Here is a 71021-nt window from a genome sequence, read left to right as displayed (position 1 = left end):
GGGTTGCCGTGCCCGCCCCCAGGGGACCTTCCCGCCCCAGGGATCGAACCAGCATCTCTCATGTCTCCTGCCTCAGCAGACAGGTTCTTTACCACTGGCACCATCTGGAAAGCCCTCTCATTTCACATTACATACTCATTTACTTCCCTGGTAGCTCAGACGGCAAAGCATCTGCCTGCAATGAGGGAGACCTGGGTTCGATCCCTGGGTCAGGAAGATCCCCTGGAGAAGGAAATGGAAACCCACTCCAGGACTCTTGCCTGGAAAACCCCATGGACGGAGGAGCCTGGTAGGCTACAGTCCGTGGGATCACAGAGTCAGACATGACTGAGCGACTTCACTTCACTTCCCTTCACTTATTTACCTCATATCTTTGTTTTTCTGAAAGTAGAGAAGCATATGCTTAAAATCAGGGACTCAGAAACCTGAAGGAGCTTCAAATAGTGATCTGCTGTTCAGGAATGAGGAACACGGCAAAAATACAATGGCTCTCAGCCACAGTGACATCATCCCAATTAGCCAGGGGCAATAAAAGGCTTGCTACATCGCATGCAAATACTTTCAGATAGGACAGCAGGACCAGGGTATGGAAACTCTGATTAAGGTTATATATTATTATATAGAATAAAAATAAGTATACTAATCACAATATGTTGCTATAATTGCATAGTTTTAATTAACTCTCAGATTAAGAGCAATAAGCATATGATCAAGTGTATTATGGAGTATTTTGGAAAATGAATGAGAGCTACGGTTTATCTAAATAGTCTAAAACTCTTAGCCAAAAGTGAGAGATTCTGAATTGAGACAAGCCTACATTGAAAAAATTATCTGTATCTCCTTGGAGAAGTTTCTAAGCTCTCCGAGCTCTCCTGTCTTCATGTGAATGGCACTGAAGACTTAGAGATGCTGAGGTACAGCTGTTCCCAGGCTCTCTGGCACCCACTGTTCCTACACTGGGAAGTGTGGCCGTCACAATGAAGAACCACAGATCACAGTCAACAGGTCTTAGGAGGTAATCCCTCAAAGGACTGTAACAGGGCATCGAATCACAACATAGGACAACGTACAGATCTCATGGTCTCACACAGCTGACGACTGTTAGGAATCCTCTGCGGCTCTAGCCCTCCAGGAGCTTCTGTTCAGCTGAGACCTTCACCCTAACTGTTGGAGATAACTGAGGGACAGTGCACTGATGGAATGCTGATGCTTCTCTGAGCGACTGAACTGAACTGAGCTGAGCTGATGCATCTCTAGTTCAGCAGAGGAAAGGCTGGAGTGTGTTAGAGCAGGGAGGGAGAGCTACCTGGAAGATTTAATGTAAAGACTGGGAAAGCTAATTCCAGTAACACGCGCCAATTAGGGGAAGTAGCAACAACCATCATCCCCGGGGATACCTCCCTCTAGACAGGGACCCAACAGACCCTGGGGGTGTAGAGTTCACACTGACAGAATCCAGTGAGCTCACTTTTTGGTGTTTGAAGGTTGAAAAGCCAGGAAATGTTCATCATCACTTTCAAAAGCTTCTGACGGAATTAAAGAAATCCACTGATGCCTATGAGCTGAGGGTCGCCAACAGGCTCTATGGAGAAAAGGAGTTTCCGTTTCTCCAGGTGAGTTTCCTCGTCTTTCACACCTTTAGTCTGCATGCCGGGTCCTCGGGCCCCAGCTCCTAATGGAGGGCGAGGGGTGCAGAGGAGCCTGGGGCCCCACATGGGGGCATTACTCCCAGGGGCCAGGCTCCCCAGCCACAACCCCACCCGCTGGAGTGTCCAGAGGCTGATAGCACACCAGTGAGGAGGGGCTAGGCATGGGCTTGTGAACTCTGCTTGATCAGGATCTAACACATCGCATTTAATTCGGGAATACCGACATGGTTACTGATGAATCACTTTCCATTCCTGCTCTCCTCCTGCTCACGTCACAGGAATACATGGATAATGTTAAGGAATTTTATCTGGCCAGTGTGGAATCTGCCGATTTTAAACATGCTGCAGAGGAAAGTCGAAAGATGATTAACTCCTGGGTGGAGAGCCAAACCAATGGTAGGTTATGACAGAGTCACTCATTAAAAGTCACCGCTGAGTCCCCGCTGTGTGTGAACACAGTGTGGACCCTGCCCAGGCTTCCAGGAGCGGGGGTGAGACAAGATCAAGGAGGGTGGGGAGGCCCTGCAGGGGGCGGACGGTCCACGTCAGTGCAGAGAGACCCGGGCGGGGGTGCTCCCAGGACCAGCCCCCTGCAGGCACAGCTAAGTCTGGAAGACAGTTTCTTGTGGATCCCAAGTTTCTGCTCAGACTTCAGGGTGATTCATAAGTTTTCCTTTCAATTAGAGGCTTAACTTCTGGATTATGATTCCCCAAGAGAAGATATTAGAAAGGGTCCCTTTGTTAATCGGGAAACAATCTTCTCTCCCCCAAACCACCCTTTCTGCAGAAATGACCCCCTGCAGTAGGAGGTGTCTGGCCCACGTCCCCCTCCCACAGGATTGTCATAGGTGTCCTCCCCTCCCGGGGCAGGTGGCTGGACAAAGTCTCCCTGCTCGAAACAGAGGGCTAACCTGCAGCAACTCAATGTGGAGAATGAAGATGAAGACTCCTCAGGGAATGGTGTCTGCCACGTGCTCTTGATTACTGCGTGCATGTTGATTGTCCAGAAGAATATTCTGGCTACTTCTTCAGAATATTGAGCTCAAATTTGAAAAGACAGAGAGGGAGGAAGGAAGGAAGAACAGGAGAATGCTCACAGGCTGGAGGAAGCAGGAGAGGACGCAGGGGGGCAGTGAGGGGGGGTGCAGAAATGTGATTTGTGGAAACCGTATCTAGAATCAGTGCATCAGGGTTCCTTGTGACATGACTGCGGCCCCCACACACACACACTGAACACCTTCCCAGGCAGGAGCAGGGGCGTCTCCGTGAGGGCGGCTCCATGAGGCCGGGGCCGTGAGCAAAGCCTCACCTGGTGAACCGCTGGGCATGCGGTCCCTCACGGGCTGACTTGTGCGAGTATTTAATCATCACTTGCAACTTTCAAAGCATCTGACAGACAAGCCACTCGTGCCTTTCACGACAGACCTTTGGTTTTCTGTCTTTGCAGAAAGAATCAAGGATCTGTTTCCCAAAGACTCTCTCGACAGCACTACTGTTCTGGTTCTGGTGAATGCCGTCTATTTCAAAGGGCAGTGGAACCAGAAATTTAAGAAAGAAAGTACTGCGGAGGAAAAATTTTGGCTGAACAAGGTATTGTCCGTAATTAATTTATAATAATGTAGCATAGCTCTGTGTAGAATGTGAAAGTTAAATACATATTTGATCATTTCTTCTATAACTGCCAGTAGAAGTAGGATCTTTCAAGGCTCTTTTTTCACCTTTATTTAGTTGGTAATAGTTGAAGAAACTCTTGTCTCTAATTCAGATTTCCCAGACCATCTCTTAGAAGGAAGATGAGTTTGGTATCTCAATAAGATTATCTTTTTTTTCTCTTTTGGACTAATGCCCACTTAGCATTTTTTTTGCCACATGAATTTATTGCAGGATACAAGCAAACCTGTGCAGATGATGAAACAAACCAATCACTTCAATTTTGTGTCACTGGAGGACGTGCAAGCCAAGATCCTGGAAATCCCATACAAAGGCGGAGAGCTGAGCATGCTGGTGCTGCTTCCCAGTGAAGTGGACGGTCTGCAGGAGGTGAGGCCTGGCGTTTACAGTGCTTCACGCCGTTGCTTACACTGTTGGTGACACAGGGCCCGTGTGGGCTGCTCACGGAGGCAGTGCTCACAGAATGCTGGCGATGCGCCAGGAGAGCAAAACACTAGCGTGTGTCGTTTCTTCTCTGTTGAGTCTAATGGAACATCATGAAGGAGAACTTGGCATCCTGTGATTTTCCAAAAACATAGCCCTTCCAGTGTGATGTGGAAGAATGTGTAGAAAACCTTAACTTCACGGGACCCAGTAATATTCTGAGAAAACTAGAATATCACTTCAAAAAATATGCTTGGCTCACACATTAATATTTTGCAGCCATCAAAACTTCACCTATTCCCGTCTATTCATTTGAAGGCAGGGGAAACTAAAAGTCAAATGCAGATGACTCATGGAAAATATACGCAAATTCACTCACGAACAGAATCAAACAAAGCAAAACAATGCTGAGCTCCATTCTGCAGACTGAACCCCATGCTTCGTAGAGAGGAGACAAACCAACCCATCCTGATGTTCACTTTCCATTTAGAAGTATTCTCTCAGAGTTATTGGAGCCTCACTGCTGGGAATTAAAAAGAAGTGAATCTTCCTTTCAGCATTGTTATATTGGTTCAAGATAATTTGTAAAGAAACCGATAACAATATCTGGCATATAAACATCATTCCATAAATGGCCATCTGCAACTACTCTAATAGCCAGTGATGCTGAATTTGCAGTGAACTTGTCACACATAAAACATACATGTGGCAGCTTAGGGACTAACACACAAGGCTTAAAAGTATTGATTAAGGAAACACACACACTGAATCTCTACTTAATGGTGGTTTCATGCAACAATTTAAACTTGATTAGAGAAACATGTCTATACAGGAAAAGTTTTCAAATCGGTCAAGCAAGTTAAAGGAATAATAATGGGTTGTACACTATAATTATATCATGCAAAAACTGCACAAAAAGACGTTAACAAGACAAGACTATTTGAAAATGAAACGTAGTGATCTGGCAACTTAAGAAGCGAAGATATATAGTTCATCTTTTACAAAATAAATTTATTTAATGGTTCTGCTGTTATGTATGGGCATATATACACATATATATACAGAAGGCTCAGTTTATCACATAAATATTACAAAATATTCAGCTTATACAGTAAGATTACATGCAATATATAAATATTATATGTATATAGTATAGTGAGTTTATATGTATAATACAACTGAACCTCCTGTATTCATGTTTACTGTGAAGATAATTGTTTTCCAGACATTTCAATCCAAGGTTAGGTGGGCCCCATGACCGCTGAGAATCCTGACAGTTGTTCCTTTTCCACTGTTCCAGCTTGAAGACCAGCTCACTGCTGAGAAGCTAATAGCGTGGACGAGCCCACAGAATATGGGGAAGAGACAAGTGGATTTACACCTGCCTCGGTTTAAAGTGGAAGAGAGCTATGACCTCGTGCCCACACTGCAAGCCCTGGGGATGGTGGACGCCTTCCGTGATGGGGCCGCCGACTTCTCAGGCATGACCAGGAGACGCGATCTGCTGGTATCAAAGGTCGTACACAAGTGCTTCGTGGAGGTGACCGAGGAGGGCACGGAGGCAGCGGCTGCTACTGATGTAGAAATTATTACAAGAGCAGGAAGAAATTCTGAGAGTTTCCGCTGTGATCACCCTTTCCTGTTCCTCATCAAGCACATCAGGACCAACAGCGTCCTCTTCTGCGGCCGAGTCTCTTCCCCTTAGACGGCCTTGGCCAGCAGCCACGCTCGGGGACGTTCAGAGAGTGTTCCCGGAGCTCGAATGCTGGTGTAACAGGTTCCCTTGGATTCATTCTCCTTTCCAACCTCACAGTCATCTCTAAGAATATAGTCACTGAAAGAGCACGTCTGTCCTTCTCCCTCTCTTTCCACAAACACATGTAAACCTACTCTATTTCCGCATGGAAGCTCCCATTTGGACAAAATGTTCAACTTATGATAAAAGGATATGTCAATATTCTATCTTCACTTAACTTTGAAATAATATATCTGCTGTTTCAAAAATCACATCTATTAGTCAAATCTACTCAGCTAGACCTCCACAATTATTTAAGTGATATGGGGGACACTCACAAGCTGAAAATGTTTGCTCTTTTGAAACAGGTGATCAATAAAACAGTACTTTTTCAGTTTACTTGGTGCTTTTCTTTTTATTCTTTCTTTCTTTTCAACAAAGTGCAAGTGGCCTGCCACACATTGGAAAGATAATTTGGAAACATATGAATTTATAAAAAGAAAAGTTCAAAACCAGAGTAGAGCATGATACGCCTGAAGAAAAAGGCTGGAACCAGAATGTGAGAAGATCACGGCCCGTGTTAAGGTCTGGCCCCCTCAAATATTGGAAGGAAAGTGAAGCAAGGAATGCTCTCCTGCCTTACTGGTGGGGACACAAGAGGGTGTGACTTTGGGCTTCCCAGGTGGGGCAGCAGTAAAGAATCTACCTGCAGATGCAGGAAACACAAGGGACGTGGGTTTGATCCCTGGGTCAGGAAGATCCCCTGAAGAAGGAAATGGCAATCCACTCCAGTGTTCTTGCCCGGAGAACCCTGTGGACAGAGGAGCCTGGCGGGCTACAGCCCGTGGGGTCACAGAGAGTCGGACACGGCTGAGCGCCTGAGCATGCAGTCGTAACTTGGAAGTGAACACAAACAACTGAGTGGGACCTTCCTGGTCACAAAGTCCTTTTCTGGTCCCAGTTGTTATTCGTAAGAAAAAGGTTTTAGCCTCCTAGGTTTTCCTGAGTATCAAAGTGAAAGTCGCTCAGTTGTGTCTGACTGTTTGTGACCCCACGAACTATACAGTGTTAGGACCAAACTGAAGCCAGGACAGGCTCTAAGGGGCAGGCTAGGCCTGAGAAAAGCTGAGGCTCTGGGAATTCCCGCAGGCAGTGTAGCTCGATCAATCAGAAAAAATCCCCGTAGCCCCCCGCCCACGCCAGACCTGAGCCAATCCAGATAGGGATGCGAGGTTTAAAAGTCCCATGCACACGTTCGGTTTAACCAATCAGCTATGCTGTTACAGAAACAAACAACCGTCTGTATAAAAGTAGATGTGATTCAGAACTCAGGGCCCTTGTCGGATTCCACTGTGCTGGATGAAACCTGGGCCCTGGCTTGAGCTAGCAATAAATCCCTTTATGCTTTTGCATTGCTGTGGACGTCTTATTCTCTCAGTTTTGGGGACTCAGACTCTGGGCATAACATTTGGGGGCTCGTCCGGGATCCCTTTAACTGGGAAGAATAACACTCCCCCGGTAGAGGGGGTTTCCTCACTTGGAGAAAAGCTATCTGAACACCGGTGTTAAGTTTGGTTAGCCAGTGTAAGACCGAGGCCGCAGCTGGCTCTGGTGAGAAGAAAGCTCTTGTCAGGCTTAATCAGGGGCGAATTAGTCGTCTTAGCCGGCCTAAGGCCGAGGCCGGGCATCATGCTGGGAAGGCGGCTGGCTCTGGAAGACCTAGCACTGTGTTCTCGGCCGAGGTTTGTCTCCTCTGTTCGTCGCATCTTTGTGCGTGCCGGCATTGTCACTGCTCTCTGTGTGTTCGTCTTGTCTCCTGTGTTCTATCCCGTAATCATGGGGCAAGAGACTTCCACTCCGTTGTCCCTTAGGACTGACCGTTTTTCTGATTTTAAGTCTAGAGCACAGAATCTATCGGTGCTGGTGAAGAAGAACAAATTACTAACTTTTTGCAGCACAGAATGGCCGACCTTCCGTGTAGGCTGGCCCTCAGAAGGCACCTTTGACTTGGGAACTGTACACCAAGTCCGAGATATCATCTTTCGACCGCGGATCGGACACCCTGACCAAGCCCCCTCCTTGGGTAAAATCTTTTTGCCTCAACAGGGATTTTCTACCCCTCAGGTGTTGGCGACACATGTAAGAAAAAAAAAAAACCAAAAATCTCAAGGAGCCTGAACCAACGGTGCCGCTATATGCCCCATCTTGCAGGGGGAATTGTTAGGGGAAGCACACTGATTGAAACCGCCCCACCTTGGCCAGGCACCATAGTAACCATTTGCATGAGTTGTTTTATGACAGGAGATCCTGATTAGGAATACGGAACTAATAAGCCTCCACCAACCAGAAGAGTTCTGGAAAGGTTTAAAGGAGACACCGCCTGTACATTGTGAGCCACGCGGCAGAGCAGTTCTCCTGGGTTTCCTTACCCTGCTGCCCTCCACCCGGGTGCCCTCTCCCAATAAAATCTCTTGCTTTGTCATCACATATGTCTCCTTGGACAATTCATTTCTGAGTGTTAGGCGAGAGCCCAGTTTTGGGCCCTGGAAGGGGTCCCTCTTCCTGCAACAAATGGTGACTCTGGTGGGATTCTTCTTCACCGAGACTGACATCCTGACCACTCGGGGTACTCAGGGGCCAGCTTGCCTGCCAATGGACCAGACCCAGAGGCCGCAACTGGGACCCTTTTGTGCCTGGTCTCCTCCTGACGCAGACAACTGGCCAGAGTGCCCCGACCAGTAAGAAACAAGAAACTTTATTGATCTCTCTCCCCTTCCCTCTCTGTCTCCTCTCCTTAACACTTCCTACCCTTCCCTGTTTTTCTAGTCCCCCTGGTCCTAGACGCAGAAATCTGGTCGAAGGGCCCTCAGCCTGAGCTGAGGATTGGAGACTGATCACCTCCTCTTGGCAGGAAACTCGAATTCTGGTTCTGATTTCTGGTAGGGCCGAGTTCCAGTCCTCCCTCCTCTGGAAGCCCAGGGAAAAGTCCCGTAATGCCTGGGTACCTGTAGGTGGCAGGAGACGTCTGTAAGGCCACCCCTTTTGCCCCCTCTCCCGCCTCCTCCCCCTTCTTCTTTCAACCTGGCTTCCTTTCCTCCCTTAAAATCTTTGATGTTACGGAAAGGCTTGGTGGGCTACAGTCCACAGGTCGCAAACAGTCTGATATGACTGAGCGACTTCACCTTCACTCTGATGAAGACTGCCGGGTTTATATGTGTGTGTTTTAACTCTGTGACCTGAAGATTTTTGATGGCCATTTTGCTTTGTCTGGCCACCATGTGGTTTAGACCTGCCGCCATTTGTTAGACCTTGATTTTCTTTCCCTGTGCCTTGAGACCAGAGCTCTTAAGAACACTTGTCTAGAATATCTCTAACTCCTGACACTGAGAAGAAAAAAAAAAAAAAAAGACTTAAAGCCAAATCCTGCACTGTGTCTGTCTAAATATGTCTTGGTATGTCTCTGTCTCTGGATAATATTTTTGAGGTTAATTTGTATATGAGATCTATTTATTTGGCTTAAAAAAAGGTAAGCGCTTACAAACCAAGTAATTCTAAATTGAACAATAAATTCCAGGTTCATGTAAACTGGGAAATATTCAATGTTAAATACCTGATATTAATGTTTGTTTGTTGACCTATTTAATATAGACATGTCTTAGAGTACTTAACGTTAAATATATATATATTTTTCATTGTACCTAGGTTTAATATGTTAAATATTATATCTGTTACAAGTTTGTCAACAAGAAAATTACCTCAAGTAAAAAACTTCCAAAAAAATGTCAATGAGATATGAGCTTTTAGACAGACTCTATTAAGAATAATTATGCTTTAGGAATGTCTGTCTGAAATAGTCTGTCCAAATTGGGGTAACTTGAATTGGGTTGTGCTAAACTAAGTGATGGAAATTCACTAACTAGCTAGCTCATTTCCAAATAGAGTAAAATTTTGAAACATTTATTACTGAACATTAGTTTCCTCTTACAAAGAAGCTAAAGAAATTTGGGACTGTTAATGACTAAAAATAAGCTGGTGCAAAAACTTGAATTTGGCTTTTCTCTCTGTTAAAAGGACACACTTTCTTCAGATGTTGAACTGCATTTGACAATAGATTTAAGTTCATTTGCCTCTTAAATGGTCTGTTCTGTATTTGCCTCTGAAATCCCATACTGTTACTTTGGCTGAGTGAATAGCTATTGCTTCACAGTGACCTATAGTCCCATCTGACTGAGTGCTCGAAACCTTTTTGATATTTGTTGACAAAACTTACTAAATCATTCTATGAAGCACTTTTGGCTTCTAGCTGACTTTGGGGTGCTTCAGAGGGCCCCTGAAGCATCCCAAAGAGAGATATTAAACTGTGTTTATTTGGTTGGTTAAATTACATAAAAAAAGAGTATCAAATGAGTAATAAATCTTCTCATATTATAATGTGGGGTAAAATTACTAATACAGATATCCTAAAAATTATATGGAGTTTTTAACATTCTGATATGTCCTGGTATTTTAATGGAAAACCTGATGACTTCACAAAAGTTAGCAAAAAGACTGAATGAACCAGTGAATATGCTTATAACTTTTATGGTTTCTATCTGAAAAATTATGGGGTTAAATCTTATGTTTTCAGAGAGTAGGGAAAATCTTCCTCTCAAACTAATTATGACAATACGTTGGTAAAATTAAACGTTATAAACAAAACAATTATATTTTCTATCTGACTCCTCCAAAAATTGGAAGTTCTTAAGTTCCCAGTAAGTTTATCAAATGAGTTAGGAAGTTTATCTCATGGATACAAAAATCTCAAGAAATTTTTGAGACCTTAAAAAGGGAAAAATTCACCTAGATTTTTTAGGCAAAATCTGTGATAAGCCTTTGGTGTGAGTTTCTCAGCCCTGTTTTATTTTAAAAGCTCAGTCCGAGACTCTATAAATATTTCAGCAAAATAAAAAGCCTATAATCAATTATGGTTATAAAAATCATCAGACCAAAATCAGTGAGAACAGACCTATTTTGCAAACAAACTAGCCTTAATTTGGTTATATTTAATAAAAATAAGGGTAACTTTAAGGAGAAAAAGATATTTCAAAATGTTAAATCCCAGTTTGTTAATGGAGGTCTGCATCTAGTAAGACTCATCTCTTAGATAGTTCTTTGCTGTTATGTGATGTTAATGTAAAATTTAATCAAATTCTTGAAGAACACCCTAAGTTTGTTTCTGAAGCGTATCTCAGTAATCTATCTTTGGATGAAGATCACATGCCTCATGGCCCGCAACCAGGACTGGGAAAAGACATAATTTAAGGGACTGTCTCCAACATGGATGGAAGGACTTTTTTATCAGGAGAAACTACACTACACCAGGATGAGAAGACAACGACATCAGAGGGAGACAGCTTCCCCGAGATGCTGGACCTGAGTCGTATGATCATTTATGTTTCCCTGACTTCTTAGGCCTTTGCATATAAGTCAGATGCTTTTCTATCATAGGCCTGATCCTATGCTAGTTTCAAAATCAATCCAATTGTTGGGTTTGTGGCCAATAACCTGTGTCTAGTTCTGGGTTATCTTGGTAAATTTCTCTACTACCAGACTCTAACTGGTTGGCCCTGAGAAATTTTACTTAAAAATTAAATCATACTAAAGATAATCAGTCTAGTGACACTAAAAAACTGGGCTATGTTCCTTATAGATGGTGCCAATATATGATTTCCCTGGAGGATAAAGACTCTACAGGGCAGACTAAGTCAGATGACCTGAAGATATACTGGGCTACATCTAATGAAAGTTCTTAACATAAGTCTTACTTGTGACTTTACTAATACTGCTGGCTATGTTGTTTGTATTTCACCTGTTTTACAAAATTGCTGTTTCTTACACTGTATGTGTGTGAGGCCTCTAATAGAATAATATATAGTCCCATATGAGATCAATGGTGGTAACAGTGTAACTCTAGATATGGCAAGAAGCGACAAGAGGGAATATTTTCCTGGACCAAAAAGCTAGTAAGACAGGTGGTCCAGAGAATTTTAGATACTGTTTCACGACCTAGTCCAGTAACAGCACATTGAGTGGCCTGTTTACCTGAAAATGGACACTCTCAGCACCCTGGGATAAAATGGTCATGAGGTGCCCCCCTCATAATCATGGTCAAGTTTATGAGCAAAAAGGGGCTCTGCCAACTGAAGACTGACACTCACCATCTGCATCCACAAAGATTGAATCATGGCCGCTGCAATTGCTGACTTTCAACGCCCCTGAAAGGAGTTCAGGGTGAAAATCAGGAATGAGGCATTCTGTGCTCTGGAAAAAAAAAAAAAAAAAAAAACTGGCAAAACAGGCCATCAGATAGATCTTTTCAGGAAAAGATTTTATGAGTCCCAATTCTTGCATCTTCTCATATCTAGAAAAACACTGTCATTAATGGTAAAATCTGCTTTGGCTATTAAAAAATAGTTTACAATTAAAAGTCAAAATAGAGTAGCTACGGTTCAGATATCCTGGAAAATAACTAGGTGATGCTATGGGTGTACTTTTAGATTAGAGCTTGTATTGTTCCAAGCTGGGGCAGTCCTATGCCCCATTTGGACAGGAAGTTATCATAGTCATTGTTGCCTAGTTCCCTAAAATTAAAACTGAGCGAGACTCTGTGGGGCTCTGGAGTACAGATCTGCTCTGTGTTCTCCATTTCTTATCTGTAAGATATAGACTTTGTTCAGCCTCCTTGGCCTTCCCTGAATTCCAAAGCGTAGATTCAAACAATTGTTAATCAGGGAAGGGAGGGGATACAAAACCAAAAACTATCAAAGGTTGGTACAGCCTCCAGACAGAGTCCTGGTTCCTACTCAAAGTAATATGCATAACAATGTCTTTGAGCCCCCACCCAGGTAGAAGATGGTGACTTCAGACTGAACACAAGATTCTTGGAGCACTGCTCTGTTGCCTCACCACCAACCAATCAGAAGGGGTCACAAACCCTGTAACCCTCACCCCAAATGCTGCCTTCTGTTTCCAGGGACCAGAGATGACCATCCTGTTAGGTCTCCTGTTTGGCCCTTGTCTATTTCATCTCTGAGAGGGGCCAACTAAATTGCTGCAACTACAAGGGCAGAAGCTGGTTTCAGATGTGAAAAACCCCAACTTAGATCAGGTAGAGAGACTTCTGCTCTGCTAGGCAGGCCTACGCCCATGCACAGCAGGAAGAAATTACAGAAGAAAGAGACCTCCGCCCCAATTCCCAAAATATATCTTGAGTATGAAGTCTCTCAGGGGGCCTATGTGCTGTGTTAGGAGAAAAACGTTGTTTTTATATGAATCACTCAGGGGTAATCAGGGAGTCCCTGGCCAAGATAAGAAAAGGGCTAAATCAAAAAAAAAAGAGAGAGAGAGAAAAAAGTCTCGAAATTAATTTGAGTCCTGGTTCCAACAGTCCCTGTGGTTAACAACACTAATTTCTACCCTACTTGGACCGCTCATTATACTCCTACTCATTCTAACTTTTTGTTATTAAATAAAATATATTTAAATGTATTTTAAATAAATTGATAATCTTTGTAAAAAAACAAATCAGTACCATTCACGTAATGGTACTGAGGCAACAATATCAGGCAGTGTCTCAGAATGGAGAGGAAGATTCCTCTCAAGGATAAAAAGACAGGGGGGAATGTTAGGACCAAACTGAAGCCAGGACAGGCTCTAAGGGGCAGGCTAGGCCTGAGAAAAGCTGAGGCTCTGGGGATTCCCACAGGCAGTGTAGCTCGATCAATCAGAAAAAACCCCCTAGCCCCCCGCCCACGCCAGACCTGAGCCAATCCATAGGGATGCGAGGTTTAAAAGTCCCGCGCGCTCGCACGGTTTAACCAATCAGCTATGCTGTTACAGAAACAAACAACCGTCTGTATAAAAGTATATGTGATTCAGAGCTCGGGGCCTTTGTCTGATTCCACTGTGCTGGATGAAACATGGGTCCTGGCTCGAGCTAGTAATAAACCCCTTTATGCTTTTGCATTGCTGCGGACGTCTTATTCTCTCAGTTGTGGGGACTCGGACTCTGGGCATAACATACAGTCCATGGAATTCTCCAGGCCAGAACACTGGAGTGGGTAGCCTTTCCCTTCTCCAGGGGATCTTCCCAGCCCAAGGACTGAACTGGGGTCTCCAGCATTGCAGGCAGAATTTTGACCAACTGAGCTATGAGAGAAGCCCTTGAGTAACAAAGGGCAGATTCAATCAGCTGCTGACCAGGCAAGGGAGGAAGTGCAGAAACAAAGAGGGCAATTAAGAGACTAGAGTGCAACATTAAAGTGGGATCCTGGTTCCCCCTCAAGGGATATACATACAGAACGTGTTTGAGCTTTTTTGCAGGAACTAAGCCCCCACCCCAAGTGGAGGATGGTAACTTCCTTCTGGCTGAGCAAAATTTTCCTAGAGCACCACCCTGCTACCAATTGGAAGAGAATCATATGCCCTGCAGCGCTCACCCCAAATTTTGCTTACAAAAAGTTCTCCCTCCAAATTATTGGGGAGTTCAGAGTTTTTTGTTTTTTGGTTTTTTAGCCCAAGCCATTCATTCTCCTTGCTTAGTCCTTCAATAAACCTTTTTCTGCTCCAAACTCTGACGTTTCAGTTTGACCTCTCTCTGATGGGGCACACAAACTTGTTTGACTCAGACAGTAAAGAATCCACCTTCAGTGCAGGAAACTCGGGTTCAGACCCTGAGTCGGGAAGATCCCCTGGAGCAGGAAGTGGCAACCCACTCCAGTACTCTTCCATGAAAAATTTCTTGGACAGAAGAGCCTGGCGGTGTACCATTGTTGGGGTTGGACTGAGCGATTGGTACGCAAACACACACAAGGATAGAAACTGTCAGACTATATTTAAAAAGCAAGAATCAGTATAATAAAGAGTCTGACTCATTTTTGACAATTGACTATTGACAACGTTCTGTGGTTTAGTCACTGAGTCGTGTCCAACTCTTTGCGACCCATGGACTGTAGCCCAGCAGGCTCCTCTGTCCACGGGATTCTCCAGGCAAGACTAGGGTGGGGTTGCCATTGCCTTCTCCTCACAACGTTCTAGTCCCACCCCTGTTTGTTTCCGTCTAACCACCCCCACCCTACACACACACACACACACACACACACACGCACACACACACACACACACGCACGCACGCACACGCACGCGCACACACACACACACACACACACACACACACACACACAACTAAGCCAGCTGGCAAGGAAAGGCCTGGAGCTCCCTCCCCCGGTACCTGCAGGAAGTGCAAGCCAGGCGACCTGACGGCGCCCAGGAGCCTCCCCCAGGCCAGCTCCTAACCGTGGTCAAGCCCTCCAGGCTCTCGGCAGCCAGGAACCCTGCCACAGGCTCCCCAGAAACCTCATCACACGAGGAACTAACATTCTTGGGGCGGGTGTGGAATCACGAATCTCAACATCCAACCTTTTTTTTTTTTTGATGGGGAGTCCATCTTACATCCATGGGAGGACCACAACATCCCATCTACGGCGTCTACCTGTCACGCGAGGGTCTGTTCCTCGGTTCTTGGTCTCGTCACAACGAAGATCTGGAGGGACGGACATTAAAGCCCCCTCGGCGTGTCGCAGCTCTCAGGTCTTGGATAGACCGTGTTAGCGCTCTCAGGTCTCCAGTGGACCGTGTTTTAGCTCTTGGACAAATCAGTGTTATGGCTCTATTTTGTGCAGAAGATAGTAGGAGAATCCATCTTTCAGGCGTGAGGGCACGTCGACCTAAAGAGACGAGGAGAAGAGCGCCCGAGCGCGCGGGAGAGAGCGCGAGCTGGCTCCGGCTGCTCTGTGTTTCCGTCTCTCTCCCCGGGCCTGTCCTCTGTAAACTGGGCCAGCCAGGCGCGGCGCTCGTCTCCCTGAGGCCCTCGCCCCTGTGACCAGCCAGGCGCGGCGCTCGCTTCCCCCGAGGCCCTCGCCCCTGTGACCAGCCAGGCGCGGCGCTCGTCTCCCTGAGGCCCTCGCCCCTGTGACCAGCCAGGCGCGGCGCTCGCTTCCCCCGAGGCCCTCGCCCCTGTGACCAGCCAGGCGCGGCGCTCGCTTCCCCTGAGGCCCTCGCTCCTGTGGCCAGCCAGGCGCGGCGCTCGTCTCCCTGAGGCCCTCGCCCCTGTGACCAGCCAGGCGCGGCGCTCGTCTCCCTGAGGCCCTCGCCCCTGTGACCAGCCAGGCGCGGCGCTCGTCTCCCCGAGGCCCTCGCCCCTGTGACCAGCCAGGCGCGGCGCTCGTCTCCCTGAGGCCCTCGCCCCTGTGACCAGCCAGGCGCGGCGCTCGTCTCCCTGAGGCCCTCGCCCCTGTGACCAGCCAGGCGCAGCGCTCGCTTCCCCCGAGGCCCTCGCCCCTGTGACCAGCCAGGCGCGGCGCTCGTCTCCCTGAGGCCCTCGCCCCTGTGACCAGCCAGGCGCGGCGCTCGCTTCCCCTGAGGCCCTCGCCCCTGTGACCAGCCAGGCGCGGCGCTCGCTTCCCCCGAGGCCCTCGCCCCTGTGACCAGCCAGGCGCGGCGCTCGTCTCCCTGAGGCCCTCGCCCCTGTGACCAGCCAGGCGCGGCGCTCGTCTCCCTGAGGCCCTCGCTCCTGTGACCAGCCAGGCGCGGCGCTCGCTTCCCCTGAGGCCCTCGCTCCTGTGACCAGCCAGGCGCCGCGCTCGTCTCCCTGAGGCCCTCGCCCCTGTGACCAGCCAGGCGCGGCGCTCGTCTCCCTGAGGCCCTCGCCCCTCGGACCTTCTTTCGCTTCCTTTCGCGCGCTTCTCCCCTCCGTGTCTGCAGCCGCCGCCATTTTGGACTCCTCTTCCCTGTTCTGCCCGCCTGACAGACTGAAAACAAAACGCAGGGCTTCCCTGTGGTCCAGTGGTCAAGAATCTTCCTGCCAGTGCAGAGGACACGGCTTCGACCCCTGGTCCAGGAAGACCCCGCACGCTGAGGAGCCGCAGCCGCTGAGCCCGGCCGGAGAGCCTGCGCTCCACCGCCAGAGCGAGCCGCCGTGAGAAGCCGAGGCCGGCAGCGAGACCCAGGGCAGCCGAAACAGCAGAACGAGTGAGTGAGTCTTTTCAAAAACCCCACTTAAGAGCGCGTGCAGGTTGACCGAAAGGATGGCAGAAGGCACAGCCTGCCGACACTGGCCACCTGAAAGCCTGATGGTTACATTAATATCAGACAAACTGAGCTGCAGGAGGGGCTGTTATCAGGGGTGGAGAGGCGGTGACACGCGATGGAAACCGATCAGGGGCCAGAAGAGGGTCTAGAAACAGGCCCAGCATGTGCACGGGTCACAAAGATTCCAGGGCCCTTAAATCACCTGAGGGTGAACACAGTCTTTTCAGAATCCAAGTGATGCTGGGGCGGTTGAACGTCCACATTAAGAATAATGAGCCACTGAAGAGGAAAAGTTAAAATTTTGCATAACCTCCTTCTCTTTCTGCCTCTGTCACTCAGCTTGCCCCTTGCAGAGTCTGGATCACGCAGGTCGCACAGTCTCAGAAAGTGGGGCTTGCAATGCTAGGACCCGGAGTTTCTCTCACTCACCCTGTCCTGCTCTTTGTAATCGCCCAGCCCCTGCAAACCTGCTTACTCGTGCCTGTCCATGTAAAGACCAGACATCCCCCTCCCCATCTTGACCACTGTCCCCACGCATGAAGCCCCTAAGTTTAAACCAGCCTGTTAACAGCTAGTGTTGCCCACTACAATCTGTCTGTAAAAACTCTGTAGTCCCTTTGTTCAGGGCTCAGAGCTTGGAGTGTTGACTCCTCCGGGCCCACCGGCGTAATAAACCTGAGTTCTCCAACTCTCCGAGCGTGGTACTTGGTTCCTGGAGCACTGGTTTCTGCAACACCACAACGCATATTTCACAAAAATTAATTCAAAATAAATCATAGAACTGCCATACGACCCAGCAATCCCACTACTGGGCAGACACACCGAGGAAACCAGAACTGAAAGAGACACGTGTACCCCAATGTTCATCACAGCACTGTTTATAATAGCCAGGACATGGAAGCAACCTAGATGTCCATCAGCAGACGAATGGATAAGAAAGCTGTGGTACATATACACAATGGAGTATTACTCAGCCATTACAAAGAATACATTTGAATCAGTTCTAATGAGGTGGATGAAACTGGAGCCGATTATACAGAGTGAAGTAAGCCAGAAAGAAAAACACCAATACAGTATACTAACGCATATATATGGAATTTAGAAAGATAGTAATGATAACCCTGTATGCGAGACAGCAAAAGAGACAGATGTATAGAACAGGCTTTTGGACCCTGTGGGAGAGGGAGAGGGGGGATGATTTGAGAGAGTAGCACTGAAACATGCATATTATCATATGTGAAACAGATCGCCAGTCCAGGTTCGGTGCACAAGACAGGGTGCTCAGGGCTGGTGCACTGGGATGACCCTGAGGGATGGGGTGGGGAGGGAGGGGGGAGGGGGGTGCAGGATGGGGAACACTTGTACACCCATGGTGGATTCATGTCCATGTATGGCAAAACCACTACAATATTGTAAAGTAAGTAGCCTCCAATTAAAATAAATAAATAAAACAAAGACTATTGGGTATACCAAAAAAAATAAAATAAATCATAGATCTAAATGCAAAAGCTAATATCATAAAAGTTCCAGGAGAAAGTCTTAGCAGACTTGAGATGGACAAAGATTTCTCAAATAAGACAGAAAAATAGAAACTATAAAAGAAAAGATTAATGAATTGCATCCCATTAAAGTTTAAAACTGCTTTTTAATGACACCATTAAGAAAAATATACCTGACAGAAATTTTTTATTTAGAATATATTAAAAGCAACTACACATCAATAATGAGAAAGCAAACAATCTAATAAAAATGGGCAAAAGATTTGAACAGACATTTCACAAAAGAATATGTATGCAGGGTCAGCATGCATATGAAAGGATGCTCAACATTATTAGTCAAAAGGAAAATGCCTAACTACAATGAGATGCCACCTCACATCCATGAGAATGGCTGTAATGAAGAAGACCGGCCACACCACCCACTGGTGTATCTTCAGGACACCTGCAACGCTCACTCATTGCTTGTAGCAGAAAATGGTATGGCTGTTTTGGAGAACATACTGGCTGTTTCCTATACAATTAAACATGTATTTATCATCTGACTCAGTAACTTCGCTCCTAGTCATCTACGCAAAGAGAAGTGAAAACATATGTTCACACAGACTTATGGGCATAGCAACACTATTCATGGGCTTCCCTGGAGACTCAGTGGTAAAGAATCCACCCGCAGTGCAGAAGTGAGTTCACCCTCTGAGTTGGGGCAATCCCCTGGGGAAGGAAATGGCTACCCACTCCAGTATTCTTGTCTGGAGAATCCCAGGGACTGGGGAGTCTGGCGGGCTACAGTCCACGGGGTCACAAAAGATTTGGACACAACTGAGCAACTCAACAAAAATTATATGTATAGCTGCCATACCCTGGAAGCAACAAAAATGCCTGTCAATGAGTAAATGGAAAAACAAATGTGGTTTATCCAGATGATGGGACACTGCTTGTCAGTAGAAAGTAATCAACTACTGATATCCCAACTAGCCTCATGAATCTGAAAACACAGTGCCGGGCGACGGAAGCTAGGCAGGAGAGAGGACACAGTCTGAGCCCAGATCCGCCCTGGAGCGATTGGAGGCAGGTCAGCTGTTGGTGGAGCAGGGTCTGTTCAGGGACAGCTGACTCAGAAGCAGAGCAAAGAACCTTGGAGGATGATGCAAGTGTTCTGTATTCTGGGTGTGATAGTGTTTTCATGTGCACATTTATCAAAATTTGTCAAGTTCTAGGCTTAAAATGGTGTGTTTTATGAGCACATTTATTTCACAATATCAAAATGCTCATGAAATTGACAAGGAATAATCCACTGTTGGAGCTGAGGACGAACATACGGGAATCCTCTCTGCCTGGCAGATTGTTTTATTTTGTTTGGCGTTTTGAGTTTTAATTTATGTTTTGCTAACGTGTTTCTCTATTCTCTTTCCTAGGTTCAGTTTGCCGCACTATATGCTAAGAAATAAAAAAGCCACACATGAACTGAATATAAGTTTTTGTTTTCTTTTACTCCGGTATTATAATCTACCAAAATATTAGAACTGGTGGGCGTCTCAAAACCCCTAGTCCACAGTCTTCACCAAAGAGACTGCTCCTCTCCATTAGTGCACAAAAGTACAAGGCGTTGATTTCCTACAGGAAGACAGTGGAAGGTCATTAAGGAGCCTTGATTTGACCTGCTATCTGCACATCACAAACAAAACATTTCCGTTTCAGGAAAAATTGTAAATATATACACTATTGCAGTCATTAATCATTGATTTTGATGGTAAGACTGGAATTCAAGTAAAACAATTTTTTAAAGAGCGGGTATTTCCATAAGCCTGTGAACACCCCGGCACCGGTGGTGGTGGTTGCTTTACGCCAAGGCAGAGACTGTACTAAGGAGAAGAAAATCGGCCAAAGAAAAGGACGCTGTCGGACTCGTTGTGCCTGATGAAGAACAGGAAAGGGTGATTGCAGTGAAAACGTTCGCAGTCCTGGGCCGGCGTGACGGCGAAGCCCACAGCGGTGGCGGCCGCAGCCTCCGTGCCCGCCTCGGTCAGCTCCAGCACCGACCTGTGCAGCAGCCTCTGGGAGCGCAGCCCGGCACCCTCGGGGCTCCCCGAGAGGCCGGCAGCGCGCAGCCCCGCGGAGGTGGCTTCCAGGTCGTAAGTGCCCGCCACCCGGAACCGGGGCAAGTGCAAGTCCACGGCCCTCTCTTCCATACGCCCCACGCTAGTCCACTCTATTAACTTCTCAGGAGTTATTTTATCTATAATCTGTTAAGGAAAAAAAGAGGGAAGAACGGCTTGATCATCAGTGCAAATTCAAAACAGTGCAATACTAATTATTAATATTAGCTTTAGTAACAAGTGAGACCGAAATTTTATTTCACTCAACTGCTATTTATATATATATACATATATATACACCAGCCACTTGTCTTATATTTCTATATTTAAATTATCTGTCTGTATGAAAACTATCGCATGTAAATAAATTTTTAAAGTCATTTCTTATTCTATCAATTTAATATCTATTATTTCATTTTTTACTATTCCCCTTTAATCTTTGTCTACATATGTATTATATAATTTATATGCTATCTTATATAATGAGTATTATATAGTTTATAGATTACTATATTATAAAGAACATTTATAAAATTATAATGAATGTAATTTATATTACTATATATTTATATAGTTGCAACTACGTTGAATATCTACTCTTCTTGTTATAAAGTGAATATATTTTCACAGCGCTGCATATCTCTAAGTAGCTTCAAACTGATAGATATTTCCATCAAGCTGATAAACTCCACCTAACACTCGTTCTTCATTCATTTTGCTTTACTGTCTGAGCCCCCAGGGAAGCCCTTCACTCGTTTTACCATCATCTAGATACGTATCAAGTGGACGCCGATAGATACTGTGGGTGCGGTGTCTATTAATAATAAAATTATGATTATTATTATATAAATTTCAAGCCAAGCATCCTAGTGTCTGACTCTTTGCAACCCCGTGGACTCTGCCTGCCAAGCTCTTCTGGCCATGGACTTCTCCAGACAGCAATACTGGAGTCGCTTTCCATTCCCTTCTCCAGGGGATCTTTCCTACCCAGCGATGGAACCTGGGTCTCCTGTATTGCAGGCGGATTCTTTACCAGCTGAGCCACCATGTATTTAACGAAGATGTTGCTGATTTGGCTCAGAAAGTAAATTTTATTCTTGAATTATTTCCCTACAGTAATTCCCACAACTGGAGCTTTTGAGTCAGATTATGAATACTTTTAAAGCTTGCAGATAAGTGCTCGTTAGAACAGTAAGCAGTGTGTCAATCTCATAAAGCTTGCATCCATCCTGTCATTTTGCTTTCCCAACATATTTGCCAACATATAATGCTGCTAATGGAAAAGGCAATGGCACCCTGCTCCAGTACTCTTGCCTGGAAAATCCCATGGACAGGGGAGTCTGGTGGGCTGCAGTCCATGGGGTCTCAAAGAGTCAGACACAACTGAGCGACTTCTCTTTCACTTTTCACTTTCATGCGTTGGAGAAGGAAATGGCAACCCACTCCAGTATTCTTGCCTGGAGAATCCCAGGGACGGGGGAGCCTGGCGGGCTGCCGTCTATGGGGTCACACAGAGTCGGACACGACTGAAGCGACTTAGCAGCAGCAGCAATGCTGCTAAACACATTTCACAGAAGCAGAATAGCATCTAGTATCTTAATAATACAGCACCCATCAATTTATTGAGCACTTTCCAAGAACTGGAAGCATTAAAGGCATTCTAGGCAAGTGTTTTTCATGTCCTACATCCATTCTGGACGTCCCTAGTGGCTCAGACAGTAAAGCGTCTGCCTGCAATGTGGGAGACCCACGTTCACTCCCTGGGTCGGGAAGATCTCCTGGAGAAGGAAATGGCAACCCACTCCAGCACTCTTGCCTGGAAAATCCCATGGATGGAGGAACCTGGTAGGCTATAGTCCACAGGGTCGCAAAGAGTCGGACACGACTGAGTAACTTCACTTTTCAGATCCATTCTAGGGTTAGGGTTAGGGTTAGGGTTAGTCCAGGATGTATATGTATATGTATGTGTGTATATATATATTTTAATCATTACAACACACACATTAAGAGCTATGGAACTCATTTTATAAATGAGAAAATATTGAGGTTCAAAGAAATTATGAAACTTCAAAGGGTAGAAAGCTACTAAGTAGAAGAACAGGGATTTAAAACAACCTTCCTGTTCTCCAAAATACAGGCTACTCACCACATCAATATTTTGACTACAAAGTAGCTCTAGTTTAAGTGTTAGTCACTCAGTTGTGTTTGACTTTTTTTGACCCCATGGACTATAGCTTGCCAGGCTCCTGTGTCCATGGGATTTTCCAGGCAACAATCCTGGAGCAGGTTGCCATTCCCTTTTCCAGGGGACTGTCCCACCCCAGGAATCAAACCCAGGTTTCCTGCAGTACAGGCAGATTCTTTACTGTCTGAGCAACCAGTGGGCAGGACTACATCAAGGGATTTATGATTAAGGGTCCTATGGACTTTTATTATGAGTCGAGGTAGGTTTATTTGGAGTTAAAAAAAAACACACTGGTGAGTGATGCCGATTATGGGGAGGCTATGGTACGTGGGGCACAAGGTGTATTGGAAATCTCTGTACCTGCCTCTAAGTTTTGCTGTAAACATAAAATTGCCCTAAAAAAGTCTTTTTAAAAATGAAATGTCTGAAAAAGGAACTCAGGAAGTCCAATAGCCTGTGAATAGAATTCAAAATTGCTGTCTATGTGCATAGGTGGTTTTCTTCCCTGGGAAAGAGGGCCCACAGAGATCAACCACTTCGGAGAATGGTGGGTGATCTTTAGAACTCCTGTATGACCTCAGACGTTCATGTTATCTCATCCCCAAATATTTTAGTGTTGGTTCTTCTCGATAAACCTGGCACCATTTAACGCTCCTCTTTAGATACCCATCTTTACCTGCTGCAGAGACAGAAATATTTTCTATTTCACCAGCTCCAGATGAGAGCCCTAACTCCAGACTCACCCAGAAACAAGCTCTGAGACAGAGAGCCTCGGGAGATGAAGGCAGAACAAGGAAGAGGCAAGGCTTTACCTTCTCCAGACCGTCGATGTCATTGGGCAGCAGCAAGAACATGCTGAGGTCATGGTTTCGATACGGAAGGCCCAGAATTTTGGCTGGCACGTCCTCCAGGGTCTTGAAGCTAAAGGACTGGCGCTGTGTCATCATCACCACAGACTTGCTCGTGCTCTGCAATGAGTCAGCAGAGCTCGAGGTGTCAAGGGGCGGAAGGCCACCAAGGGGGCTCCCCAAAGTAATTGGCTCAACCTAAGACCATGCTAAAGAACAGAGCCTAGGAATCAGCATTATATATATATATATATATATATATCTCACACTGTTGTTGTTTAGTGGCTCAGTTGTGTCTGACTCTTTGTGACCCTTTGGACTGTAGCCTGCCAGGCTCCTCTGTCCATCAGATTTTTCAGGCAAGAATACTGGAATGGGTTGTCATTTCCTCCTCCAGGGGATCTTCCTGATCCAGGGATCGAACCTGTGTCTCCTACATTAGCAGGCAGATTCTTTACCACTGAACCACCTGGGAAGTCATATACCATGTACATTTGCTCAAATATGACTTCAGATTCTACATTTTATCTGTAAGCATATCACACAAATTAATTAAAGAACATACCTTATTCAGCCAAAATTCCTCCTCCTTGGTATTTTCTTTCTTAAACTCCCTGTCCCATTGCCCTTTAAAATAAATTACGTTCACTACCACCAGCTTGATGGAGCTGCTTAAAGAGCCGTCTGGAAGCAGGTCCTTGATTTTTTCTGCAAATGAACAGCAACAAGAACAAAATGGGTCCATCTTCAAAATTACAAGTGCTACACATGTCAGATACAATGAACATGGACTTGACCGATCGTTCAAACCTCAGCCAGGTCAGCACCTGAAGGCTTAGCTGACAAAGAGTTCGCTGGCAGAAATCATAGGAGGTTCTCACTTTGCCCATCGCCAATTTATCCCACAGGATAAACTGAGGTGTGAGGGCTAAGAGCTCAGGCTCTGGAGTCAGATTGCCTCTGCTGGCATCCAGCTTTGCCTCTCATCAGCTGAGGGGTCCTGGGTAAGTTACTTAAGCTCTCTGAGCCTCAGTTTCCACACCTGTAAAACACGAATAAAACCTGCCTCACAGAGCTGCTGAAAGGAGTCAATGATTCCCTGTGTAGAGAAACACTTAGAATATTATCCAGCTCATAATAAGTACTCGGAGTTAGCTATTATTATTTTTAACCCATTCATTATAGCTACCTGAGGTTTAGAGATCTCTTATTTTATTGCAAAGGAGCTGATGTTTTATCTCTGGGTTCAGCCCATTCCACTGAAGTTCTGAAGACTACTGCCTTCAACCAACCCGTTGACAGGCCCTCTTTTATCCCCCTTTTAAAAATTTCATTTCCTTTGAACTGAGTATGAAGAAAAACTACAATCTAAAATAACAGATGTCTCTCTGATAACTGGAATTTTTGTCTTTTTTAATGTATTCTCCCTGGTCAGGGAGCTCGGTCCCACAGATTGCAGCTAAGAGGTTGCGTGCTGCAGTTAAAGACCTCGCGTGCCTCCACTGAAGATTCCACAGCCAAAACTAAGACCTGGTACAGCCAAATCCATAAATAAATCTTTTTTAAAAATGTATTCTGAAATACTAACACTAAAGTATCAGCACTGCTCTGCAAAATCTTAACATTGCTCTCTGCTACTTCCTGCGACTTTGGCTGGCACCGGGGCGTGAGGCGGGGCGGAGGAGGCGGGGCTTCGTCGAGTCCCTGCTGCGGACGAGGCTCAAGGCTGCAGCCATCCGTGCAGGAGGCCCAGCCGCAAGGGGCCAGGCGCGTCTTTATTGAGCTGATGCTTCTCACTGACCCAGAGAAAGGAGCCCTCTGACATTTTTACTTATGGACCCAGACTCAGAAAGAAAGGTGCTCACGTAAAAGTCAAATATGACCTCACGACAGACATAAGCCAGGTATCAGGAGCCCCAAAGTCACTGCGATCCCCAGCTATGCGCAAATAATTCTCCACTACCTGTCTCCACGAAATCGGCTTCCTGTGGTCCTCTGCCCAATCCCCTTGGCTCTCTCCACATCTGCTGAGGCCATTCCACTGTCGGCAGTGGGTTCCCCCACCCCTTGGCTCCAGTCCTGCCCCTCCAACCTGAAATACCCATCTCAGGTCCCCGCCCAAAGCTTGTGCACCCTTATACCCTATGCAGCGTCCAGCACAGGGCTTCACTCACAGCAGGTACTCAGAAGTGTTTTTATGATGAACGACTCATCCATACACTACCATTTGTTTGGCTTTCAACCCAGGAATTAATCTTCTTTCGACTTTCATCGGCTGCATTTACAAAATCAACAGGTTCCAGAGAAGCATGGTAATGTTTTTCAACATAATCTAAGTATTTCTTTAGGAGAAACAGGGAAGGAATAGAAATAGCTTTAAAATTCACTTTATCCATTGCTATCATTTCTAAATAAGTTTATCTGCACATGAAGATGACTAACATCGTAAGAAGAGATCTTTTTAGGGCCTGGGTGAATCGCTTTGAGTACTTCCATGCGTATTTTTGTGCAGGTTCAATAGGGTTAAGGCAAAAATCAGATTGTCAAGATGAAAAAGAAGCTCCCAAAAGGTCTGGGTATCTGGAGAACAGGTCGGGAGGTGGGTGGGGTGGAGGGTGAGAGGGAGAGGTGGGAGGGATACCCCCAGTGATGTGGGCTGAGTCAGGCGCTCAAATTAGGCAGCTTGCCTCAAAGATCCCAGTCTTAACAGAGTCATTTGGCCATTCCTAAGTACCGCTCACAGATGTTGCGAACTCAGCAAAACTCACTTGAAGGAAGAGGTATGTCTTTTCTCCAAACAGCCGGTTGGCTATTTTCAGTTCATAACCATCGCTGGGCTTGCTTATCTCACTCAAAACCCTTTGGAGCTGGCGATGGATCTCTTCTGTCGCCTCCAACTTCAAAGTCAAAGCAAAGACTCAGTGAGTCATCTCAGCAACAGTAAACCCGGAGTCACCACCCTCCCCGCAACCGGAAGACACGGCAGCCTGGGGGGTCGTCCATGAGCTCGGTGTAGGTTCTGGACGCCGTTCTTTCCCCACTGGAAACACCAGTTAACGACAACACAAGAAACCCAGGAACCAGCTCGGAGATTCCTGTAGCGCGGAGAAGCATGAACCCAGGAGGAGACTGCATCAAAGCCCAGCGGGACAATTCATGACGGTCACACACCAGTTTCTCCCCGCCACACCTCATGGTGTGATTGGGGGAAAACTCTCAACCCCAACTCCCTGAGGAGAGAAGCGTGTGGAGTGTGTGTCCAACACTCTGACTTTTCAGAGGCTGCCTGAGGGACTGGTTTGTGTCTTGCCTGAATCTAAGCATCAAGAGGAACAGGCACCAGGTTGGTCCCTGAGCACAAAGGCCATCAACACACACCCTAGTCTGCAGCACTACAAACAGACACCAGGGGGCGCTCCTGAGTAGAAACTAGCAAAGCAGTGCGGTCATCACTGCGCTTCCGCGGTGGCTCCGCGGTAAAGCACAGGCCTGCCGGCGCAAGACACAAGAGAGACTCGGTTGGATCCCTGGGTCAGGAAGATCCCCTGGAGGAGGGCATGGCAATCCACTCCAGTATTCTTGCCTGGAGAATCGCACGGACAGAATGCCATATGTGAAAAGCCCACTCAATGGTGGAAGATTGAAAGCTCTTCACCTAGGAGCAGGCATCTGCCACCCAAGGTGAGCCTTTTTCTAGCTTGCAAAGACTCTGCTGGGACCATGCTTGGGAGAGGAAGTGCCTGAAATCAGCTGTGAGCGCTGATAGACTGACTGCACAACGGAGCAGCTGTTGGACCCGACTTTGCTGTACATACTCCGCAAGGAAGCCTGACTCCTCGTGTATGAACCCAGCCACGCAGACAGCCTGGCCATGTGGGATCGTGAAACGAATGGCTCACACCGTTGCGGGACTTGAGCCACAATCTATGAGGGCGGGAAAAGGGCTGTGAGAGCGGTCCTGGCAGACGCGGCCTCCCAGGGAGCTCTGCTCGTCTCTGGATGCCAGCCCTGACCCGCGGACTCTTTCCCGTGTTTGCACAGACTGTCCCGTGAGTGAGGAATACTACAGCCCTAGAGCTGGAAGAATCCCGGGAACGGGGGCGCCTTGCTGGCTGCCGTCTCTGGTTCGCACAGAGTCGGACACGACGGAAGCGACTCAGCAGCAGCAGCAGAGCTGGAAGAGACCTCAGGAAGTCGTGGGTCCTGGCCTAAGAGTTTCCAATAAAACATCAACAGAGTAGGAAAAGGTCCTTAAAATGAGAACAGAATGTGATAAAAGTGTTAGTCACTGAGTTGTGTCTGACTCTGTGACCCCATGGACTGTAGCCCGCCAGGCTCCTCTGTCCATGGAATTCTCCAGGCAGGAATACTGAAGTGGGTTGCCAGTTCCTTCTCCAGGGGATCTTCCTGATCCAGAGATCAAACCTGGGTCTCCTGCACTGCAGGCAGATTCTTTACCATCTGAGCCACCAGGGAAGTCTGTAGTGACAGTATCACCCACTACTGCCGCAGCGCCATGGGGTGAGCCGCCAGGTGTCCTGGTTGCTCCACTAGACACTTTACAGAGGCTTAAAGGTGAGCAACTTCGCAAACTAGCACACCTGTTAAGTGATGAAGCCAGGATTTGACCTTAACTCCAAAATGGGCTGCCCAGGTGGCGCTAATGGGAGAGAGCTCGCCTGCCAAAGCAGGAGACACGGGGAACACAGGTTAGATCCCTGGGTCGGGAAGATCCTCTGGAGAAGGAAACGGCAACCCACTCCAGTATTCTTGCCTGGAAAATTCCATGGACGGAGGAGCCTGGTGGGCTACAGTCCACAGGGTCACGAAGAGTCGGACACGACTGAAGTGACTCAGCACACGCACGTGCCAACTCCAAACACACTCCCTCTGCCACAGGGACTCGCAGTCTATTCACCTTTATGGGCATGTATCCTAGCGGTTAGTGAGCACTAAAGCTGAGGCCTCCTCTTAACACTAGGGTTTACTATTGTATGACACTCCATATGCCACATTGTTTGGCTGCCGTTGTTATTATTGCTTAACAATAAGAATCGCATCTTCTACCCGCTTCCCCAGGGCTCCCACATCTGCCAAGTCATCGCTGGACGCTATAAGACAGGTCCTGCTGTTCGCTGTTTAGTCGCTGAGTCACTGTTTTGCGACCCCACAGACTGTAGCCCGCCAGGCTCCTCTGTCCATGGGATTCCCCAGGCAAGAATACTGGAGCGGGTTGCCAGTTCCTTCTCCAGGGGATCTTCCCGACCCAGAGATTAAGCCCACGTCTCCTGCCTTGGCAGGTGGCTTCTTTACCAGTGAGCCACCAGGGAAGCCCATGTCGCCCCACCTCTTTTTCTTCAGCTTTGATTCTTGAGCTTTCTGTGTCTTTTTCAAAGAAAGGCACCTAGGAAGAAAAAAAAGTACCATGTCAGTGGTGAGAGCAGAGAAAAGCCCACAGGGGCCCAGTCAGGGTAAACTGCATGTCGGTTAGACAGGCCTCCGAGGCACACAGGGAACAGTGCCGTCCCTGCAAGATCACGGAAAGTTCTGGGCTACGCGCTGATCTCACCTCTGCTGGTCAGTCCCTTCACTCGCCCCTCCCTGACGCGTCATTCACACCATGTGGAGACCGTGTCATTTCCCCCAGGAGGCTCTGTCCTTCTTGCTCTGCCTTTAATTATGCACTTAATGGCTTTCCCACTTCATGGCAAACAGATGAGGAAACAGTGGCTGACTTTGTTTTAGGGGGCTCCAAAATTACTGCAGATGGCAACTGCAGCCATGAAATTAAAAGACGCTTGATCCTTGGAAGAAAAGGAGCAAGCTATGACAAACCTAGACAGCGTATTAAATAGCAGAGACACTACTTTGCCAGCAAAGGTCTGTCTAGTCAAAGCTATGGTTTTTCCTGTGGTCATGTGTGGATGTGAGAGTTGGACTATAAAGAAAGCTGAGCACCGAAGAATTGATGCTTTGAACTGTGGCATTGGAGAAGACTCTTGAGAGTCCCTTGAACTGCAAAGAGATTCAACCAGTCCATTCCTAAAGGAAATCTGTCCTGAATATTCATTGGAAGGACTGATGCTGAAGCTGAAACTCCAATACTTTAGTCACCTGATGCAAAGAACTGACTCATTGGAAAAGACCCTGATGCTGGGAAAGATTGAAGGCAAGAGGAGAAGGGGACGACAGAGGGTGGGATGGTTGGATGGCATCACTGACTTGATGGATGTGAGTTTGAGTAAGCTCTGGGAGTTGGTGGTGGACAGGGAAGCCTGGCGTGCTGCAGTCCATGGGGTTGCAAAGAGTTGGACAGGACTGAGTGACTGAACTGAACTGAATTGCTTTGGACAAAGACACTCACCCAAAGGAATCTCAAGCATTTAGGTGCAGAAGACGTGATGGTATTGGAAGAGGGGAAAGGACTTTGCTGATAGACCTGAAATCGCCCCGTTCAGATAGATGCTGTCTTTTCTTGGCCCCGGATAAAGGGAGGCAGGTTTTCGAGGTATTGCCAGAGTGCTGCCCCAGAGACAAGCCTGCGGCTGGAAAGCCAGGGAAGCCCGCGCTACCTCCTGCTCCTGGGTGGCGGCGGCTCCTCGGGTCACCGGGGGCAGCATTCCAATGGTGGTTGAGATGCCCGCAGGGGAAAACAAGACGTTGCCCTCATCTGTTTTACTCAGGTCTTTGAAAAGATCCAACCCAAACCGAGCGCTTGCTGGGAGCAGCGAGTCCATGATGATTCCCGCAGGACCTGGAGCAACAGCAACCAGAACCTGGCCGGCCCCGCGCGCTCAGCCGCAGGGCTTCGTGTCGGGCCGCCCCCTCCCGCTTCTCTTCGGGCGCTGAGCCAGGGCGTAGGGAGTTTCACCCTCGCAGCGAAAGGTCACTTCCCAGCCCTGCTCTTGACGGGACGTGAATCGCAAGGCGTCACCGCACGCTCTGGGTTCCCGTGTCCCAGGGAGCAGGGTGAACCCCCTAGAGGCTCTGCTCTCTCTCCTTCTGTCGGAACTGCCCGCACCGGCACCGCCTGCCCGCCGCCCCTCCCGGCCTGGCTCAGCCTGGCCTCCCATGTCGGGCGTGTCCCGCTGCCTGAGAACAAGGCCAGGGGCTGTTCTGTAGGAAGGGTTGCCCTCAAGTCCAAGCAGAGTTCTCGGATCCAGCCTCAACAAGAGCAAAGTGGCCTTCTCTGACACTGTTTTCTCAGTTGCTTCAAGTCCAGCACAAAGTGACCTGATACACGAGAGCTCCTAAACCCCAGTCCCTAGCTGCATGCAAGCCTGACCCCAGGCTGAACGCTCCTTAAAGGGCAGTGACAGATGTCTGGTCATGGATCAGTAACTGGGGGCAAAAGAGCTTTTTTTATATAGCTTTCTATATTGTTTCAAGCTTATGCAGTGAGTTCATATTACTTTTGTTCATCTCACAGAAGTTAAAGAGCAATTAACATTTACCAAAAATAACTAGAACATGTTTTGTATTTTCTTCTTCACCAGCTGAATCTGCCTGCAATACAGAAGACCCGGGTTCGATCCCTGGATTGGGACGGTCCCCTGGTGAAGGACATGGCTACCCAGTCCAGTATTCTTTTCTGGAGAATTCCATGGACAGAGGAGCCTGGCCGGCTACAGTCTGTAGGGTCGAAAAGAGTCAGACACGACTGAGTGGCTAAAGCTTTCACTTTCACCAGACAAATTACAACTAGTTAATAAAGAAAAATCTTAAAACAAAAATGAGATTAAAGCCAATCAAAAGCATACTCTGAGGGATTTTTGCTCTCAACGGCTCATCCTTGCAAAGGCATTACATCTGCTGTTTAAACTTCCATTTTAATCCCATGTTTCCTTGCAAGGATTTCTTGCAGGTTCACTCAAAAATAAAATGAATTAACTTACTGTCAGACAAGATAACATTGTCACCGCTGGGTAAACACTGAATTAAACAAAACCACCCCAAGGCAAGTTAGGTACTTGGGATTAGTACAGGAAAAGCACTTCTTTCAAACTAACAGACTTGGGGGCCCTCATAACACAGGAATCTTAAGGTGGTGCAGAAGGAACTTACCTGGTTTCTGGAAAGACAGAGGCGACAGGGCAAGGAACCAGGAAGCATGTGCTAAACGAGCAGGTGAAGTCTTCAATTTATAGCTCTCTCTGCCTCTCCCTAGTCATCAGGGCTCGCATTTCCTGTGAAACAAGCTTTGGTTTCTCAATGGCTATTTCCCTAATAAAATTAGCACGCAAGTGTTACAACAAAACCACAGATTGAATTTTCTGTTCTTTTCTTCGTGATCACCAAGTTCTGCACTTGAAGTTGTCAGCAACTGTGTTGTGAGCAATACACACCTGGACATAGAGGAACAGAGTTCCAACTCTCACTTCTCCAGAGGCTCTCTGACATTCTTTTAGGGGCCCAAGCATAAGGAGATCTAAATTAGCCAGATGACAACATGAGACTGAAAGCAGGAATACACCCCGGGATGAAAGGGACTGGAATGACCAAGAGAAATGAATTACGTCCCATGCTGGGGGTGGGGGCAGACAGCGATAAGAGGTCTTCCTCCCTAATGATATAGGGGACCCTCTGAAAAGAACCATTCAGACCACCGGTTTTCCACTCTGGATGCACAGCAAAATCCCCTGGGAAACTTAAAAAAGCAAATCTACGGCCAGGTGACCCCGGCCCCACCCCCACCTGCCTCCACCCCCACCTGCCTCCACCCCCACCTGCCCCCACCCCCCACAACCAGACAACTGAGTCAGCATCCTTAAGGCAGGAACAGGAGTCAGAATTTTAATCACCTCAGGCGATCCTGGTGTGCAGCCAAGGTCAGGAAGCGCTGGTTTACAGCCTGGGTAAACGTCTGAGTGAGACCATACTTCCTAACCACAGACGCACAGGGCGCTGTCCTGACAAGACCAGCCTCCGCAGTAAAGTTAACTTCGCAGTTGCATGACTTGGGGTTACCAAATGCAGAAAAAGAAGAAAAGTATGAAAGCTAACTTCCTAGAAAAGAGAAAAGGTACTGAGAAAAACTGGAGAGGCAACACCCACACCACTCCTGTTCTCAAGGATTCTGCCCATTCATTATGAAATGTCTCATTTTAATTCATTTACCGAACATTTGTTGAGAGTTTACTATGTACCAGACACTGGTTGTTGTTGTCTTAGTCACTAAATCGTGTCCAACTGTTTTGCAACGCCATAGACTGTAGCCTGCCAGGCTCCTCTGTCCGGGATTTCCCAGGCAAGGATACTGGAGTGGGTTGCCATTTCCTTCTCCAGGGGTCTTTGAGATCTAGGGATCGAACCCAAGTCTCCTGCATTTCCTGCATTAGCTGGCAGATTCTTTACCGCTAGGCCACCAGACGCTGGAATAAGTGCCAATAATTCATGAACATCCAACAAGCTCACTGATTTCAGGAAAACAATACTATTTTTGAAAACGCATTAGGAAATTACACCTCCGAATTCCAGCCTTTCCTGCCACCCCTAGGGTATTCCTACTGGCTCTGCTGGGTCTTTAGGTGATTCTCATCGGTAAAGTGTGTGAGGATTTGTCACCGTTGCCAAGCAGCGAATCCTGGAAGGCCATCTCAGCTCTTCCCTCTCACCTACTGTCTAAAGAAGCAGCTTAGTGAAGCAGCTGCTAAGACCATGGATAACATACGTACGTACCAATCTCAATATTCACAATTTGCTCAATGCAACCAAATAAAGGAAAACACTAAAAAATAAAATAAAATGATTATTTTTATTTTAATAAATAAAATAGCAAAGATCTTTGAGCTGGCCATAGTGCTCTATGTTTTAATATGTCCACCAGTTGATATCTCCTAGTCCCTTTCTCTGTGACCCTGGACTCTCGGTTCTAGTTCCCACTTAACTCCATAAGCCCTCTGCTTTCTTCTAAAGCATTTTTTCTACCACCTCACTTTTACAGGAAAACCTGGCTTTCCCCCGAAGACCACCGCAGACCACAAAGTCTTCACCTGGGGACAACCACTCTCATCTTGCAATCAGGAGGTGAGGTCTCCATTCCTTGCCTCTCTGTTTACTTCTGCTTCTCCCAAGCCTTTCTTCCTTCAGTCACCTTCAGGGTTTCCTTTAGAGATGGCCCCCATCCTTTCCCCCTCCAGAAGCCCCCTTGGTCCTTGTCACATGTCTTCCTCTCCCCCTGCCAGTCGCCACCCCTCTCTGTGTCTCCACGTGCGTGTCAGTGACCTCCCTGCCCCCGGCCCTCACCTTCCCTCTGGCTTGTAGCTCATGCGCAGGGTCACGCTTTGGATGCTGCCATCTGCAGGAACTGTTCCTGCCGTCAGCTGCTGGCCTCTGCTGTCCCTCCCTTTGGCTGTGTGTATGCATGCTCAGTACCTTCAGTTGTGTCCGACTCTGCGATCCCATGGTAATCCATGGGATTATCCTGGCAAAAATACTAGAGTGGGTTGGCATGACCTCCAGAGGATCTTCTGGACCCAGGGATCAAACCCAGGTCTCCTGCAGATCCCTTTTGCAAGTGGATTCTTTACCGCTGGGCCACCAGGGAAGCCCTCCTCTCTTTGCATAGACCTCATTACTGCTTTCCCTAACCCTAATTGTCGATGTCATCACGAGCTCCAATCCCATTTTTCTGTCAGTTTCTTCCTTCCTGTATCAAAACGATCCTAAAGGTAGGAAATGGGTGGGTGGTTAGGAAACAGGAGACTGCTTTCTGTGCTCAGGAGTGAGGAGAGGAAAGAGCTAGGCCCCAAACCGGGGCACTAGTGGTTTCCCCATCCCCACCCCAAGTTTTGGCACAGCTTCCCATGTCTGTCACTGATACTGCCTGTAAGGTTCTCATCCTTCATTAAAAGGCATGGATGCCCCAGGGCCCCAGTCGGGCTGACCCCCTTCCCCGCCACCACCGCCACCCCCCCCCCCCCCCCCGCCCCACCACCCCTGCCGCCCACTTGCTGTTCTGCCTGAGGCTTCATAGTCAGCCTTTGTCAGTCAAATGATTTCCAGCTCATTGGGAGCCACCTGCCTGGGAAGCCAGGCAGCAGCCTGCCCCCAGCCAAGCCACACCTCAGGTGTGACTCACCTGCAGAAGGGTAAAGGACAGATGGGTCCCTTGCATCAGAATGAGGCCAGTTTTCTAGTGGAGCGTGTCCTCCAGAGCCCCCATAGGGCCACAGAAGCCGGCCTCCACTTGAGGCCTCAGGGTGGTTGACTTGCCCCTTGCCCTGCCCTGTGTCTCTCTGAGGATCACTCCCCTCACCTCCACCCCGCAAAGGACCTGAACAAGCATCTCTGTCTTTGGTTTCTGCCTGTAGGACAGCTCACCTGAGACAAGCGTGTTTTAATTATCTAGCCAAGCCCTTTCACTGTTTTTGCTTCCCCCAAATTCCTTGGCAAATCTTATATATAGTCTCCTTTAGATAAACTCTGTATCAGTTTATCAAGGTCTGTGAAGAACCCCCGGGGGGCTTCTCAGAACCAGCACATTAATGGAGCGAACGTTGGCGTCTTCACACATTGAGTGGGAATCACACTCATAACTACATGTTCTTCAGTGGAGTCAATACACAGAAAGAAATGGAGAGAGACGAAAAAACAGCATTCTATTTGTGATCAGACAGAAAACAAGTGTGTCTGCTATCACTGCTTCCATTCAAAACTGAACCAAATCATACGATACCACTTATATGTGAAATCTTAAAAAAAAAAAAAAAGTACAAATTAGCTTATTTACAAAACAGAAAAAGAGTCACAGATGTAGAAAACAAACTTATGGTCACCAAGGAGGGAAAGGGGTGCAGGGGAAGGATGAACTGGGAGGTTGGGGCTGACATATGTACATCATTATTAATATATAAAAAAATCACCAACAGAGCAGACTCCTCCTGGAGATGGTGAGAGACAGAGGAACCTAGTCTGGGGCAGTCCATGGGGTCCCAAAGAGTAGAACTTGACTTGGCAATTGGACAAGAACACAACATAAATATGTGTGTGTGTGTGTGTGTGTGTGTGTGTGTGTGTGTGTGTATACAGTCTAATCAGGACCTAGTGTATCACACACGGAAATCTACTCAGTACTCTGCAATGACCTATATGGGAAAAGAGAATTACAAAGAGCGGATAGACCTGTGTGTGCAAGTGACACACTTTGCTGTGCAGCAGAAACTAACACAGAATGTGAATCGACTACACTACAATGAAAATCAATTTTAAAACCTGAAACTTTAAGCACTAACAATTGATAGATTAAATCGTTAGAGTCTCAAGACTCAAAGTGGAAACACAGAATAATCATTTACAAAGGAACCCACACATACATTGTAAGAATTGAAAAGTGAGCTGAGCAAATTGCTGAATGTGAGGTCAATATTTTTAAAAAATCAAATATTTTAATATACTAGCAACATACAGTTAGAAATTGAAAATTTCTTAAATGTACAATTTAAAAGATTATCAAAAAAGCATCTCATATTTATTAAAACTGAAAAATGTGCAAACCTATAAACAGAAAAATATCAAACATAATATAGAAACATTAAGAAGATTTAAGCAAATGGTGGGAAATATTTTGTGGTTTGGAAGACTCAATACTTAAAAATTTCAATTCTCCCAAAATTGATAATTATAATTTCAATCAAAATCCCAAGAGGTTTCGTTTTTCAAAAAATTAACCAGTCAATTCCAAATTTATATGGAATAGCAGAGCACCAAGAATAGCCCAAATGCTCTTGAAGGAGAAGAATGTAAGACCTGTTCTATTGGAGGGCAAGACTTGTCATTAAACACTTAAATGTGGTTTTGGCAAATGATAGGCCAGAACAGAGGAGGGCATGGCAACCCACTCCAATATTCCTGCCTGGAGAGATTTCAGTGGACAGGAGCCTGGTATTAGAAAAGACCCTGATGCTGGGAAAGACTGAGGGCAGGAGGAGTAGGGGTGACAGAGGATGAGATGGTTGGATGGCATCACCGACTCCATGGACATGAGTTTAAGCAAGTTCCAGGAGATGGCGCAGACAGGGGAGCCTGAAGGGCTGTAGTCCATGAAGTCGAGAAGAGTCAGACATGGCTTAGCAACTGAGCAACAAGAGCAACAATGTTTTTAAGGTTTATCTATGTACTTTTGAGGGTGCTGGGTCCTCACTGCTGCTCCTGGGCTTTGGGGCCACGTCTAGCTTCTTGACCCATCTAGTTTTGGTCATGTCTAGTTTTGGCCCGTCTAGTTCTGGGCTCGTCTAGTTTTGACTTGTCTAGTTCTGGGCTCGTCTAGTTTTGACTCGTCTAGTTCCTGGGCTCATCTAGTTCCTGGGCTTGTTTAGTTTTCACAGCGGAAGCTACTCTGTAGTTGCAGTGTGGGCTTCTCATTGCAGGAGACACAGGTTCGATCCCTGGATCAGGAAGATTCCCTGGAGAAGGAAATGGCAACCCACTGCACTATTCTTACCTGGGAAATCCCGTGGGCAGAGGAGCCTGGCAGGCTACAGTCCGTGGGGTCACAAAGAGTCAAACACAACGGAGCGACTAACACACACATTATATTTTCAGCTCCCTGCTGCTAAGTCACTTCAGTCGTGTCCGACTCTGTGTGACCCCATGGACGGCAGCCCACCAGGCTCCCCCGTCCCTGGGATTCTCCAGGCAAGAACGCTGGAGTGGGTGCCATTGCCTTCTCCTTTAGCTCCCTAGTAGTCTTCTTCTATTTTTTTCCATTCTTTCACTTCTTATCACAGCTGACTTCAGCTCCAATTCCATAAACGTGAAGCCTCCTTAAATCTGAGTCTTCAGGCCAAACACTGTCTACACCCCGCTTCTGGCTCTTGCCATAAGTAATGTTCTGAAGTCTCATGGCGTGATGTATCCCGTCCTTATTTGGCACTACTTTTTTCTATAACCCTGTAGGTTTCTCCCATGTATTCAGCCTTGGACATGGGCTGGTTTATCCAGAACCTCTGTCAATTGACAAAACCTGTGTGGATTTCCATCAGCCCCACTGTCGTGCATCTGGTTGCTTCTTAAATCCTTTTTGCCATTTGTAGTTAGAACATTGTTTGATGCACTAATATGGATATCATTATTTATAAGCAAAATTGTGCATTAGATTATGAGAATTTTTAAATTAAATATTAAATATGGAGAATATACTGGTAAGAGGTGTGCAAATATGGGGATAAATTTTGTGGAGCTTTCATTGAGTAAGAAGAAAAGAATAAGACATTAGATTCGGAAAAGCAAGAATACAACATTAGCAAAGAAACAACAACTATGAAGCTGGCATTCAACCTTGGAGCAAAGAAATCCAGGAGGCGACCGCTCCGCCTCCTTTCCCCGGCACCCCTTACCGGACCTGCGGCACAGGTTCACCACAAGGTAGTCTTATTAAAGGCCACATGTGCAAAAGAAGCAAACAGCCATCGGGGACGAAGCACTGCAAGTTCCGGCTCGCCCCAGTTTACGGGAAAACTGAGGAGCAATTCCAGGCAGAAATTGGTAAGGAAATGTATGCAGTCAAAGAGAACTTGAGTTGCAACAAATTAGAACAAACAGAGCCTATGAAGTCGAGAGCGCCAGAGGCCCTGCCAGTTACTGCGCGGTCACGGGTCTCCTACCAGAACACTGAGAGCCGACGCGAATGAATACATTGCTGACGATGTTGTCTCGTGTGTCGGCCTGCAGCCTTGTGGACGGAGGAGACCTTGGACCAGAAGTGCTGATCCCACCCCCGACTCGCCAGCCCTGGCTAGCTCTCCACCCCCACAGCAGCCCACCAACCGGCGGGCCCTCACTGTCTCTAGCTGCCATACTGAAGGGTCGCTCTTGCTGGCTTGAGAGTAGAAAACAGAGTCAGAGGGCCTCTAATTTTGAGCTTCATTGCCCGGGTCCCAGGGGTTCCATCTACTGTGGTTCTGCGGTTCTGTCTCCTCTCGGATGGCCTGACTCTGGCACGCAAAGCAGGGAGGTACCCTACAACCCAAGAGCATCCCCACCAGGGCTCATTCTGTGTTTGCTCCCCGGAAGGACTTCACTCGCAATGACTAAGCTGCCTAGACTGGGAAGCCCGCTGCCTGTCCTCACCTTCCTCTGAGTCAGACTTGGGGAGTTTCATCCAGTCTTTCAGGGGTTTCAGAAAGAATACAGACTCATTTTAACTTTTTATTTTGTATTGGGGTACAGCAGATTAACAATGTTGTGATGGTCTCAGGTGAAAAGCAGAGGGACCCAGCCGTACATATAAGAGTATCCCTTCTCCCCCAAACCCCCTCCCACCCAGGCTGCCGCGTGACACTGAGCAGAGCTCCCTGTGTTCTGCTATAGGTCCTTGCCAGTGGCCCACCTGTGCAGAGCAGCGTGTGCACGTCCATCCCACACAGACACCGCCTGGGAGACAGCAGCAACACGAAGTAGAGAGACGGGTGCCTTAGTTTAGACTGGCCGCTATCTTGTATTTCAGAACTCAGGGGATGGCAGTTGTGGGAAGAAAATAAGGCAGGTTGACACACAGGCGCCTCACCTGGTCCCCTCTCAACCATGCCTTTCCACCCGGCCACATCAACTTGCAATCAGCAGAGGTGTCTCCTTATTCTGATGATCCACTGGCCATCATTCTTAGATTTTAGAATTACTGTGAGTTCTCATCTTTTTTTATATGTCTTTATATGTACTTAGGGTGGAAAGCTGGGAAAAGAATTATTACTGGCACAAGATGTATTATTCCTAAATAACTGAAAAGAATTATTAGCTTTATAGGGTATGTATTATTGCATTTTTGGATGAAGAGCTTGAAAGTATTTATGTCACTAAAAAAAGTCAGTTGGTAACACATTATACATATTTTATGACAAAAATGTTTTATTCACGAGGAAACATTTTGATCAATGAAAGGTCAGTAGAGATGGCGTTTACTGACTTCAGACAGATTTAAGAATCACACTCTTCTCTTTATTGTAAATAGATTTATTTTCCCTTCGTGATTAAAATTCTGAAAAATCCCAATGCAAATGAGAAAATATGCATAGCAAGGAAAAGAATAAGAGCAAGAGCAACACCAGACAATGCCAGACCCACGATACAGGTCAAGGTCAATGTCCGGCTACACGGCCAGGTTAGTGTGGAGCCAGCCCTGGAAACCCTACCCTCAAAAAGGGACCACGGGAGAGACTGTTTGATTTTTGGAGATAAATCTGACACGTAGGACATGTATTCTGGGCAAAGGACTTGGAAGAACAGCCTCATGTCACCAGTGAGAATGTTTTTACGCTATGAGCGAGTCTGAGCCATGAGGCGCCTGTATAAAGGACACGACAGCTGTCTCTTCCAGCGCAGAGAGAACTCGGGGGAGGGCCAGCACAGGAGCAGGCGCAGGCAACCCACCTCCTCCTGTAAAACCTGCTGCAGCCACACTGCACCAACACAGGGCAGCTGCGAGGCGCGCAGCCACAGGGCAGGGAAACCGGACCACAGTCCAGACCGGAGTCCACCTTTACAGGAGAGTGTCATTCCAGAGCATGCAGTTGAGGCAGAGATCAAGAACTCAGACCGACACCTCCGAGAGCAAAGGCCCTGGGTCTGCGGTCTTGAACGCTCTGGTGTCTGGCTTTCAGTTGATGGGAAAGGGTTTCCATGAGCACCGTGTCCAGGCCCCAGCGGGCTCTTAGGAGGCCTCTGGGAGGACAGATCAGTCCACGCAGCAGAGGCTGGAGAGGGCACGGGAGGGGCCGCGGTGACCCGCAGGGCACAGCGGGTAAACTTGTGTGCTTGAAAGCTTAGGGTGGTGAAAGTTTGGGGAGGGAGCAAGGACCTTTTAGTACTAAAGGACTTAGATGAGAACCTGCGACAGGGCGAGAGAAAGGTCAGGAGAAACGCAGACCAACGGCCGGAGGTGGGGAGCGTGGAGTCGTGACGAAACTCAGTCAGCTTTGGATGTTAGCGAAACGCAAATACCCGTGTGATATCAGGGGTGAATCGTATCATCGCTTTCACCCAGCTCCAAGCACCAGACCGTGTTCCCCTTTCAAGGAGAGCAGACCCTGCCATAGAAGAGAATGGTTTGGGTTTTGTTGTGTCTGATGAAAAAGAGAAAAGGGCGGTTAGCATTAAATGTCTCCCAGGACGGTGAGGACTGTTCCATGCCGACAACCCCACTGGCTGCGACTGCCTGGGTACCATTTTCATCCACCTCCACAAAGGTTTTATGGACAACTTTTGACAGGTACAAACTGGGACTTGGAGAGATTCCAGTAAGGTCAGCCTTCGTTTCATCAAAGATATCCGTGATGCCCATGTCTTGTAGAATAGGGTTGAGATCATAGCTGTCTTCCAGGGTGAACCGAGGGAAGGAGACAGCTACTCTTTTTTCTGACATATTTTCTGAACTGCTCCAGGCCGCGAGTTTTTCGTAAGTGATATTCCTTTCAAGCTACAAGAGGAAGAAAATCACGTTCAAGGTCAGATGATGAGCTTGCAAAGGATGCCCTACAGACTTCAAAGGGGGGCCTGAGTCTATTTCCACCGCTGGTAACAATCCTCAAGGTCTTTGCCTCGGAATCCCCTGATTTCATTTAAAAGTCCTCCAAGAAAATCTCTTTCCTCTTTAAAAGATACCAGAAAATTTGGATTCCTCTGTTCTTGGTGTCTGACAGGTTAGTGTTCAATGCCCAGCAAAGCTCATTTGATTACGTCAGGTGAGCTTGACCAATCCTTAATATTCTGAAGTTCAACCTCCTCTTTTATAGAACAGAGATAATACCACTGGATTTGCAAGGATTAAGCAAACTAATGTGTGTAAAGTACTTCCCATAATGCGCTGCGCTCAGTCGCTCAGTCATGTCAGGCTCTCTGAGGCCTCATGGACTGTAGCCCACCAGGCTCCTCTGTTCATGGGATTTTCCAGGCGAGAACAGTGGAGTGGAGGGTCATTTCCTTCTCCAGGGGACCGTCCCAGCCCAGGGGTGGAAGCCGCGTCTCTTGTGTCTCCTGCGTGGCAGGCGAGTTCTTTACCACTGAGCGCCCTGGGAAGCCCCCACATAGTGCTCACGTGATAAGCTTGGAATAAGAGTCGTGATTCTCACTGTCACACCTGTTCCCCCATCTCCCTGAATTTCTGTCTCACTTTCTCTCTTCCCCACCCCCACCCCACCAAGCTGGACCTTTATTAATCCCCACTTCACAAGTAATCTGCTTCAGCATCAGCATCTCCACTGCTGTCCAAGCACGAGGACCGAGGAAGAGGATTGAGGCAAGGAAGCTCTAACTGAGCTACAGCGAAATAGTGTGAGAAGAGGCCAGTTATCAGGATATTCAGGAAAAAGCAAAAGTTACTTCATTTTTCAATTCTCAAGTTCCTCGGCTTCCAGATCCCTTGGTCTGGAAAAATAACTGCAGAGAACCATGAGATGAGCAAAGAGAGTCCTATCGAATATTTTTGACATTTGTTCTTTAGTTCTCAACAAATGAGAAATAAATATCTCATGAATTCAGATTCACATGTATTCTCTGAGTATCTGATAGCCCAGATACCATCCTTCCTCAAGACGATATGATGAAATATGGTGTGTGTGTGTGTGTGTGTGTGTGTGTGTGTGTTAGTCGCTCAGTCGTGCCCGGTTCCTTGCAACCCCATGGACTGTAGCCCACCAGGCTCCTCTGTCCGTGGGATTCTCCAGGCAAGAGTACTGGAGTGGGTTGCCATTCCCTTCTGCAGGGCCTCTTAATGACCTAGAAACTGAACCCGGGTCTCCTGCCTTGCAGGCGGACTCTCTACCATCTGAGCCACAGGGGAGCCCCAAAATACATTGTCGTCACTGTTGCCCGGTCGCTCAGTTGTGTCCACTCTTTGCGACCCCGTGGACTGCAGCTGCAGAGGTGTGCAAATGAAAACCTGCCTCTTCCAGAGCCTTCAGGTTGTCCGCAGAGCCGGACGGCAGCAGCACGACCATGTCAAGCTTCCCCTTCGTGTACGGAAGCTCCAAGATCTGCGCCTTCAGCTCGTCCACGAAGCCGATTCTGAACAGCCCGTTCTGGTTCATCATCTTCACGTTCTTCTTTTCACTCTGAGGCAGACAAGGTAGAAAGTCACAACATGGCCACAAGAAGCTCACAAACCCACACAGTCCCCAACTTCCCTGAAAACATGGTCCGTCCAGCTGAGAAGGGGCTTCCCCCAAAAGTTCAGAGCCACAGGGGTCCAGTCTAATGAAGCCTTCTGCCCACTGACCAGGTGGCCCTTACTTTGCCAACATCCCATCTTTCCATGGTTTTGGTAGGTTCTTCAGCTCCTAAGACCCCTTGTTGGTAGGATGTCCATCCAGGTGTCTACCCGCAGCCACACCAGCTGAAACCAGCCCTGCCAGCTCCCTCGTGCTTACCTGTTCCACCCCAGCCTCTGGCCTCCCAGGACGCTCTATCCCTACGGGCCTGGATGGCCCCACAGAAGCATCAGCGGGAAACTTGGTTAAACACTAAGCTTCTGGGTACTAAATAACAACTCCTGCCACCTGGGCTTCTGCCAGAGGAAAGGGCGCCGTAAGCCTCATGACAGCCTCACAGTACGCGGCAGGTCACCAGCCGCAGAGGAGCACGCGCCGTGCTGGAGAGAGCAGCACAGCTATTCTCATGCAGAAAGTTAGAAAACGCATAAGAACAGGCCGATGTGAATGCCATCTCTCTCTCCTGGCGTTACCTATGCTGACAGATAAAGGTATGTTCCCTACTGGTCTCTTTCTATGCGTGTGTAATACTCCTATATAGTTACAAGTCACATATAATATACAAAATGCAATATATATAATATCGATAATATATATTTGCTCTTTCGAAATAAGGAGCACGGGTTTTTGAGGCAAATACACATGTGAATCGTAATGCATGAATTTGGCTGAGTAACCTTTGCATTTTTCCCCCTGGACTCTTAAGTAGGACTAATAATAACACCTATTTCCGTAATGTCATTTTGGGGAAGAAATGAAATAATGAAGGAAAAATGCTCAGCGCAGCACCTAGCACAAACTGCTCCGTAACCTTTAGGCACCAATTTTCGTTAATAAACAAACACTCTCGTAAACGCCAGTCGCGACCCAGGGACCTAAGTTTAGATGTGAGCATACATCCGCCCTTCACTCCGTGGAAACTCTGAATGAATATCTAGAAAACTGTGCTCTGGTACCTCACTTAGAGAGAAAACGGCATCAACCGTGTTCTCGCAGTCAAAATATTTCTCCCATTTGGCCTTGAAGTAGACAGCGTTCACCAGCACCAGCACAGTCTTATTGTTGATACTGTCCTTGCTGAAGAGTTCCTTGATTTTACCTTAAAAAAGTTTCCAGAGAACATCCTAAATACGAATTGTAGCAAAAGTATTCAAGTAGACAGATTTTAAAATGCAGTTTAGTATTCCTAAAACTAAAGTATGTCTCATCCAGGAAGTAATCCAAGAAAACTGGTGGTGGTTTAGTCGCTCAGTCGTGTCCAGCTCATGGACTGTAGCCCGCCAGGCTCCTCTGTCCATGAGATTTCCCAAGCAAACACACTGGAGTAGAAAGCCAGTTCTTTCTCCAGGGATCTTCCTGACCCGGGGTTCAAACCCAGGTCTCTTGCATTGCAGCTGGATTCTTTAACCAACTGAGCCACCAGGGAAGCCTAATCCAAGAAACCTAAACCCCCAGAAAAGGCAGACAGGGCAGTTTCAGATTGAAAATATTCTTCCATTTTTGTTGAACTCAAATTTTCACTACACATCACCATCATTCCTTCACTCAGAAAATATCTGTAAATCTAAAAGTTGGCAAGAATTAGGATCTTATTTCTATTTCCCTCTGAATAAACAGACTCTATTCACCTTTTTCTACTGACCCTTAAAGAAACATAGAACTAGTTGACATTCTGCCGGTACTGTACTTGGCTGAAAGGCATCTCACCTTTATGATGGAGCAAAGGACCAGAAATAAGTACTCACAGCGTCTAAGCATTTTAACTATTTGATACCTGACAACAAGTTTCGGACCCAATCCACACACGTGAGCATCTGGCCCCAACAGACCAGTGATCTGCAAAGCTGGGCTGACGTCTTTCTTTTAAATGGAAAAGAACACCACCTCCAATGTGTTGGGTCTTTCTTACCTTGGGATTGCGATTCCACCCAGAAGTTAATCTCTTGCCTGGATTTTTCAGTGTCTTTCCGAAAATCAACACTTTCGACCGTCGTGTGGTAAAATTGAATCACACCATCTAAGTATTCCTGATAAATTGGGATAAATGGAAACAGTGACATAAAATCATACAGCTATGCTAGTGGTTTAGGAGTGAAGCAGTCGTGAGAAGCCTAATGAGAAAGAAGAGCCTAGTCATTCATACTGGGCCCTTGGGGCCTCTGACTACCCCCAGACTTAACCACACAGAGACATTTCATTTCCTGCAGTGTTAATCGAGGGTATAGAATCAGGAGACCCCAGTTCGATTCCTGAGTTGGGAAGGTTTCCTGGAGGAGGTCAGGGCAACCCACTCCAGCGTTCTTGCCTGGAGAATCCCAGGAGAGGAGGCTGGGGGGCTACAGTCCGTGGGGTCACAAACAGTCAGACACGACTCAGTCACTAAGCACAGCACAGCACAGGACAGACAGCAAGCAACTTCAGAGGCTTTGCTGAAACGCGCTTCCAGTTGTTAGGAATTAGAACACTGATTAATTGTGCTGTACAGAGTTTCTATTCTCAGTGATGGAAACGTTTTGGAAATAGGGTAATCATTACACAACACCGTGAATACAACTAATGCCACCGAATTGCATACTTAGAAATGGTTAAAATGGCAATTTTTATGCTATAGATATTTTACCACAATTTTAAGGAATTTTGTAATGTAATATACCGAAATCACTGCTGTGAGCATTTTTAATAAGTGAGTTGTGTTTTATATGAATTTATATTTCAATAAAGCTAGTTTTAAAAAAATCATATAAAATCTCATTTCCATCACAAGAGAACATACTAATTTTGGTCCCAGGACGCGACCCCACCCCTTAAACACGCCCCTGACGCTCGTGTCCCGCCTGTGCCTTGCTCACGCCCACTCACGCTCACTGCGGCTCACTCGCTCCCTCTAGTGGCGAGGGAGGAAACTGAAGCCCGGATTCAGCAGCGTCTTTCTCTAGTTCCAAAGCCTTTAGCCACAGAGACAGAACTTGCGCCTTTGGGCTCCAGTCAGTCTCCTTCGGCGACACTGCACCGCATCTTAAAATGAGTACAATTTCATAGGCAGGTGGCCTGATCGCGGCATAAAAGGGGGTTTTAGAGAAGCGCCTTGAGCAGTGAGGGAGGGACCAGCTGGGAGAGAAGCTACCAGTGCCTCTACCGGGCACCGTGAGTGGGAAAGACCGTCAAGGTCACGGGAGAGAGCACCCTTACCAAACCCACACGAGCCCCAGGCCTGCAGAGGCTGTCAGCCACGTGGCCCGCCCCGCCCCGCCCACTCGCAGCCGCCAGGGGGCCTCCTAGAGCAGGCAAGAGGGAAACCGCGAGCAGGCGACACGAGGTGTGGGGCAGAGAGAGGCAGCTCCTGGACACCCCGCGCCGCTTCCTCCCGTCAGAGGGTTGGGCTCTAGACAGCAGGTGAGAAACCCGGCTCCCTGATGGCTTTGAAATGGTAAGTCAAAGGGTGGTTTCAGTCAGCAGTCACTCCCAACTCACCGGGCAGATTGGGAATTCTCGCTCCCCGTAAAGCCTGTTGGCAATACTCAGGGTATAGTCGACTTTGATCCTGGCTAATTTGGAGAGAAGCTGCCCGAAATAGCAGCTGAGCAGTCCACTCTCATCCTTTGAAGACTCGGTCTAACAAAAGAAGAAGTGAAACGTGATCTTAAATAAAAGGCGTTGAAGCCTCCTGAAGCAAGCTGTCATTCCAGGTTGCCACCAGGTGGGGGCGCAAGCGGAGACGCAGCGAGGGACGGCGGGTGGCCGTGGTCCCTGTCCTGGCGCCCACGTGGGATCAAGATCCGGCGGGAAATACAGAAATGGGGACTCCACACAGCACACTGCGTTTTGGATGAGTGTGCCTTGTTTTTCTCTGTTTTCAAAGAGAGTCAAGAAAGAATCTTAAACTTCCTAACGTAGGAGGATATATAAACTGGAGAATATCTTTACAGTTCCTGGTATAAGACAACCCATACAAACCTTCAGTGTCAGCACAGATTCCAGCAGGAAGCAGAAGCGGAGAGCGTCGTGGGGAGCTGCTTCCCCCACCCCATCCTCCTCAGCCTAGCTCCATCCTGGGAGACAGTGGCCTGTAACCCTAGGTGAGTCCTGGGGCTACGGTCTGAGCTTCTTTACCCTACGCAGACGATTCTAGATCCTACTCTTTACAGCCAAGGACACACAGGACGCGTAATCAGAAAGGAATTGGGTCATTTGGGATTACTGCTGCGGCTGTGGCTGCTGAGGTCTGCCAGGATCTCACAAAGGAGAAACGACTGTGGTCTCACACAGAACAGCCCGGAGGAGCGCTTTGGACGGAGGGGCAGAGGTCGTGGTGGCCCACCTGCAGCGTCAGGGACCCCGTCACTTCCTTCTGCCCTTCCAGGTTGCTCTCGCCAGGCCCTTCTTGCTCTGCTTTTTTCAGGCAGGGATCCGGCTCGTTCCCTTTATTCTGGGAAAATTCGCTGAAGTGCAGTACCTGCGCGAGAGTGAAGATGGGGTCTTTCAGACCGCACAAACAGCTTCAGAAACATTTTTATAGTGGCAATGATAAGGGTTACAGAGTTAGACTAAATAATCACTGATGGTCTAAATAACGGTTTAAAGAAAGGTGGCAGCTGGGGAAAGACAGGGTGGGACGCGCTAAGAGAGCAGCATGGAGGCAGGTATATTCCCTCATGTAAGTTAGCCTGGGAGAACTTGCCGGCTGACCAGGGAGCTCAGCCTGGGGCTCTGTGACAGCCGAGAGGGGTGGGAGGGAGGGGACAGTGTATACCTGTGGCTGATTCATGTTGATGTTTGGCAGAAACCAATGCAATATTGTAAAGCAGTTATCCTCTAATTAAAAATAAATTTAAAAAGAGAAAGGTGCATGTCTCTTTTGACCCAGGCTGTGAAGTGGGAGGATGGGAAGTAAACAGAACGCCGCGCCCCTGCACTTAAGAAAGAATGCAGCCAAGCAATAAGAATAATAAAGATTATCAAGCATCCACAAATCACACTTGGCTATGAGGTGGCCTGAACTGACTAGAAGTGTAAAATACACATCAGATTTTGAAGACTTAGTATGAAAAAAGAGAATATAAAATATTTTATTTAAATGTTTTAACTGATTGCATGTTGATCTGATAATATTTTCAAGGTATTGGGTTAAATAATATATATTATTAAAATTAGTCTCATCTATTTTTATACTTTCTTAGCATGGCTACTAAAAAGTATTTAATTACATATGTGGCTTAGATTATATTTGTGTTAGACGGCGCTGACCTAGAGCTTCAAATCAGTAGAGCAGAAGATAAGTTATCCAGAGCTTTGCAGAAAGATGGGAGACAAGGGGGGGCATCTGGCATCGTCAGGGTAGGTCTGCTGTGACACCCAAGAGCCCGGAGAAGGAGCATCTGAAACCTGGCCTGGAGGATGCGGACTGCACTCTAGCCGAGTGTGGCTAATGGAATACGGAGTGTGTGTGTGTGTGTGTGTGTGTGTGTGCACGTGCGCGCACGCGCGTGCACACAGGCACGCTAAGTCGTGTCCGACCCTTTGTGATCCCATGGATTGTAGCCCGCCAGGCCTCTCTGCCCATGGGATTTCACAGGCAAGAACACTGGAGTGGGTTGCCATTCCCTTCTCCAGGGGACCTTCTGGAGAAGACTGAACCTGCACCTCCTGCATTCCCTGCGTGGGCAGATTCTTTACCACTGCGCCACCTGGCACGGAATAACACACCAAATCAAAGCACATGAGTAAAGCAGAGTGGCCCCAACGCCTGCTGCCTCAATGCAGTACTTCACTCTTCCATTTCAGGGAAACAGCTGTGCGCACACTGAACCTCTGCCCTCTGGACTAGAGCGGGGAATTGTAAGGCCGGCCTCGGGGGCCTGTGGCTTACTGGAGGGCATTCATTCATTCTACACATTTGTACTGGGTTGCTGCTCTAGGACAGAGTCCTGCCCTCTGAGAGGGTACATTCTAGTGGGAGAGGGGTGAAATAGCAATTAATTACTCTAGGCAGTATGTCAGAAGATGGAACATGCATGTAGGGGAAAGCAGCTGGGACAAGAGGGAATCTCACAGTGTTGGGGGTCAGTATGCAGCCTTAAGGGGCTTCCCTGGTGCCTCAGACGGTTAAGAATCTGCCTGCAGTGTGGGAGACCCAGGTTCAATCCCTGCGTCAGGAAGGTCCTCTGGAGAAGGGAACAGCTACCCACTCCAGTATTCTCTTGCCTGGAGGGTCCCATGGACGGACGAGACTGGAGGGCGATAGTCCATGGGGTCACAAAGAGTAGGACAGGACTGAGCAACTAACACACACTCACACACACACACACACTCACACACACACACACGCGCGCAGCCTTAGGCTGAGAAATCAAAGTCAATCTGTTTGAGAAGGTGAACTCTGGTCACAGTCCTGAAGCGGAGATTAAGCTCTAGATCAGTCACCTAGGGGCTTGGGATGGAGCAAGGCCCTGAAGCAGGAGTGGGTGTGGATTTCCCAAGGAAGGGGTGGCCAGAGAGAGGGGAGGCGAGGGAGACAGAGTCACCAGGTTACCCAGAACCCGGACCCCCAAACCCTCACAGGCCATTGGAAGAACTCAGGCTTCTGTCATTAGGGAAATGGAAGTCCCGGTTTTGAGCCAACAGGAAACAGGATCTGACTCTGGTTTTAAGGGATCTTCCTGGCACCAGGGTTGAGAACGCTGACAGTGGAAGGGAGGCCACTCGAGAGGAATCTGGGTCCAGGCGTCAGGCAGGCGTCAGGGAGGCGGTGGGGAGGCCGAAGCCTTAGACACATCTCACAAGAAAAGCCAGCCGTCCTTTCTGACAAACTTGATGTGCAGCGAGAGAGAAAGTCAAGGAGGGCACCAGAATCTCTCACCACTGGATACATAGCTGGTGCTTAATACATTTTTATTTAATGGAATGAGTGAGAGAGAAAACACACGCACATATTAAAAATACTGGCGATATCGGTATCAATAATTACATAGAGAAAACGCACCAGCCATGTAGACAGACAGTCGGGAAAGAGCTGCCGGCAATGCAGACAGAAGATGCGGGTCGATCCCTGCGTCGGGAAGATCCCCTGGGGAAGGGAAAGCAACCCACTCCAGTACTCTTGCCTGGGAAATCCCTGGCGGGCTCCAGCCAATGAGGCTGCAGAGAGCCAGGCGCGACTGGAGCGGCTGAACACGCATGCAGACAGACAGACAGAGGCGGGAGAGCAGCCGGGGGCGCCCCTGAGCCCAGAAGGACGGTTGGACTGAAGAGAAAGCAGGGCGTGCCCCGTAAATGAATCTGGGAGCAAATGCAGTTCCCAGCAAGCCCAGGGCGCAGGGAACAGTCAGGCTTGCCAAGGGTCGGGCCGACTCTGCGCCCGACGCGGAGCGCGGTCCGCACCTGGTCGATCTGGCGCGCGCTGCCGCTCCTGGCCCCCAGGCGGACCATGCCGAGCGCGGCCGAGAGACTCAGCGGGCAGAAGAAGATGTTCTTCCGACAGTCATCTGTGCTGATCTTTTGGAACAGATCAAAGCAAAACTTGGTATTTGCTGCGATGAGAGAGTCCATTGTGAATCTGATGACTGTCTGAAACAAACAAGAAAGCAAAACAAAAGAGAGAAAACCGACCATCAGGGCGCTGTGGGTAAACAGCTGTCGTTTTAAACACCCAAGATACAACCACACACCATTAGTCATTGGGTCATTAAAAACTGGAAAACTGAGGTCATTATCCTCGTGGTATATGCACAGAGATGTGGATATTGACACTGATTCAGATACACATCTATATTCATTAAGTGGCATGAATTGCTACAAACCAGGTGACTCAAATAACAAAAATGGATTTTCCCATGGTTCTGGAGGCCAGAAGGCCAAAACCAAGGAGTTTTTCGGAGACTCTCAGGGAGGGTCCGCCCCCTGCCTCTCTCCCCCTGGCAGCAGCCCTTGGCCTGTGGAGACATCACTCTGACCTCGGCCCCCATCTCCACGCCGCGTTCTTCCCCGTGTGTGTCACAGACAGACACTCGCCTTTGGTTTAAGGCTCACCCTAATCCAGCACGAACTCACCTTAACTTGTTTACATCTGCAAAGACCCTGCTTCGTATAAGGTCTCAGTCACAGGTACCAGGGATTAGCGTTTAAACATATCTTTAGGGAAGTTTTACCTACTTTGTTGTAGAACTGCCTTTAATCAGGTCAATAAAGTCAAAGGCTACCGTTTCCCCAAGGTCAAGTTGACAACCAAGGCCATTCCACCTCCTCCGTGTCCATTGGAACATTCTCACCTCCTGACTCATTCCACATGCAGCCTAGAGGACATGGGGCTCTGAAGTCATTGGCATTGTTCAAGATAATAAGCCTTGAAAGATCTTGGGAGGTTTAGAATTCATTAGTGGTTCTAAACCTTGCCCACCAAAAGTCTATTCCAGGAGAATCAAGAGACTCTTAGGAAGCCTTCAGCTTGGACCCCTCCCTCTCGGATGAGATGTCCTTTCTTCTGCCTTTTTGCCTGTGACTATTGTGGTGTTCCAAGATGGAGACGTAAGCCCTCTTATTTGTGTTTTTACCACTAGACTTGAGGCCCACAGTGAATGAAGTGAAGTCGCTCAGTCATGTCCAACTCTTTGCGACCAGTGGACTGTAGCCCACCAAGCTCCTCTGTCCATGGGATTCTCCCGGCAAGAATACTGGAGTGGGTTGCCATTTCCTTCTCCAGGGGATCTTCCCAACCCAGGGATCGAACCCAGGTCTCCCGCACTGCAGGCAGACATTTTAACCTCTGCACCACCAGGGGAGCCCTCAGTGAGTGTTAGGAATAGTTACTGCATCTTTGGCATCTTCCCAGTTGAGACCTTTTTTTTTAATTTTATTTTTGCATTTTTCGTTGACCACACCATGCGGCATTTGGGAGTTCCCCAACTAGAGATCAAACCCGAGCCCCCACCCTGGAAGTGCTGAATCCCAGCCAGTGAGCTGCCAGCCAAGTCCCAAGTATGGACCTTTTTGGCCTATAAACCCTAATTCAAAAAGATAGCATTAGGCAACTTTTTAAAACTGTGCCAGATGTATGTTTTATATATATTAGCTTTAATCCTACTCTGCAAGTTAGATACTGCTGCTGCTGCTGCTAAGTCATTTCAGTCGTGTCCGACTCTGTGCAACCCCATAGACGGCAGCCCACCAGGCTCCCCCATCCCTGGCACTCTCCAGGCAAGAACACCAGAGTTGGTTGCCATTTCCTTCTCCAGTACATGAAAGTGAAAGGTGAAAGTGAAGTCGCTCAGTCTTGTCCGACTCTTAGCGACCCCATGAACTGCAGCCCACCAGGCTCCTCCGTCCATGGGAGTTTCCAGGCAAGAGCACTGGAGGGGGTGCCATCGCCTTCTCCAAAGTGAGATACTGTCGCTCCCTTTTTAGAGATGACGAAACGGAGGAATTAAATCCCACTTGCGGACTTCTCGGGTGTTCCAGTGGTTAGGAATTCTGTTCCCAGTGCTAGGGACACGGGTTCGGTCCCTGCTCCGGGAAGACCCACCGTGCCTCGAGAAGCTGGGCCCGAGAGGCGATGACGGCGCGGCTGCCCCTCGAGCCTGTGCCCCACACAGGAAGCCGCCTCCACGCACCGCAGCCGGAGACTGCCCGCGTGCAGCGACGAAGGCCCAGCACAGCCAAAGTCAGTCAGTCGGCTTTTTAAAACTTCCACGGATTTATCCAGACCGAGCGCCCCCTCTGCCACATCCGCTAGCTCTGCTAAGCTGCCCTTCGATGCCGGACCTGCCGACCACACGCTTGTCTGCAGCGTGAGGGCCCTTTCTCCTCTTGCTTTAGCTTTCGGTCCATTTCTAACGGCACATTTTTTTCTGCCAAATTTGTCCATAACTGTGTTTCTCATTTTGTGCTATTAATACTGGGTTCCAGTAAAGTTTCCAAGAAACATATGTTCCTGGTGCATCTGGAAATTCAATAATGCCTCACACCTCAGAAAGCTAAACTTGGTGTGTTGAAAAATATATTCACCTCCAACACATTCTGCCTATAAGTACAGCTCATGTAGTGACAAGTCGACTAAGAAAGTAGAGAAATCAAATAAATTTTTAAATATATGAGTTGAGGGGATTTCACAGGCTTTTGTAAATCATAAAATTTTGGATAAAAAATAGCCTTATGTTTTTTAAACCCTTGGCTGTACAACCAATGTTGATATCTGATCAAAATCTTCGGAATGGGAACTTCCCTGGAGGTCCAGTGGTTAGGACTCTGCACTCCCAACGCAGAGGGCGTAGTTTCAATCCCTGAGCAGGGAACTAAGATCCCGAATGCCACACGGCCTAGCCAAAAAAAGAGTTTGGTATCAAGGGAGGGGAGGGTCGTGGACATTCTGGCTATTTATTCCCTGCTATTAAAAGAAGATTTGAGACAGGCAATATTGAAGAGAAAAATGGACTTGGATTAAAAGACTGAATGATCCCAACCCAGCCCTTGGCTCCCAGCTGTTTGCACAGCATCACCTTGTTCCCTGGTGTGGATGTGGCCCAGAGTGAAAGGGTGTTGCTTTCTGGCATGACAACGCACAGACCTCAACAATTAGTGTCTTACCTGCCTTAAAAAGAGCAGAGTTGTTCATGCCGGCCACTCCTTTCTTCCCCAGATTAAAAAAATAAATGAGGCCGGCAGAGGTGAGGGAACCCGTACACAATGACACACTGGCGGAGAAAAGATGAGGCTGAGCCCTCCCCTTGCCTGTGCCTGTTCTCACTGAATGTACTGCTTTGGGCCCTCATTTCTCATTCTAGAATTATCTTTACTCTGTGAGCTGAAGAGCAGCCCCACCCCAGCCCCCCACCCCCACCCACCACCACCACCAAACTCTCTCTGCCCATTTGTGCATAAAGAACAAGGAATCTGGATTTCCCTGGTGGCCCAGGGGCTAAGAACCTGCCTGGCAATGCTGTGAACTAAGATCCCCCGTGCCACGGAGCACCTGAGCCCTTGTGCAACTACGGAGCCCACAGGCCACAACGAGGGAGTCCATGTGCTTCAGTGAAAGGTGTCACATGACGCCACCAGGACACAGTGCAGCCAAATGAATAAGTAAATATTTAAAGGAAAGAACGTGGAATCTGCACGCAATTTCGTGAACTTTGCCTGAGTTCCCTACCGTGGCCCCAACTACTAGCTTGTGCTTTCCTTCCCTGAGCTCTAACCGAGTCAGCTGTGACGGCAAGAAGGCTGTGACAGACCTGGACAGCATGTTAGAAACAAGGGACGTTGCTTTGCCAACAAAGGACCATCTAGTCAGAGCTCTGGTTTCTGCAGAAGTCATGTACAGATGGGAGAGTTGGACCATAAAGAAGGTTGAGTGCCAAAGAGTTGATGCTTTCAAACTGTACTGAAAAAGATTTTTGAGAGTCCCTTGGACTGTTAGGAGATCAAAAGAGTCAATTCTAAAGGAAATCAGTCCTGAATATTCATTGGAAGGACTGATGCTGAAGCTGAAGCTCCAGTACTTTGGCCACCTGATGCAAAGAACTGACTCATTAGAAAAGACCGTCATGCTGGGAAAGACTGAGGGCGGGAAGAGAAGGGGACGACAGAGAATGAGATGGTTGGATGTCAACACTGACGCAATGGACATGAGTTTGAGCAAGCTCTGGGAGATAGAGAACAGGAAAGCCTGGCGTGCTGCAGTCCATGGGGTCGCAAAGAGTTGGACACGACTGAGTGACGGAACAGCAACAACCCCATAGGCCAGTTCTAAGCTTCCACAGCAGACAGCAGAGCTTCACACCACCTCCCCTCCCAAGGCAGAGACAACCCCATAGGCCAGTCCTGAGCCTCCACAGCAGACAGCAGAGCTTCACACCACCTCCCCTCCCAGGGCAGCGATGAGAGGGCAGTAAGAGAAGAGAGCCCTCAGGGCGGCAGTGAATATCGCTGGCTCTGTGTGAGCATCTATAATAGGGAGAACCCTTCTGCCTTCATGTGAAACTGAAGTGAAAGTCGCTCAGTCTGTCCGACTCTTTGAGACCCCACGGACTTACACAGTCCATGGAATTCTCCAGGACAGAATACTGGAGTGGGTACCCTTTCCCTTCTCCAGGGGATCTTCCCAACTCAGGGGCCAAACCCAGGTCCCCCACATTGCAGGCGGATTCTTTACCGGCTGAGCCACAAGGGAAGCCCAAATGCGGCTCAGTCCTGTGCAACTCTTTGCGACCCCAAGGACTGCAGCCCACCAGGCTCCTCCGTCCATGAAATTTTCCAGGCAAGAGTCCTGGAGTGGGTTGCCATTTCCTTCTCCAGGGGATCTTCCCAACCCAGGGATCGAACCTGGGTCTTCCACATTGCAGGTGGACACTTTTACCCTGTGAGCCACCTGGCTTTATACAAAACTCTAAAATATGGAAAACAAGAACACTGAATAACTTCATTAAATGACATATGGCAATCATCTTCTGAGGGTTTTTTTAATTTTAGAATTAGAAACTGGCTAAATCTGACAATAATCTAATTTTTTGATGAACAAGCATTTATGAAGTGCTCCCACTGGCTTAGTCACTGAGTACGAAAAGACAAATTGAACAAGACAGTTTCTGCCTTTGAGAAATCCACGCTGTTTTGCAGAACAGGCTTCCCTGGTGGCCCAGTGGTAAGCATCCAGGGCCGGTGCAGGAGACTCGGGTTCGATCCCTGGGCTGGAAGACCTGCTGGAGAAGGAAGTGCAGCCCACTCCAGCATTCTTCCCTGGGAAGCCTCGTGCACAGAAAAGCTTGGCGGACGACAGCCCTTGGGGTCACAAAGGGTCAGAAGACTGACCTACTAACACTTCAGGTACATGCGCATTACATATTACATACACATACATACACATTACAATACATACACATTACATACATACACACACATTACATAGTTTATTTTAATTCTCTTGATTTTTAAAATTGAAGCGTAGTTGTTTGCAATGTTGCATTGACTTTGGGTGTATAGCACAGTGATTCAGCTCTATGAGTGAATTATTTTTCAGGTTCTTTTTTCTTAGAGTTTACTACGAACCTATTACTACTACAAACCTATATGCAGGTCAAGAAGCAACAGTTAGAACTGGACATGAACAACCGACAGGTTCCAAATTGGGAAAGGAGTTCATCAAGGCTGTATATTGTCACCCTGCTTACTTAACTTACATGCAGAGTACGTCATGCGAAATACCAAGCTGGAGGAAGCACAAGCTGGAATCAAGATTGCTGGGAGAAATATCAATAACCTCAGACATGCAGATGACACCACCCTTACGGCAGAAAGCGAAGAAGAACTAAACAGCCTCTTGATGAAAGTGAAAAAGGAGAGTGAAAAAGTAGCCTTAAAATTCAATATTCAGAAAACTAAGATCATGGCATCTGGTCCCATCACTTCATGGCAAATACATTGGGAAACAATGAAAACAGTGACAGACTTTATTTTGGGGGCTCCAAAATCACTGCAGATGGTGATTGCAGCCATGAAATTAAAAGACACTTGCTCCTTGGAAGAAAAGTTATGACCAATCTAGACAGCATATTCAAAAGCAGAGACATTACTTTGTCAGCAAAGGTCCATCTAGTCAAAGCTATGACTTGTCCAGTAGTCATGTAGGGATGTGAGAGTTGGACTATAAAGAAAGCTGAGCACCGAAGAATTGATGCTTTTGAACTGTGGTGTTAAAGAAGACTCTTGAGAGTCCCTTGGTCAGCAAGGAGATCCAACCAGTCCATCCTAAAGAAAATCAGTCCTGAATATTCATTGGAAGGGCTGATGCTAAAGCTGAAACTCCAATACTTTGGCCACCTGATGCAAAGAACTGACTCACTGTAAAAGACCCTGATGCTGGGAAAGATTGAAGGCTGGAGAAGGGGACGACAGAGGATGAGATGGTTGGATGGCCTCACCGACTCGATGGATATGAGCTTGAGCAAGCTCAGGGAGTTGGTGATGGACAGGGGTAGCCTGGTGTGCTGCAGTCCATAGTGTCGCAAAGCGTCGGACATGACTGAGCGACTGAACTATAAAATATTGATTCTATTTCCCCGTTGGGTCCTTGTTGGTTGTCTATTTTATATGTAGTAGTGTATATACATACATAACTTTTTAAAGTTATATATAATTTTAAAGTATGCTGTGAATATATTACTAAACATGGCAATTAATTTTTAGGCATTGCAAGTTTGTGTTTAACACAAGGGCTAAGATTATATTCAAACTTCCAGAGTAACTTATCACAATGAAATTTGGCTCCAGATACAAACAGGACGTGTTCCCCAAACATTAACAGGAAGTACTTTATATCTAATCTAGAAAAGATCCACCACACAAGAAGCGTCTGTTTGGCTAGGGCCAATCTAAAGGCTGGTTGCTGATGTAAGCTGCCACTTAATAAACTACAACTTGAAAAACTAGTGCATAATTTACCTCAGTCGTCAGTATCTTTAGACTTGAAACAACTTTTTAGGAGAGAAAGGTCCCACAAAAATCTATTCAGCTCAAGAAATTAGCACTACCTTCACCCATGATGACTTTGTAATAATAGCTACCACTTCATCTGAGCCTTCAGTGTGACCAGCATTTCATAAACGTTGTCTGTAGTTCTCAAAACATCTCGTAAGTCTAGAAATTATCTTCATTGTACACCCAGCCATTAAGTGATGCAGCTGGTGTTCAAACCAGTCAGCTCAGCCCAAGTTCAAAGCCTCCCTCTTTCCTCCTGCATCTCGCTGCCCGTGGTCACAGATGACACTCTTGCTCCAAAGCAAAACTGAACACTCTGTAATGACTGTATGGGGAGAGAATCTAAAAAAGAGTAGGTACAAGTGTATGTGCGGCTTCCCCGGCGGCTCTCGCGGTAAAGGACCCGCCTGCCAGTGCAGGAGACGCAGGAGGCCTGGGTTCAGTCCCTGGGTTGGGTCCCTGGGTCAGGAAGATCCTCTGGAGGAGAGCATGGCATCCCCCTCCAGTGTCCTTACCTGGAGAATCCCACGGACAGGGGAGCCTGGTGGGTTACAGTTGATGGGGTCGCAAAGAGTCGAACATGCGCCACCACCATGGCTGGCAGGAGGTGTTATTGGGACTTAAATATGAAATTGTGTAAGTCAGTCTGGATTTGAGATAAAAGGGTTTGCAGTCTTGCAATTCCAATCTACATTTACGATGCATTTACACAGATTTCAATGCAATGTGGAAAAGATATTCCAGCAAATATTCAATCTAGAGGAGAAATCCTGGGTAGATCACAGGAGTCTTGGAAGGACAGACAAACTAATGCCTGAGTCGCCCAAGGGCAGAGAGGTCAGTTCAGAACAGCCCTGATGGGTGCCCTGCTGGGTGGTCCTTTTCTACAGCCCAGGTCCCCACTCAGAGACATCAACAAAACATACACCTGCTGGGGGCATCTTCCTGCCATTGGGTGTGTGGTGGGTCACTTGGTGTGGCCATTTTTAAAAAATAATTTTTTCACTGGAATTAGTTGATTTACAATGTTGCGTTTGTTACAGGTGTACTGAGTCAGGTATTCATATACATATACGTATGCTTGCTGGCTAAGTTGCTTCAGTCGTGTCCGACTCTGTGTGACCCCATGGACCGTAGCCCGCCAGGCTCCTCTGTCCCTGGGACCCTCCAGGCGAGAACACTGGGGTGGGCCACCACGGCCTCCTCCAGGGGCTCTTCCGACCCAGGGATCCAATCCACGTCTCCCGTATTTGCAGCCAGATTCTGCTGAGCCGCCAGGGAGGCCAGCCGTCGCTGGTGCTACTGAGCAAGTTTAATTCAGGGGAAAAAGATATCACGTTGATAACAATAACAAAGTATCATACTTTTCCCTATAATACTTCCCAGGTGAGTGACTTGTTATTTAACCTCTAACGAAGTAGAAGAAGAACTTTGATTCTCAAATTCAAATTTGTCTTAGAAATGGCAGAATGTCAGTAATGAGGTACTTCCATCTGCACAATAAATTTGGGGGGGGGAGTTGTTTGTTTTTTACTTTTGTTTAATTTTTATTGAAATACAGGTGATTTTAAATGTTCTGTTAGTTTCAGAAGTTCAGCAAAATGTTTCAGTTACATGCATACATATATCTGTTTATTCAGGGGCATCCCTGGTGGCTCAGACGGTAAAGAATCTGCCTGCTATGCAGCAGACCCTTAGATTCTTTTTTTTATAGGTTATTACAAGATATTGCGTATGGTTCCCAGGGCCAAACAAGTTCAATAAATTTGAATTTTGCTCTCACAATACTGACAAATCAATCGCCTTTATTTTTCCGTGTGCTTTCTAATCTTCCAACCATCTGTACATATGAAACATGCTTATACCTGTTCACGTGAGCGCACACATTCGCGTGTTTGTTGCCCTTATCACCCACCTGCAGTGAGATTCTTTACCACTGAGTAAAGATCCCTGGGTTCCAGCCCTGGGTCAGGGAGATCCCCCGGAGAAGGAATTGGCAACCCACTCCAGTATTCTTGCCTGGAGAGCCCCATGGACAGAGGAGCCTGGGGGCCTCCAGGCCACAGGGTCACAAAGAGTCAGACACAGCTTAGCAACTGACCACATGGTCAGCACAGTCAGCAACTGACCACACGCTGAGCACACGTCTTTGCTTCCAAAGCATAATTCTCTTGAGGGTAGGTTCCATGTTTTTAATTCATCTTTGTATCCCATCATAAAGAATGATGGCATATATGAGCACTTGCTAAATTTTTATAGATTTATTAGCTATCACTTACTTATTTTCCATTGCAAGCAATTGTAATGCTTGAAATATTAGATGACAATTATTTCTTATTAACTGTATACATTCTGCAGGCAGCTATAATCAATAGATACTATATAATAGAATCAACTTCTGATTAATTTCCTACTATATTAGAAATTACTCACTTATTAAAATATGATTTCCTTTAAAGTGAAAATTTTAAAGCTTAAACAGGTTTCCTAACAATCCAAAACATTGAGTGAAATTATTCTTACCTATATAGAATAAAAAGAAAAAATTATATTCCCAAATTATTCCATGACTTATAATTTTTATAATTTCCACAAAGCTATTAAGAACCCAAGAATGAAATTCTAAGTTCACATAGGTGATACCATTCTACTGGAATAAATATAAAGCCTGGTTATAATTAAGTAAATGATAAACAATTCTTACACAACAAATACTTGTGAGAGATACAGGTGTTGCCACATTTACAAAAAATTCAAACCATCGTAAAACAAACTGCTCTGTTTTAAAAGATATTTGATTTAATAAAAATAAAATTACACAGCTTTTGATTTCAATCAAGTCAGCTTTGGGTTTCGATCATTTAATGTAAAATTCCAGTGCAATGTTCATCACAAAAAACAATAGGTAATGCTAGCATTTACCTTCTTGCCTTCAGAGTTGCTCCTAACAGCTGGCCAGGTAAGTTTCAATCCACACCCTGTCAGGAACAGAAATATATGAACTCTGCGCCTCCCACACTGGCCCTCTTCCAAGCACCATTTCGGCATCCGGGGTACAGTTGTCATTGATGAATGACCAAAAAAAAGAAACGAAAGAAAAGGAATGTGTGTCCCACATCTTTAAACAAATTCTCACGCTCTGTGTCTTCAGCTAAATTAAACATTTAGCTTACTATTTGCATATTTCCTTTGATCTTTCTAACTGGGTCTCTTCACAGAGACCTCACAGTAACTGCTGAGCTGTACCTTCCAACCCAAGCCCTTATACTGGATAAAGATGCAGAGAGCCGTTTCACTTTACACCCATGTCTTGGACATTCTCTTACGCTTGAATGTCTATAGTTTATTCAAAACTTTTTTTTTTACTATTACAAATTACTTTCAAAATATGCTTTAAGTTATTTTCAAAGTTTGGGGGGGTTTCCCTGCAGCATCCTTGGGGTGGGGGTTGGGGATTGCTATTTAATTTATCTACTAGAATAGTTGAATAACAGTGGGAAGATGGGAATTCTCGAGACCTACTGACAGAGACGGGGTGGGGCAGAGCAGGGTGATGGGAGGCGCATTCCAGAAATGAACTAATGGCTAAGAAGCAAAGGCCGATCAGTTCTGGACCAATGTCCCCAGAAAACCTGTACGGCGTCCCCCCTGCGCTCTGTGGCCTGCTCGTCTGCTTCATTTTTATTTCCTCCAACGACTGTAGACCCCGGTTGCCCCCACGTTCTTCCTTTTCTTTCTGTCTTTCCTCTTACCCTTGTTTTCTTTTTTTCTTCCTGATTGGGCTCCCGAGAAAGCTTTCATCAGACAAATGTATTCCACAACTGAAAAAAAAAATAGTTTTAAAACTGAAGTAAATAATTTCTGATGTCATTCTAGTCCTAGTATTCCACGACCCTGACTTGTTTATGACCATAAACTGGGCGGTTCCTGAATAGGCTGCAGAGGCTGTAGCCGTTAATGAAAGAGAGGAACAGTAAAAGCTTTGCGACCAACACAAGTTAGGGGCAAAATAAGGCCCCTCTATGGCTCGATTCCTTTTTTGACAGCTTTGTCTTCCTTTTCTGACTTCTTGTCAGACAACAGTATTATGTGAGCTCCAACCCAACACATACAATTATTGTATTAAATACAGGGGAATTTAAAAGCAAACTGTTTAAAATGAGAGTATTGCCTTTAAGGAGAATATAAGCTGCTGTATACACTCTATGCGTTTGTAAACTTACATGGAGAATGTAAGCTACTTAAGATGATGTAAAAATTAAGTGGAAACCACTTTAGAAGGTAAAGTACCAACCAGTGGGAATCAGTAGCTCAACATCAAAAGGGTCTCTCAACTCTGTGGTGAACATAGAAAACAAAAGTGCTGTTAACTTCCTTTTTTGGTTTAACCCTTTGTAATAAGGACTGCTGACAGTGTACTTCAACAGTGAGACAGAGGGAGATAAAAATTTCAGTAAGTCCATAAAGCGAATGACATGAATTTACCAAGACAATGTCCAGCACTTTCAGAATACTTTACGCTATGAGGTGGAACATATGTTAATTAGCTCCATAGTGGTGACCATTCCACGACGTATGCAGATGTCAGGATATTTGCATACCTTAAACAGATACAGTTTTTGTTTGCTGGGGAGAAAAAGAACACACTTTACACCCAAATGTGACTGGGTGTGTGAACCACAGGTCAGAGCCACCTGCCCTGCCTTGGCCGTCCTTGCTGACTCACTTTTGCTGTGACTTGCCTTCATTTTTTCACTAGAAAATGCGTATGGATTTTTTTTCTCTAAATGTTTCCATAAACTTCTAAAACCATCATTTTTCAGTTGAGTTTGGTCATTGGTTTTGATTTACAAGGGTTGGAAAATTTTAACCTGTGAATCAACTACTATTTCATGCCAGTTGATCAGTAACTACTTCCTGAGATTGCTTCCACGTCACCATGCCAAAACGTGTACTACTGACGTTTACAGCAGGATGATTTATTTGCCCAGCCCCCTGGATCTCTGCCCAGCTCCAGTTTGGGTGCCTGGGCAGATCCAATGCTCATTTGAATATCTTTCATCTAGGATTGCATCTGTTCATTCTTTCAAATAATCCAACAAAGATCTAGTTACAGATGACTGTGTCTTGCAACCCTAAAAATGGTGGGGTAGTGTGATTGTTCTATGGGCTTCTCAAGTAGCTCAGATGGTAAAGAAGCTGCTTGCAATGTGGGAGATTGGGGTTCGAGCCCTGAGCCAGGAAGATCCCTGGAGATTTGTAATGATGAAACCCTCCACTGAGTGTAGCTAGATATGAAGGTCTATGATAAATCACTAGAGAGGGCGAGAGAGTTCGTTGAGCATCTCCACCATGGGTCAAGTACCACTTGGAACTTTCCGTATGTAACTTCATGTGAGTGACTGAAGAAGGTCAGTCTCCAATACCAATGACTTACGGTGTCAGAGAATTAGGCTAGAGTTTGAAGGAATTTTGAAGGTCAGTGCTATGCTCAAGGCAAGTTAAAGAAGTTTTTCTGTGGCAACAGCTGTAAAAATAGGGTTTCATCAAGTGTAGAGTAAGATAACTTCACCTACATACGTAAAGACGCACCATGAGTTATGTATGAGCCAACCAGTTAACCCTTTAGTAACTAGTCTTTTCTGCCTGGAATATTACATCTGGTACGGGGCTTCACAGGTGGCGCTAGTGGTAAAGAACCTGCCTGCCAATGCAGGAGGCATCAGAGATGTGTTTTATGTCCCTGGGTCAGGAAGATCCCCTGAAGAAGGAAATGGCAACCCACTCCAGTATTCTTGCCGGGAAATCCCTTGAACAGCGGAGCCTGGAGGGCTACAGTCCGTGGAGTGGCAAAGAGCCGGACACGAGTGAGTGATCAGCGCTTGCTCATCCTTACTTTAAATGACAACGTATTATAACTTTTAAAGTCTATGAAAATCTTACATCCTTAGATACATAACCTCTCCTTACATAAAGCAAATGTGATAAAAACATGCATCTTGGTTTGAACTTAACCTCAGACAAAACTCTAAGCTCCTTGAGTATTGCAATAAAATAATGGTCCTGACATTTATTTGATGAATAACTATGTTCTGAGTGCCTACTACACGTCAGACGCTGGGTGTACACTGTCAAGCGTGTGATTGTTCCTGCACCCATGACCCAATAAGAGCTCATTATCCAGACTGTATGACCTGTGTCTACAAATAATAAACATTCATAGAGGGCCTTCCAGGTTCATTATCTCCCTGAGTCCTTCCAATATTTCAGGGAGGGAGATATTATTATCCCAAGATGATAAATGAGAAAACTAGGATTCAGGCAAGTTAAGGTGCTCAGTCATGATGCTAGAAAATAGCAGAATGGTATTAGCACCTGCCTGCCTCTCTGATCCCAAAACTAAGATCTGAAACACATACAGCTTCAATACCAAGACAATGAGCCCCGAAAGGTACCTCCACCATCAACAGTTTGTCCCATCCAAGCACATACCTAGAAGTTAGTGAGGACTGTCTCCAGCTAAAGTCTGTGCTCTGATGAAGTCAGTTCAAGACCAGACAGAGGAAGAAACAGCCACGTCTTACAGCCTGTGGAAACAGCTAAGGATAGGTGTTGAACAAGTAATTCTATGTGTCTTAAATAAGGACCATGAATCAGAATAATTAACCTATAAGACAGGGGTGAGGGGGGAGGGAGACCTACATCCGTGGTCATTAGAGCAATGAGTTTTAAATTAAAGCAATTATCTCTAATTCTGCGTTATCACTCCTTTAGAATAGAATATTCCACTAACACAGCCTCTCTTTACACAGTCTCCCACAGCCTGTCATTCCTGGAAGACACAGGTTACAGAGGAAGCCTTTACAAAGGGCTGCTAGCAAGCCTGGACTTTCTCTTTTTATGGAAGTATAGCTGATTCATAATATCATGTTATTTTCTACTGTACAGCACAGTGATATAGAGCCAAAAGGCCTGTTCAGCTTTTTCCAGTACATGTTATGGAAAAACTCAAATGAACTTTTTGGCCAACCATATATATATGTTCTTTTTCATATTCTTTTCTGTTACAGTTTATCACAGAATATGGACACAGTTCCTTTTGTCATACAAAAGGACCTTGCTGTTTATCCATTCTATACATAATAGTTCACATCTGCTAATCCCAGACTCCCAATCCATCCCTCCCCCACCACACCGCTCGGCAACCAGGAGTCTGTTCTCAATGTCTGTAGGTCTGTTTGGTTCCTTGATAAGATCAGCTGTTTCTTACTTTAGACTTCACGTGCAAGTGATATCGCACGATGCTTGTCTCTCTCTGACTTACTGCACCTGGTGTGATCATCTCCAGGTCGATCCCTGTGGCTACAGATGGCGTCATTTCGTTCTTTACACGGCTGGGTAGTATTCCATTGTGTATGTGTACCGCCCCTTCCTTCCTGGAAGCTCTCTCTCTGCTCCTTATTCTCCCTGAGCACCTTACAGAGCCCTTGGAGCGCTGTGAAACTGCACGAGTTCAGTTTGTGAGTGTGATGTGCAAAATCCACAGGGAATGGTGTTCATAGCTTGCCCCAGTCCACTGCCAGCCAACGGACTGAGAGGTTTCAACACCCTATGGTTTCAGTATTAGTGAGTGTGAGGCAAGCAAAGTGTAGCTGAGAGGGGGCATTGCAAACCCCGTCTTCCTGCCTCTGTGACCTGCCCAGCCGTGACTGCAGCGTCCAGGAAACTCTCCGAGCGTCGTCACCAGCCTGATCGTCTTCCTGTAGCATCTCAGACAGACCCTAACTAATGCACAAACTCTCTCCCCTCTTCCTTTATCTCCCTGGTTTCTTCTCATTTTTTTAATGAGGGTTTTCAGTTTTTTAAGACGTTTGCTTATTTACTGGGCTGCGCTGGTCTCGGTTGCAGCATGCAGGAACTTCTGTCTTCATTGCAGCATGCAAGCCCTTCGTTTCAACGCTCGAGATCTCGTTCCCTGACCACGGGCAAACCCGGGGCCCTTGCACTGGGACCGCCAGAAAGTCCCTGGCTCCTTCTCTGCCTCTGTCTCCCTCCTCTCTCATTCCCTGTCTCTCAGTGAGTCCCGCCCTAACCTTGTTGGGCTCTCGCTCTCTCTTTCTCTCAGAGTTAGGCTATTTCAGAGGAACGATTCACTTGCACAGCTCACCAGGGACTACCCACCATCATTACAGCAACACTGACTCTTTTTCAAAGCATGGTTCATATCTGAGGGAAAATACGTCCTTAGAGGACTTCTGAGGCCATTGAATTTCCATAGAAAGTGCTCTTCCTCTTCATGAAATTTCAGGACAGTGCATTCAGTGTCCTACCAGAAATCATCCCCAAGCCATGACTGAATGAGCATCAGAATTTGAGGAGTAAATAATACTGTCTGCATTGTATCAATAAAGAAAACCTTATCCCACTACAAAAGAAAACCCTAAAATTCTGTGGAACGTTAAAGTGGTGAACTCTTACCTATAAACCGGAGAATCAGAGACTTTAAAGGAACTTAAAGTAGCCTGCTGCTGCTGCTGCTGCTGCTGAGTCACGTCAGTCGTGTCCGACTCTGTGCGACCCCGTAGACGGCAGCCCACCAGGCTCCGCTGTCCCTGGGATTCTCCAGGCAAGAATACTGGAGTGGGTGGCCACTTCCTTCTCCAATGCATGAAAGTGAAAGTGAAGTCGCTCAGTCGTATCTGACTCTTCGTGACCCCATGGACTGCAGCCCACCAGGCTCCTCTGTCCATGGGATTTTCCAGGCAAGGGTACATATAACTTGCTAATATGAAATTGAGTTGTCGTAAGTCAGAATTAACTCACAGAGTAATAATAATATAACTAGGAATATAACTGTAAAAGTGATAAACATTTTGCATTAGAGAGATGATCAGAAATTTGGGGCAGTGGACTATAAATGAATTTTAAATAATCCATGTCATTTGAGAATGCTGAGATATTTAGTAATATACATAATATATAAATATAGATGCAAATAAAGCTAATTATAAGCCCATCAGAATTTACGCTTCCTTTTTCCATGCTCTCTATTTACATGGTTGACCTCACACATTTGTAGTTTTGCATTTTTTTCATTTAACACCACAAAGAAAATATTTCTCCATATTATAAAATTCTGTTTATAAAAATTACTTTTAATGGTTATGTGAATGTGCCATAAACTAGTCACCTCTGCCCTTACTAATTGGGCTTCCCTTGTGGCTCAGCTGGTGAAGAATTCACCTGCAGTGCAGAAGACCCAGGTCTGACCCCCTGGAGAAGGGACAGTTGACCCACTGCAGCAGTCTGGCCTGGAGAGTCCCATGGCCTGTACAGCCCATGGGGCCACAGAGTTGGACACGACTGAGCGACTTTCACTCCCTTACTAATTAAACGTTTCGGGGGTTTCCGATTTATATAAACAGTGCTATTAAAAGTCTCTGGTGGTCCAGTGGTCGGGAATCTGCCCGCCAATGCAGGGGACAAGGGTTCAATCCCTGCTCCGGGAATATCCCACCGCGCCCCGGGACTGCTAAGCCCACTCGCCGCAAGCCCTGAGCTGTGCTCCCGAGCTGGCGCTCGCGGCCAGAGGGGCCGCCGCAGCGAGAAGCCCGCGCCGCTCGAGCAGGGAGCCGCCCAGCCCTGCGGGTAGAGACCGCCCGTGCGCAGCGCAGCCAATAAATACACACAGACATTTTTTTTTTTAATCTTTGGCTTCAGCCTTTTTATTGGAATCTCAGATAGTTTCTTTAGCAGAGAGATCTAGGTGTTGAACTAATGGCTAACACGCGTGAACATTTTGGGGCTTGACCACATCATGTCAACTGTACTCCACTAGTGCCGAGAAGGGTTGCCTTTCCACTGTGACTTACCAACCAGTTTCTCCTCCTCTAAAACCTGGAAACCAAACCTTCACTCCCCTAAGACAGGCGCCCGAGAGACGCATGAACCGGCCAGTACCCTCTCCACAGCGCTTCTCCGTTCATCACTTCGGTGCGCGGCTCCGCGGGCGGCTGTTCAGAGTCTGCGACGCTCTCAAGTCGGGTTTGGAGCCTCCTTCAACTAATCTCTCTCGGGCAGGGACAGGGAGTAACCACCTAACTTTCTGAGTATTCTTAAGGGAACACCTTTATCATACTCTTCCCTGTGACTCCTGCTGTAATTCTCTGTGTCCAGGTATTGAGTGTTTCCTGTGACCCAGCAATGACTTACATACGCTATGCCAATAGGATATGCTATTGCAAAACAGAAGACAAATCTCAGAAATGTAATTTAGCTGATTATGCTGCTGCTGCTGCTGCTGAGTCACGTCAGTCGTGTCCGACTCTGTGCGACCCCATAAACGGCAGCCCACTAGGCTCTCCCATCCCTGGGATTCTCCAGGCAAGAACCCTGGAGTGGGTTGCCATTTCCTTCTCCAATGCATGAAAGTGAAAAGTGAAAGGGAAGTCGCTCAGTCGTGCCCGACTGAAGCCTGCCAGGCTCCTCCGTCCATGGGATTTTCCAGGCAAGAGTGCTGGAGTGCGGTGCCGTTGTCTCCTCCTTAGCCGTCTATATTAGAGATCAAAATCAAAACTACAATACCACCCACGGCAGTCAGAATGGCCGTCATCAAAAAGTCTACAAATAAAAAGTGCTGGAAAGGGTATGGATAAAAGCGGACACTCCTGCACTATTGGTGAGAATGTAAATTGGCATGGAAAACAATACAGAGGTTCCTTAAAAAACTAAAAATAGATCTACCCTGTGAACTGACAATCCCACTCTTGGGCATATACCCAGAAAAATCCAAGCTCTGAAGAGATGCACGCACCCCAATTTCACAGCAACACTATTTACAATAACCAAAATATGGAAGCAGCGTAAACGCTGAATGGATAAAGGTGTGATATATATGTACAATGGTATATTACTCAGCCATAAAAAAAATAAAATAATGCTTTTCTGCAGTGACATAGATTAACCTAGAGATTATAATACTAAGTGAAGAAAGTCAGACAAAGTCAAATGTCATATGATACCATTTATACGTAGAATCAAAAAACAAAATGATTCAATAAACTTATCTATAAAACAGAAATAAACTCCAAACATAGAAAACAAATTTATGGCTACCAAAGGCAGAATCAGGGGGAAGAGATAAATGGTCAGTTTGGAGTTAAAATACACGCACTACTGTATATAAAATCGAAAACTAACAAGGACTTGCTGGCGCCAGTGGTGAAGTATCCTGCTGGCAATGCAGGAGACACAAGAGACGTGGGTCTGATCCCCGGATCAGGAAGATTCCCCGGAGAAAGAGATGGCAGCCCGCTCCAGCACTCTTGCCTGGGAGATCCCATAAACGCAGGAGCCTGGCAGGCTGCAGGCCACGGGGTCGCAAATAGAGACGACTAGACAGCTTACTGACTAGCGACGGCCGCGAAGGTCATAAAGAGGGAGCAAGGCCGCGAGAGAGGAGATGGCTGCTGAGCGCGGAATCTCAGCTCTCTCTTTCAAAGACAGAGCTAGTGGTGTTTCAGCCGGCCGGGGCAGGGGTCCTGAGGTTAGACGCTGACCAGAAATTAAGGGGGGAGTTTTGAGGATAATTCAATCCCATGCAATTTCATCCAGTTACCTTGGACTTTTGAGGAAAGAGTAAAGAACTAGGTACCAAGTCAGGAGATTTGCCTCATTTACTTTGCCACAACTGAACTTCTGTTTCAGCTATTATGGGGTTCCCAGGCATCTAGTGAAGCTAAGGGAACATGGTTATGGATAGAACACCAAGAACAGAAAATATATGTTTCAGTCCGATTTAATAATTATGCTCAGGGGCTTCGCTGGTGGTCCAGTGGTTAAGAATCTGCCTTCTAATGCAGGGGATGCAGGTTCGATCCCTGTTTGGGGAACTAAGGGGAACTTGTCGCAGGGCAACTGCCTGGCACGACTATAGAAGCCTGAGTATCACAGGGAAAGCCAGCACAGCCAAAAAAATTTTAAATAAATGCTAAAAAACAGTAATTGTAAAAGGTATACAGCTCAAAATAATTCTTAGAAAATCTATGAATCACACCTCCACTGTCCTTCCATTCCTGGCCTTTGGACTCACTCCTAGGGCTTCCATCATACCAGTTAGATCTTTTCTTATTACTCCCAGTTAAATCCACAGCATTGATTTTCCTTCTTGCATGCATTTGTTCATCATATTAGGATTAAATCATTGCTATGTTCCAGTAGTGAGAACAGTAAGACTTGCCCTTTTAAAGCGCTTGTTTATCCACCTAAGAGATTAATTTATTCTCAAGGACAATTTAAAAGTGTCTTGCGCTCTTGTAAAAAAAAAAAAAAAAATCAATTGACCATAAATGCAAGAGTCTATTTCTAGAGTCTCAATTCTGCTTCATTGATCTATCCATCTACCTTAATGCCAGTAGTTCACCATCTTGATTACATAAACAAAAGAATAAAGTTGGACTCTCCTAATATCATACACAAAAATTAACTCAAAATTGATGTAAAAGTTAAAACTAAAAGATTTTTACAGAGAAAAACTTAAAGGTAAATCTTTGTGACTTTGGGTCAGACAATGATGTCTTAGATATGACACCAGAAACACAGCATCAAAAGAAAACATTGCTAAGTTGGAATTTATCAAAATTTAAAAATTTGCAATGACAAAAGACACCAACAAGAAGCTAAAAAGACCACCAACTAAATGGAAGGTATTTTCAAGTCACATGTCAGATAAAGAACTTGTATCCAAGATATTTAGAACTTGCAATTCAACAATTAAAACATAAATAACCAAGTTTTCAAATGGGCAGATAACTTCGAAAGAAATGTCTCCAGAGGAGATTTTCAAATGGCCAATAATCATATTATTAGTCAGTAGGAAGAGGCACGTCGAAGCCCAGCAACATACTGACTCTACCCCCTAGGATGGCCATAATCCAAATGAGGTGCTGCTGAAGATGTGGAAACATTGGAACCCTCATACATATCTGACAAGAATGCAGAGTGATGCAGCCAATTTGGAAAACAGCCTGGCGGTTCTTCAAGATCTTAAACATAGAGTCAACATAGGATCCAGCAAGTTCACGCCTAGATATACACTCAAGAGAAATGAAAACATAGGAACACACAAAACCTCATACTGAAAAGGTGACAGCAGTATTCTTTATAACAGCCAACAAGGCTGATGAATGGAGAAACGAAATGAGGTTTACCCATACAACGGAATTCTATGAGACCTTACAAAGTAATGAGCTACCAACACACACTGCCCCACAGATGCATCTCAAGGACACTGCGCTGCACAGAGAGCGTCACAAAGAGCTGCACACTGTGACTCCATCTGCGTGAAACGCCCGAAACAGGCCAGTCCTAAGAACCTGCCTGCCAGTGCAGGACGTAAGAGACACAGTTTCGATCCCCGGGCCGGGAAGATCCCCTGGAGGAGGGCGTGGCAACCCGCTCCAGCATCCCATGGACAGAGGAGCCTAGGGGGACGCAGAGTCAGACACGACTGAGCATGCGTGAGCACCAAGCACCCACTTTAAAGAGGTGGCTTTTTAAAAAATGAGGGAATTTGATCACCTGTGAATTACATCTCTATAAAGCTGCTTTTGGGCTTCGCTGGTAGCTTGGACGGTAAAGTGTCTGCCTACAATGCAGGAGGCCCGGGTTCGATCCCTGGGTCAGGAAGACCCCCTGGAGATGGAAATGGAAACCCACTCCAGTATTCATGCCTGGAAAATCCCATGGACTGAGGAGCCTGATGGGCTATAGTACGTGGGGTCACAGGGTCGGACGCGACTGAGCGACTTATTTGAAATGCTGCTTTCAGCAGATCAAAACTTCCAACAGAAGTCCAAGCGCTTGAGGCCTTTTCATGTCCTTTTTCCATGTTGCTTTTATACAAAGTACCATTCAAGAAGCAGTCGTTAAGCAGCTACTGTACACTGAAAGGGTGCTTTTAGAAATAAAGACAGACCTAAAGTTGACATCTGGTGGAGCTTCCATTATTCATCAGAAAAGCATCCACCACAGCCCACATTTCATTACCCTTCCCACCTGTTCTTATTCCCTTTCTATCCAGCCAAATGTGCTCCTCCTGGGCTTAACCTCACCTCAAAGTACACAAGCCTAAT

At 46.7% G+C, this 71021-nt stretch overlaps 3 protein-coding genes across 3 annotated transcripts in view; 1 reads left to right on the top strand and 2 right to left on the bottom strand.

Moving 5' to 3' along the window:
- Nucleotides 1-5448, top strand: part of LOC128067331 (serpin B4-like) — a 7289-nt gene extending 1841 nt beyond the window's left edge. The window contains exons 4-8 of the mRNA XM_052660319.1: nucleotides 1485-1613; nucleotides 1928-2049; nucleotides 3101-3239; nucleotides 3534-3689; nucleotides 5044-5448. Of these exons, the coding sequence (XP_052516279.1) occupies nucleotides 1485-1613; nucleotides 1928-2049; nucleotides 3101-3239; nucleotides 3534-3689; nucleotides 5044-5448 (951 nt within the window). The remainder of the gene's footprint in view (nucleotides 1-1484; nucleotides 1614-1927; nucleotides 2050-3100; nucleotides 3240-3533; nucleotides 3690-5043) is intronic.
- A 14515-nt stretch (nucleotides 5449-19963) lies between these two features.
- SERPINB13 (serpin family B member 13) lies at nucleotides 19964-29967 on the bottom strand. The gene is made up of 7 exons (XM_052660541.1): nucleotides 29803-29967; nucleotides 28578-28634; nucleotides 25999-26127; nucleotides 25455-25572; nucleotides 23796-23938; nucleotides 23195-23350; nucleotides 19964-20344 (listed from the first exon to the last, which is right to left on the bottom strand). The coding sequence occupies exons 1-7, from the start codon at nucleotides 29965-29967 to the stop codon at nucleotides 19964-19966; spliced, it is 1149 nt and encodes a 382-aa protein (XP_052516501.1).
- A 10268-nt stretch (nucleotides 29968-40235) lies between these two features.
- On the bottom strand, nucleotides 40236-49974 carry SERPINB12 (serpin family B member 12). The gene is made up of 7 exons (XM_052660599.1): nucleotides 49807-49974; nucleotides 46748-46882; nucleotides 45901-46041; nucleotides 44339-44456; nucleotides 43386-43528; nucleotides 42106-42273; nucleotides 40236-40640 (listed from the first exon to the last, which is right to left on the bottom strand). Exons 1-7 carry the CDS (start codon nucleotides 49972-49974, stop codon nucleotides 40236-40238), a joined length of 1278 nt encoding a protein of 425 aa, XP_052516559.1.
- Between the last annotated feature and the right edge of the window lie 21047 nt (nucleotides 49975-71021).

Source organism: Budorcas taxicolor, chromosome 22 (assembly GCF_023091745.1).
Source record: "Budorcas taxicolor isolate Tak-1 chromosome 22, Takin1.1, whole genome shotgun sequence".
Lineage (NCBI taxonomy): Eukaryota > Metazoa > Chordata > Mammalia > Artiodactyla > Bovidae > Budorcas > Budorcas taxicolor.
The sequence above is the reverse complement of the archived record's forward strand: the minus strand, read 5'-3'. Positions and strand labels throughout refer to the sequence as shown.

Excerpts from the sequence above, each read along its gene's own strand:
- SERPINB13 (XM_052660541.1), bottom strand. The coding sequence starts at position 29,967 with ATGGACTCGCTGCTCCCAGCAAGCGCTCGGTTTGGGTTGGATCTTTTC. Across the intron at positions 28,635-29,802 it reads CCGCCACCCAGGAGCAGGAG|GTGCCTTTCTTTGAAAAAGA; the intron begins GTAGCGCGGGCT and ends TTTTCTTCCTAG. Across the intron at positions 20,345-23,194 it reads ACATCGACGGTCTGGAGAAG|ATTATAGATAAAATAACTCC; the intron begins GTAAAGCCTTGC and ends TTTCCTTAACAG.
- SERPINB12 (XM_052660599.1), bottom strand. The coding sequence starts at position 49,974 with ATGGACTCTCTCATCGCAGCAAATACCAAGTTTTGCTTTGATCTGTTC. Across the intron at positions 46,883-49,806 it reads GCGCGCGCCAGATCGACCAG|GTACTGCACTTCAGCGAATT; the intron begins GTGCGGACCGCG and ends ACTCTCGCGCAG. Across the intron at positions 44,457-45,900 it reads GAGAATTCCCAATCTGCCCG|GAATACTTAGATGGTGTGAT; the intron begins GTGAGTTGGGAG and ends CCAATTTATCAG.